This window comes from Carica papaya, chromosome 9, assembly GCF_054855325.1.
Source record: "Carica papaya isolate Zhongbai chromosome 9, ASM5485532v1, whole genome shotgun sequence".
Classification (NCBI taxonomy): domain Eukaryota; kingdom Viridiplantae; phylum Streptophyta; class Magnoliopsida; order Brassicales; family Caricaceae; genus Carica; species Carica papaya.
Window position 1 is genome coordinate 17,090,343 of NC_142317.1, and position 62,598 is coordinate 17,152,940.

General features: G+C 35.5%; 2 protein-coding genes and 1 long non-coding RNA gene across 6 annotated transcripts; all 3 read left to right on the plus strand.

The window, feature by feature from the left end:
• The first annotated feature begins 1,950 nt into the window (after positions 1-1,950).
• Positions 1,951-5,698, plus strand: LOC110812607 (uncharacterized). Of its 3 annotated transcripts, none has more exons than XR_015816524.1 (4): positions 1,951-2,409; positions 2,525-2,604; positions 2,725-2,817; positions 5,441-5,698. It is a non-coding gene; the product is annotated as an uncharacterized LOC110812607 (long non-coding RNA). The 3 variants fall into 3 exon arrangements; XR_015816525.1 differs by having other exon boundaries at positions 1,951-2,369; XR_002539325.2 differs by having other exon boundaries at positions 1,959-2,604.
• Positions 5,699-23,086: 17,388 nt separating this feature from the next.
• On the plus strand, positions 23,087-39,984 carry LOC110818235 (uncharacterized). Of its 2 annotated transcripts, XM_022047025.2 has the most exons (6): positions 23,089-23,570; positions 30,112-30,225; positions 38,368-38,448; positions 38,820-38,992; positions 39,094-39,190; positions 39,612-39,984. In XM_022047025.2, the coding sequence occupies exons 1-6, from the start codon at positions 23,244-23,246 to the stop codon at positions 39,726-39,728; spliced, it is 909 nt and encodes a 302-aa protein (XP_021902717.1). In that variant the 5' UTR covers positions 23,089-23,243; the 3' UTR covers positions 39,729-39,984. The 2 variants fall into 2 exon arrangements, with proteins under 2 accessions (XP_088066869.1, XP_021902717.1); XM_088210743.1 differs by lacking the exon at positions 38,368-38,448 and having other exon boundaries at positions 23,087-23,570.
• Positions 39,985-42,119: 2,135 nt separating this feature from the next.
• Positions 42,120-48,982, plus strand: LOC148240133 (uncharacterized). Its single transcript, XM_088211905.1, has 2 exons — positions 42,120-42,835; positions 43,028-48,982. Exon 2 carries the CDS (start codon positions 44,882-44,884, stop codon positions 45,494-45,496), a length of 615 nt encoding a protein of 204 aa, XP_088068031.1. The 5' UTR covers positions 42,120-42,835; positions 43,028-44,881; the 3' UTR covers positions 45,497-48,982.
• The last annotated feature ends 13,616 nt before the right edge of the window (positions 48,983-62,598 follow it).

Sequence of the window (62,598 nt, forward strand, 5' to 3'; positions counted from 1 at the left end):
ATTAACATAAAGTTGACCCACCTAATTACGATGTTGAACACTACTAGTTGGGGGAAGTGGGTAAGCAAATTATTATTCGCATATAAACTCAAACAAGTATCATATCAAAGTCATATTTCCAGCAAATTAAATCTCACACAAAATATATATATATATATTACAAATTTTTATTTTCTTTTTGTAATGTGATTTTCTCTCTACATGTGTGTCTACGAGACTAGCCAATTTCTACAAGAGAGGGTTATACACAATTCAATCATCATCATTCTAGTTTTAGTTTTAATTATGATGTTTTAATTTATTAATGGCGGTTCAAGTGCCAATTAATGGCAACACATAATTATTTATGATAAACTAAGAAGCCTAATATAATATATATATATATATATATATAGAAAATAGTTTTTTATTTTCGAAAAAAAAGCGACAAGGCAAAAAGCCGGCTAAGAGTTGCCGACTGATTTCTCACGGCATCATTCCAAACCCCCACTTACCTTATGATTTTATGACTTCTTATTCAAATATTCATATATATTTTTTTTGTAATAAAATTTAGCCAAATCATGTATTAAAAATTAAAATAAATTATATAATATATATATATATATATTTAAACACCAAAGTTGCCTCTTGCCTTCCCTCCCTTTTTAGGGTTAATTAATTTAAGTTTATATACACTAGTAAATTATATAAAAGATTAATAAATTAAAACAAAGGAAATGGTGGAGTGGAAATAGCCACTGTGAGTAGTGGAAGAAGTAGAGAGTTGCAGGGGGAAGTGGGTCCCACATAAAACTTAATTCTGGCACGGAGAAGATCCGTGATTTACGGGCACACCCACCATGATGCGTGCAAGAGTTCTTTTCTCATATATTATTGTAACCATTTTATATAAATATTATATTTTTAAATACGGAACAGACAATGTCCTCCCCCAAAATAAATAAATAAATAATTATTGAATTGTTATATTTTTAATTCCCATTATAATTTAATTAGATAATAAAAATCGTAATTATCCACTTTGAAAATGAAATTCATTTGGCTTAATTAGATTACTAGAATAAAGCAAAGCATGCGGGATTTATTTTATTTTAAAAAAAAAAAAAAATTAAGTAAAAGACTTAATTGTGGCAGCTGAGTAAGAGCCGATTACAACTATATTTCACATAACATGATACATATTTATTTATAAATAATAATAATAATAATAATGTCTGATGGGTAAGTTAGAAAAAAGTTAGGGTGGCATCTGCAAGTAAGGAAAAAAAAGGAATAGATTATTTATTTATTTATTTTGGCATCTAAGTATTTTAGTGGGTGTCCCAAGATGGATGTGTATTTGGAGATAAGACTTTTGTCACTAAATAAAATCACCACAATACAAATTAATAAAAATTGGTGCACGCCACACACTCACTCCCAAAATTATTTTATTTTATATATTGTGATTGTTTTATGTGAATACATTTTTACAATTGTTGTGTAAGGATATGGATAGTCCAATTTTATATTGCATAGAACCCTTCTTTATTATTATTATTCTTCTTCTTTCAAAGGATTGTTTATAATTCATTAAATTTATAATAATTGATAACTAATTATTTATTAAAATTTAAGGTTTTAAGTCATTCATATAATAATAATAATAATAATAATATTTGTAAAATTTAAAATAAAAATATATATATTTATAAACTAATTTATGTATGTGTAATAATTATAACAATAGAAAACAATATATTATTGCAAATAAAATAATTATTAGTTTAAATTTTATTTTAGATTTTTTGTTGACAATATTATTATTTTTTAGACACTTGTTTTTGTGCAACTATCTGAAATTCTTTACTAAAATTAAGATCAAATTATTGCATAAAACAATACTTTTGTATATTACAATTTCCTAAAATTTTGATAAAATTTAATCTTAATTTAATAATATTTACAAAATATCTTCCTTTCTTTTTTTTTTTTTTTCCCCTAAAGAACAAAAGAAAAGAAGAACCATCCATTAAATTGCTCAATTCAACTCGGCAAATGACAAGTCACATGCGAAGAAGATGAAGACGAGTGGTGAAGCGGTGGAACGGGAATCCTTGGAAACAATTTAAATGCCGAATCCATAAAAGAAAAAAGGGAAACCAAAGCACGGAAGAAAAAATGAAAAGAAAAGGAAAAAAAGATTTGAAGATCTCAGCCATGAAGGGGACTGGTTTTTGATTGTGACTAAACAAATCTTCGTTGTAAATGGACCCATATCAAAATTTCTCACTATGATTCTATTCTTGGAAGAGTATTCCTCGCGGTGAAACTGTGAGTGAGGTCCACAGGTGGAGTTCAAGAAAAAAAAAAAAAAAAAAAAAAAGGTTACCCACCATATGTTCGATTAATTGCCTCAATGAAAATGTGATTAGTTTTTAATTTTTCAGAAAGACTCTCGCTTTCTTGTTAAAAAATATTGATTATAAATGGACCCATGTCAGAATTTCTCACCATGGTTTTATTCTTGGAACTGTTGTAGGTGTAAAAAAATAAAGACGGTTGAAGGTGATTGAGCAGAGAGTACCCACCATATGTTCGATTAATTGCCTCAATGACAATGTGATTAGTTTTTTTTTTTATTTTTCAGAAAGACTCTGGCTTTCTTGTTAAAAAATATTGATTATAAATGGACCCATGTCAGAATTTCTCACCATGATTCTATTATTGGAACTGTTGTAGTTGCGGTGAAACTGTGCGTAAGGTCCATGGATGGAACGTGATGCAGCAGAGAGCACCCACCATGTGTTCGATTAATTGCCTGAACGAGATATGGTTAGTCTTTTCTTGTTCAAAAAAACTCTGGCTTTCTTCCATATTGGTTTTTCCAATGTGAGCATTGAATGTGACTTCCATTTCTTGTCGGTTTTCATTTGCTGCGTGTGATTATTTATTATTATTATTGTATAATTATGGTCCATCACCCCCACCTAGTAGGCTGTATGAGCAGAGGGCAGTACTTGTTTGCATGTTCAAATGGTCCCGACTTTGTCTGCTAATCCCAGCATTGCTCATTCACAACATCATTCTTCTAACATTTTCTTCCACGTACCTCAATTGTTTTTACATCAAATAATCGGTGGATTCCTCATGGTACAAATGAATGCTTAGCCGTGTAAATTACTATACAAAGCAAAAGCATCTAGACTTGGCTATATTCTTACTTTTTGAAAAGGAAGACTTGCTTGGTAGAATAATTATCTTTTTATTATTTTAAATCCAACCATAATAGCATGAAATTATGGGGAATTATCTCAAAGACTCTCATTTCCTAGCTTAGTTTTTCCTGTTCTTTTAAGATTATTTTTTTTTTCGGATATTAATTTATTATAATTATCTCAATTACGGAAACTTAATCATCTTTGGAATGTTTTTTTTGTCTGAATCATAATAAATGGCTAAGGCGAAAGTTAATTTTTTAATAACAGATCTACCGATTCACTAATAAATTAAATAATAGTTTTACTGAATCAAGTGTTGTGAGTCGGTCACAGTAAATTCATAATACACATATAAAGTGGTGAGATCTATATATTCAGTAAAATTTGAATTCGTGACTCTAAAGTAAAGTACTAGAATTTTAATAACTAGAGTATTATGTTAGACGACTGAATTTTCTGAACTTAGTTATGGGTTAGTCTGAAAGTAACCTTATATTGAGTTTTTTTTTTATTACTATATAATAGTATTTAATTATTGCATTTTATTAAATTAAATAAATACAAATGAATTTAGGATTAATTTATTCATTTATTTTGTTGGTTGCAACTTAGAAATCCCAACATTTGCTTCCAATATAATTAGAAATTGGAATGTAATTGTTAGTGGGTGTTGAAATTCCACTTTGATTTCTCCCTTCTATGCAAAGTTTTGAGTGGGTTTTCTTGTTTCTTGTTCAACTTTATCTTTTTTTTCCCCAAGTCAGAACAAACTTTATTGCCTTGGAATCAAAGCCTTTGGTCTCAAGTGGTCATATTTATGAAAAGTGCCTTACAGCAATTTGTTTGGTAGGAAAGAAAAATAAGCAGCGTTTCTATCACAATGATCCCATTCCACCAAATAATAAACAATTAATTTGTTGGCAAATTACCCTTTCCATGTAATGTAATTACAACCAACATAAGAAATAGGGTTAGGGAAGGTATTGTTCTTTTTATTTTGTTGTTATTCATACATATAGCTAAACTTTCCACCTTTAATATTCAAGTGGGTTATTTTAGTTGACAAGAAGATCTGTATTTTACTTCTTTGATAAATTTAGTTTGGTTCTTAGGTTTCATTTGAGACATTATTTGACTTTGATTTTTAAATTTCAAAAAATATTTTAACAATCAAACGTGTTATCTTTAGCAAAAGCTAAATCTAAAATATACTTTTAATAAGTTTAAACACAAATGTTATTTAAAGAATTATTTTGATTTTTAATAAAAATTTACATTTTAAAATTTTAAAGTCATTTTCATTAAGTACATAATTTTTTTTTTTGAAGTGATAGTAATTTTTACAATTATTTCTATAAAACGCTAAATAATTTTTTGACTAAAAGAAATTTTTGATAAATAATTATTTTAACATTTTAAAACTTATAATAGAAACTACAATTGTTTCAAATGTCAACTTATTGTAGTATTCAAAAAATAAAAATTTATGTCAATTTTAAAAAAATAACTTTTGAAAACATTCTATCAAAAGAATTTATTCATAAATTCAACCTAAAATTGATAATTTTTTTAAATGTCTTGAAATGATCTAAATAACCTGATATCAATAATAATAAGCAATGGCCATGAGATTGTTCTTAGAGGGACAATTTATTGCTCAAGTTAACAGTTTGGAATGAAGTTTGATATAATTTTAATAGGAGTAGAATATTTAACGTTTACTTGATCTTGAATTGCCGTTTCATTTGGATCGAATTGTCTGTTAGTGTCCACTGAAATAGAATATAGTAAAGATATTAAAGTATAATAATGTTATTAGTGGGATTTATAATGGATAGTGTTTCTTTGATCGAATTTTGCATATATTGATGAGGTGTTATGTCATCTTATATGTCATACCTAAGTGACTAAGTCGAACTCGATAGTGAACTAAATGTATAATATGTCCCAATTTTATAACATATAATATGATTTTAGTAAATTAAACTATATTCTAACTAACATTTTCAAGTTCTATAAATATCATTCTCAATAAGGTTTTATTCCCCACAACATTGAAATCCATCAATAATATACCCTTTTTTTGTTCCTTTAACATGATTAAACTCAAGAAAACATGTAAAATGTTATTCCCATTTGTAATTTTAATACAGTGCAATAGAACATGTTTATAATACTATACTATTTGTTTATCATTTTGTTATTGTTTTAATTTTTTTTTTTAATTCTGACTATAGAAAACCTTCATCGCCAGACGATTAAACTAGTGGTATCATCAATTGAGGGTTGTCTACTTTTTATTATCGACATCCATCTGCAAGGGAGAATGATCCAAAATGAGGTCTTAAATCGAACTCGATCATGAGCATCACAATGTGATGCAAGAGCAAAATTTTACAAAAATATGAAATTTAAAATATTTAAATTTGTCATCGATATTATTAAAAGTTGTAATGTATCTTTAGTAATTATAATTAGCATGTATTATTTGTTTATTTATTTATCCTCCAATGTATTATTGTCCTCGTAGTGATGGTGATGTGTCTCATCCATTTTATCTTTCATTTTTTCTTTAATTAAATTATGTACAAATCAAAAAGTGTGGAAACCAAAATAAAAAATAGACTTAAAATCTAAAAAGAAAATCACAACGTAATTGTCGATTCAAAGACTCTTTCTTAACGCCTCACCTTTTTGTTAGTGTAATCGCAATACATTTTTTTACATGGTGGAATTTGCTTTTATGTGTATTTTCTTTAGTCATCACACATAATAAATCTATCACTGTTACAATCGCCTAAGCTATCATGCAAACGACATCTCAGTCGATTTGGACAATGCATTAAATTAAGCTTCACATTTTTAGCTTGAACAATAAAAAAAAAATTATCACATAAACGTAAGAGTTAAAAAAAATGGCAACCCATTTTAAATTTCAAGTATGAACAGCAAACCCATTTGACAAATAGGTTACTATCAAGCATGAAACAGTAAAAAAAATTGACATCAATCAAAATTAAACATTAACCTATAAACCTAAATACTAACTACGAACCATGAATCATCAAAAATTTTTCCTATCCTAAAAAGATCTTTTAACCCATTTCAAATTGCAAATAATTAGCTAATCTTAGCATGCCCAATGAAAAAAAAAAACAACTCACTTCAATATATCATGTGTCTTTCACAATGAACACTATGATTCAGTGTCTTATTTGACAAATGAAAGCCCTACAGAACTGTATAACAATAATTACGTGTATCATATCGAGGTAAGGGAACTGAATACAATTCATATAATCCTTCTCTCAGTCCAAAAAAGAACAAACCATTTGATTCAATCCATGAAGATAAAAGCCATATTAGAATAATAAAGGAAAAATGAAAAGAATAATCGTAAGTTTCAAAAGAACGTTTTTCTTCATCCACAAAATCAAAAGCTCCCAAACAAGTAAAGACAAAACACAGGCTTAAATTTACAGACTTAAAATTTAATCTTTTTACTTTCAGCCTCGTATTCTCTGTTCCTTTTACTCTCTTCTAGATCCTTCCTTCATATGCGTCGAGTCTCTTTCTCTTTTGCCTTCATGTACTCCTCTGCCACCATCTGCAGATGGAAGAAGACAAAAAAAACGAAAATAAATGCGAAAGTGAAAATCTTACGATCTATTTTTAGAGATACGCTAAAATAGCGTCGTTTTAGACCAATAAGGATCCAGCCTAAACGACGCCATATTAGGCTGTTTAATTGGCTTAGGTTCCATTACTAAAACAACATCGTTTTAATAGGAATTTTAATTAAAACGACGTCGTTTACTCAGATTGCTAGTCTTTTTTTTGGGCTAGATGAGAATAATACAAAAATAGGTATAGACATTTTGGGTCCAGGCCTGATCTTTTTTTTTTACCCCATTTTTCTCTGTTTCTTGTTTTTGTTAAAAAAATTTTCTGTTTGTATTTGTTATTTTTCTCACTTCATGTCATAAAAAAGAGTGCGATAATAGTAATAATAATATTATATTTATTATCATAATAATATTAATAACGATGATAATGGTGATGATAATAATAATAATACTAATAATAAGCCATTGGATTCCTTGCAATTGTGAACTAATTTAATTTTTGTAATTATTTTTACCTAAATTTATCATTTATTTTATTTATTTTTTTTTCTTATTAGTATTAATTATTATTATTTTTTTATTTTGGCTGAATAAAATTGGAGTATGACAACTGTCTCTCTTTACTTGAACTTTTGTAAAAAGATGAGGGTAAAAACTAGAACTAATTTTATTTTATTTAAAAAATACATATATGACAATGTTAAATGTTTTTTTTATTACCAAATGTGAAGTTTTGTTAGTTTTTACTGTGCATTTTCTTTATAGCCTATTCATATGAAATCAAAATTGATTTGACCTTTTGCTATACATTCCATTCATAGTTTACTCATGCAAAAATTTTTATTGAATTTTCACTGTACATCTCATTCATAATATGTTCATGCAAAATTGTAATTAAAGTAAGTTTTATTATACATCTCACTCACAACCTATTCATGAAATTAAAATTAATTTGAGTTTTTATTGTGCATCTCCTTTATAGTTTATTCATGTGAAATCAAAATTAATTTGAATTTTTACTATGTATTACATTCATAGTGTACTCATGTGAAATTGAGATTGTATTGAATTTTTATTGTACTTCTCATTCACAATCTGCTCATGCAACTTAAAATTAATTTGATTTTTATTATATATCTCACTCCTGACATATTCATGAAATCAAAATTATGTCACATTCATAACCTACTCATGCATCTTAAATTCTTCACAACCCATTTTATGAAGAGCCATGCTTTTATTTCATGGATCACTTTGACTCAAAGGTTGTTATAGATTTCTTTCACAAATCATTCAATGACAAATGTAGAGTGATACACATCTCATTTATAAATCATTCTCCTGAAATGATTTCTGCATCTCTTTTGTGAATTGCTTAATGTAGTTGTGCATTTCCCTCACACAATGCTTCCTAAATTCTAAATAATGTACATATCATTCATAGCTCATTTTGTGTTAAATTTTTACTGTACATTTTATTCACAGTGTACCATGTATTTTTGAATACTTTACGTATCCTTCACAACAACCTATTTTGTTAAGATATTACACTTCTCCTATGTAAATCGACCAATTGAAGTGAACTAGGAAGTGTTAGGCATCTCCTTCATAAATCATTCTCCTGAAATGATTCATGCATCTCCTTCGTGAATTGCTTAATATAGTTATGCATTTTCCTCACAACATGCTTCCTAAATTCCAAATGTTATGCATATCCTTCATAACCCATTAAGCTTTTACTATGCATTTTATTCATAGCCTACCATTTATTTTTGAATATTGTGTGTATCCTTCACAACCTACGTGTAAGAAGTTACATTCCTCTATAGATTGATCAATTCAAGTAAAATAGGGAGTATTGTGCATCTCCTCCACAACTTGCCCCATGTAATAAGAGCGTCACTTATCTCATTTGTAGTTCACTCCAAGAAAAGTTAAAGAGTGATGTTCATTTTCTTCATAACTTTTTTTTTTGTGTGAATTTGAATTATGGTGAGTCATGCAAAATGCTCTTAAGTATGTTTGATTGTTTTTCGTTTTGTTGTTTTTCTTGTTTCCTTTTGTTTTATAATTTTTTAAACTTTTTTCATTCTTTCATTTTTACTTCTTCTCTTTTTAGGGTACAAATTAATAATTATAGAGAATTTTATAAATTTTAAAAAATGAATCATTTTCTGCCATTTTTTGTTTTTTAATTTTGAACTTTTTTCTTTTTGTAAAAACCATGAAAGCTCAATCAAACATATTCAATTAACGAAAAACTTTTACTTTAAAATTTGTCTTTAGCAAACCCAAATTATTGAAAAGATCACAAGATTTCTAAAGAGGGCTTTCTTGAGACTCAGAAAAAAATAAGAATTTTGCTAGATGTCATATTTCTCATAATGTATTTATCTGCCCCTCAATACTTAGGAATTTTCAATAGATTATGTCTAAGTAAAAGAAACTCATTTATCTTAATCGCTTTTTCTAGTCTCTATTAATAATTTGCCCCAAACATTTGCTCTTTTTCAAGTTTTATATGCCTCAGTATTTGCTTATTCTTTATATGTATGCACATTGTTCTTTTTTTTTTTCTTTTCTTTCAGTTTTTCTATCTTCCCTTTCTTTTTTTTTGTTTTTTTATTTTTTTTTCTTTTTTATGCCTTATGTTCCCTTTAATGTCGTTTTCACTTTTCACTAAGATTGATGTCTACTAATCAAAACATTCTAATAGGATTTTCACTTGAATTAAGGTCAATATCTCTAACTTAACTATGAAATTATAAGTGCCTTTGCTTATTATTTACATGTAAATTTTCTGATGTTTGCTCCATTTGTGTACATGATCTTGAATTCTTATACATATCAATGCTTCAAATCTTTTGATATTTAAGAAATATATAACTTATACAAATGAATGATGGAAAGACGTTTAACAAAAGGTTGACAAAAATTCATGGAGACAAGTAGAAATTATTTGATTTTTCTGGGATTATTAGCAAAGAAGTATGTGAAAAGGCAATTAAAGTGAGAAAATTATCGGCAATGGCACTGGTTAGAGCAAATAGAAAGGGTTATGTTGTACCAAGTCTCATACTTTGCCTATAATTACAAAACATTTTGGACCTAATGTTCTCTCTAATTCATTCTTGTGTGTCTTTTTTTTCTCTAAGTCTTCGTTTTTGTAGTATATTACTCTCATATAATACTAACAAAACTTCTTGTTATTCATTCCCCATAGAATCCATAAATTACTTATTATTTTCTTTTAGTATTCATCCTTTTGTTTCTCATTGACATTTTTTTTTCGCTATTTCCCAACTCTCCATCATTTTCTTGCTTTCGCTTTTTTTTTTGTTTTTTTTTTAATTTTTTTTTCTCTAATCCTCAATCACTTTCACTTGAAATTCATTAAGTAAATAACGAATTTAGGCCTCTCTTTTTCTTTGTGGTTCTTTGAGAGGCAATATTTTGCCTTCATAGTTATTTTATCTTTGATCTTTCCATTATTATGAAAGATATTTCTTTATCCCCCAAGAACTAATTATATATTTACCATGATTTGCTTTGATATCTACTCTTAGTTGTATTTTGGTCTATCAAATTTATTCTCCATCAATGACTTCATTGACTCCTGAATGCTTCTACAAGGTTTTACATAGAAAAACACAGATGTAGAGGTCTTAAGACAATGTTATTCAAAAAGAAATGATATGATCATAATTTAAGGATGAAATAATTGAAAAGACATTAACATATGATAAATACAAGTAAAGGTCACTTTTTTTGGTCTTGATAGTCTAATGATCCATGATAATAACATGATTGCTCTTTTTAGAACAGGCTAAAAATGACTTCTGAATGAGTCTTCCTTTCAATGATATTTCAATATACTTGAAATAAGGATTGATTTTTGAATCTCAGGGTAGAGGTTTTGGTGAAAAATGTTTGTTTGAGTAAGTTTTGTCAAAGATTCACTTGGATTATCATATTGTTTTTCATAGTTTCTCTTCATTTTCGCTATTGCAATATTCTCATACTATATGAATCAGCTTGATAAAGTCATTTGCTAGATAATTTTAAATCATTGTCTACTCCTTAATAAAAGTAATAATAACCATTGGGGCTTTCTAATATGGGCTTAATGAGAAACCCTCTTGACGCGGGGCGTTCCAATATCAAAACACCTTGATTATGAACATACATTCACACTAGTATGCAAAAACTTAATTTTTTAATTGAACTCTCCCTACTTGAACCACATTCAGTAATTTAAATACAAAATAAGGTACGCGATAATTATATAGGCAACCACATTCAATAATTTGAATCGAGAATAGACAAGATATAACGGCTTACTTGATAAATTGATTTAGATTCATCTCCTCAAGAAGATGGTTGAAGCAACCTCCCTTATAGAACATTCACTCTAACAAATTAGCAAAACCAATTATAAAGAATAAAACTTGAAATTTTATTGAATAAGCTGAATTATTGTGACTAAGCCCCTAAGGTGAGACATTTATATAAGCATTCACAAGATTAATTCTATATAAGCTCAAAGATTCAGATTTAATCCAAACTCTATCTAAATTACTAGCTTATCGTAAATAATAATTAAATATATAATAATATTTAAAATACTAATAAAATATTAATTAGAATAAACTTGGACAATGTTTCCCTCTTTTTGGCCAAATCTAGACTCCTCTTTGATCTTGTTTGTCTTAATATGATCTTTTCTTTTATTAAGTAATTTAATTTGAAGAAGATAAGTTGAATAGTAAGTGAGATTCCCTTTGAAGAGATGAGTAGAATTCGACTAGGACTCTTAAAACTTCTTGGCCAATTCTTCTATGTGTCTTTTATCTCAAATTGGATGTTTGTGTTGATTTCTTCACCTCACTTCATGTAGGATTCTTTAGGAATGAAATTACCTGAAAATTAATCAAAGGAAAACAAGAAAACATGTTAAAATAGGCTCTCATTGTGTTGGTTGGACTCTTTAAGCCGTATGATTGCTTGCTTCATGTGGGTTTCTCTTCTCACGAGGTTTACTTGCTAGGAGAATCCTCACGTATAGGAGCTTTCCACGTGTGTAAGATCCCTCTCTCGTGCATGTGCATGCCTGCACGTACAAACAAGGTTTCTCATATGCGTAGCCTTCCTTGGCCGCGCGGGGCCTTGGATTTATCTTTCTCTAGCCCTTTAAGGGCTCATGGTTCTCGCGAGAATTCTACTTCTCATGGAATTCTTTCTTCGGGGTTAGTTTTGGCCTATCTAGGATCACATCACCTCTTTATAACACCAATAAGTGATATAACTCAATCCACGTAATTAGATTCTAAAAACCTCTTAGTCTCCATGAATTAAGGGAAACTTGACCTTAATTTCGATTAATCGAAAGGTGTTTAGACTTTGATTTGTGGATATAGAATAAGCATGAATGAGCTTGAGAAAAGTTAGATGACTTAAGAATTTGAACTTAGGGATAACCATTTAGGAAAATAGGTTTAAATAGTTGAGAGGTTTGTTGCTCGTGCGGAGGTGCACTTTGAGTATGAGCACTCATGACTGATCCATAAGTTGTGGAATCAAATTGGGAGCGAATTATAAATCATAAAATAATGCTCAATGCAAATTTCCATTTAAAGAATAATTACGAATGTCTAAGACACGAGTTTCATAAGTTAAGCATTCTCTTCTTAATTATCTGTAACCTTGAGGTAACATTAACGATACTAGTGAAACCTTTTATTCTTTTTCAAGCTTCTTTGTCCTTCAAAAAAATTGTGAAATAAAAACTAATTAATCTTATTATTGTTTCTCTTTCAAAGAATGGAAAGGCGAAAAAGATGAAACTTTTATTCAAAACTAAAAGTTTATTTTTTCAAAATTTTTTTTTTGAATTTTTCCTTAAAGATACCAAAAGTCAAAAGTCAATTTTAAAATATTTTAAACTCAATTTCACAAAATTATTTATATCAAATCAATTGTAACTCATTTTCATTTTTTTTTTGGAGAGATTTTCAAATTTAGTGATGAATAATTTATTTTTACAATATATTAATACTTCTTGTAGGCATTCTCAATTAAATGGTATTTCATTAATCCCAAGGCAAGTTTCTCTTCAATAAAAATGAACATATAGTAAAAGGAGACACCGTGAAAATTAAGATTTGTAATTATTCTGATGTGCCATTTTTTGTTTCTCTTTTCCTTTTTTTTTTTTTTTTTTTTTAATGAACTCTTTCTTTTTCTTTTTGATGTTTTTTTTTTTTCTTTTGTTTTTTTTTTTTTGTATATGGATAATCTTTATTCTTCTATTCTTCATTTTTTTTATCTCTCTTTCTCTCTCTGTCTCTTCCTTATTAATAATTTTTAATTAAAAAATACTACCAAAACTTTATTATATCGCACATAATCACATAATTATAGAAACCGTCTGTCTTTGTAAATCTAGAAAATTTGTTATGCCATTTCACTTACTTTTCGCCTTAGGTCAAGCTAATACCATTATACATGGAATTTTGCAAATTTATTATAATTTTTCTTTTTCTTTATTATTTTTTATCCTTTTTTGGTTTACTATTTGTTTAATTCCAAATTTTGGCTAAAAATCAATTTCTTCCTTTTCCTTTGTTTTGTTTTTTTTTTGGTTCTTTTTTATTTTCATTTTTTTGAAACTATTTTCATAAAAAAAGAAACACATATTTATTTTTATTTATTTTTTTGGTTTTTCTTTTTTGTTTTTCATACAAAAGTATGAATATTTTTTAATTTAAATTTTTCTAGTGGCACTTTAGATTCATAACTATAAAGAAAAGATACCTTTGTGACTTTGAAAGACTAGTATTCTAAAATTAAAAATACTAGAGAAAACCTACTTTTTATTCAACTGTTGAAAATAAAAAACATATATTTTTTTTTAACTTATTTTTTTTAAGTCAATAACAAACCTTTCTCTTTACTCCTATTTCTTCTAACTCTTTTTTTCAACCACTTTTTTTTATGTCAAACCTTTAAGACCCATTTTTTCTTCTTTATTTTTTTGTGTGAAATTTTTTGGCATAATCTCTATATTTTTGCATTTGCACTACCAGTTTACATCCTAATAACTTTTTATCAAAATTTATAAGAAGTTCAAAATTTTTATCAAAATTACCAATAAAAGTTTACACCAAGTATCACATCGAATGTAAAACAAATATTTCCAAACTTATAATTCAATTTCATGCATTCTTCATAACTTCGAGTCTTCCATATATTGGGTTTTAATCAATCATGTGGGCTTAATGTGGCCTTATTATGCATAAAGACTATCGATTTTATTTGATTTATTTAAAAGTGATCAGTTACGGTTAAAATAAATATTGCGCCTTAATGTATTAGGTTAAGTACGAGTCTTTTTTTGTGTGTAGAGACTATTGTTATTTTTGATTTTATGATTGATTAAATCAGAAATAACGAAACTTGACTATATAAAAAGGTAGTTATGGTCCCCAACTGCATGTACGGTTTATTTTTCTTATTATCCCATCAGCGGAGAAAAAAAGAGTTTGAAAGATCCATATAATCATGTGTTGATTTGGAAGATCTATCGCATAACGTGTAGATTTTTTCTGTTATGGATTCAGGTAGGCTTCTTTTTCTAGACCTATATATCTTTGGTTTAAAATGAGTTTGTTAGTTATTTTAGATTTGAATCTAAATTTAGTTTATGCATTTCCTACAAGTGATATTAGAGTCACTCATTTTGAACCACTGAGATTGATATTTTTTTATGGATTCAGATTTGGTATATGGTCTTTTTTATGGTAACAATTTTTTCTCGGATTTTGTGGTAATTTTTTTTTTTTCAGATTCAAAACAAATTAAAATTTTTTTATCTTTGTTCAAGCCGCACGATAACAACTGATTGGTTTCAGCGAGCTAAATGTTGCGACTGTTACTGCAATAAGAGGAAGAAAGAAGTGGCAATCATGGCTGCCACATGAAGAAAGAATAAGAAGAATAAAAAAGCTACGCAGTTACGATTATGCAATCGTGAAGCTACCATCGACAAAAATGGTGCAGTCCAGCGACGCGACCACAGTTGTCTAGCCATGACAACCCACGTGGCGTTAGGCGGGGGAAAGGCTAACAGGTGGCAGCTGAAAGTTCCCCCCACTCTCACACGAGAGGAAGAAGAAATAAAAAATGATTTTTTTTCTTGATTGTCTTCTCTTGATTCAGGCTTGGGCCATGGGCCTAATTGGGATTTGTAACTTTTTTTTTGGTTATGGGCTGCGGCCCAAGCAAACAAGAAACAACGTAGAAAATAATGGAAAAGAAAGAAGGGGAGGGGAGGCCCGCGTGCGTGTGGGCACAAAACCTAAACGATTTTGGGTTGGGCCCAACTTGGTCTAGACTCTCGAACAGTTAATGTTTGACCAGTCAACAGGAAACGTATGACCAGTTCAATGTTTGAATCATCAACTATCAACGTTAGATTGGTCGATAGTCAACCATTGACCAGACAAAAAGAAAATGTAAAAAAAATAATTTTTTAAGGATATTTGGGATATTTTTCTTTCTTGTATACTATAAATTCTATATAATTTTGAATTTAAATATTAATGTATGTATATGCATTTTGAAATGAATCGATTTATTCAACATGTTACCAAAGTAACTCTCTTGTGTTATGTTGATTTATTTTAGAATATAAACAGTTGCGTAGATATTATTTATGTGAATGTTAATCGGCAAAAAAAAAAAGATTAATGTTTAATATGATTGTATTCCTATTTGAGGTAATAAATGTGTAACAATTATTTAGTTTTGCATGTGAACTATAAATCAACCCTAATAAAGGTTTATTATTTGGTATATTCTTACTTTCAGTATTTGATTATTGTGCCAAAATATCACTTATAAGTTAATATTTTTTCAAAAAATAGAGTGTTAATGGAGTTTCTGGTATCTTAAGATGAGATTTACCTTTATTTAAATTCATTATTATTGTTTTTGGTTTAAAGTTTTATGTGAGTATTAATTGACTGATTGTTATCTATTATATATTTAGTTCTTGATTCTGCTGCAAATGTCTCTGTGAATATTAATTCCATCATAATATTAAATGTCGCAAACTTCAAAGCATGGAAAGAGAATGTTTTCTTTGTTCTTGGAGTTATGAATTCAGATCTTATTTTACGAGTCGATTAACCTGATCTGCTTACTGCTGAGAGTACCCCCGATGATAAGAGTGAGTTGACAGGTGGGATCGATCAAACTGTATAAGTTTGTTGATAATGAAATGTACTATTCCATAAGCTTTTGAGGGCACTATGTCTGATGAGATCGCTACAGTTAGGAGTTTCCTTGAGATCTTTGAGAAATGTTTCGCAAGAATGAGAATGTTGAAGCTAGTACACTCTTGGCGAACTTGTTTCTATGAGATAAAAATAGAAATGAAACATAAGAGAATACATTATAGAAATATCTCATATACATTATAAGCTCAAGATATTAAGACTGGAATTATCAGAAGAATTACTAGTGCACCTCATTTTAATATTTCTTTTACCACAGATTAGTCAGTTTAAAGTGAGTGACAATTGTCAAAAGGAATCCTGATCCCTTAATAAGCTCATCTCTCATTATATTCATGAAGAGGAAAGGCTAGAAAACAAAGAGTGCTCACTTAGCTATGATATCAAAGGACAACAAAAATAAGAAAAAGAAAACAGATACAGTTCAAGCACCATAATAAAAACATCATAAGGTACAAATTGCGGATGTCTGTTTCTTCTATAAAGCTGTAGGTCATCAGTAGAAGCAATGTGTCAACTATCATGCATGTCGTGCAAAGAAATGTATGGATTTTAACATTATTTATTCTGAGGTTAATTTAACTTTGGTACATAGACACATGTGATGGATAAATTATGGTGTAATAACTCATATCAGTGTGTCTATGCAAGGTTGTCTGAGTTGTCGAAAACCACAAGAAGATGCTAGATTTATTTTTGCTGGAGATGATGAGTTAGTAGAAGTTTAAATGATTGACATAATTAGATTATTGTTAATAAATAATTATTATTTGGATTTGAATGAGACTTATATTGTACTGTCATTTAGATGAAATTTAATTTCTATTTCTATTTTGAACAAATTTAGTTATTCTTATTCTTTTGAAAATAGAATATTTAGTCTTTTTTATAATTCAAAGATAGTTGGTACTAATTTTTTATTAGGTTATAATAATCTTTATTTATTTGATACAGTTGCTTCTTTTGATGAATCCTTACATGTGAGACACAATGTGTAAAGCATAAATTAACTAGTGAGAATTTTTTCTCATTATGGCGCAATAGATTATGCCACATCTCTAAAAGGAGAATTGAGAGACTTGTGTCAGATGAAATTCTCGATCCCACTAAATTTTGCAAAGTTTGACATGTGTGTTAATTACATCAAGGAAAAACAAACACAAACAAACATAAGGAGATTGAGTGTCAATAGGGTTATGGACATATTAGAAATAATATATACGGACATTTATGAACCATTCCCTATAGCTTCTTAAAATGGTCAACAATGCTTCAAAGTGTTCATAGATGACTATTATAGACATGACTACCTTTATCTCATTCATGAGAAATCATAGTCACCGGATATGTTCAAAAATTTAAAGGCAAAAATTGAGAATTAACTCAACAAAAGAATTAAGGTTATCAGATCTAACTGTACTGGTGAATACTATGATAAATATGATGGATCAGGTGAACAACGTTTAGGAGCATTTGCTAAATTCCTAAAGGAATGCGGTATTGTCCCACAGTATATAATGCTGGTTCGCCTTGAATGAATGGTGTTGTTGAAAGGTGAAGTAGAACATTTAAAGATATGGTGATGAGTATAATTAATCATTTTACCTTGCTTTAATCTCTCTAAGAGAAGCATTAAAGATCATAATATATATACTCAATAGAGTTCTAACTAAAGCGACTACAAAGGATCCTTATGAGCTTTAGATGGGTAAGAAACCTAATTTAAAGCATTTACACTTTTTGGGATGTCCAGCTGAGACAAACCTTATAGGTCGAATAAAAGAAATTGAATTCAAGAACTATTAGTTGTTATTTTGTTGGCTATTTAGAAAGATCAAAACGTTACAAGTTTTATGATCTCGCTACTAAAATAATTTTTGAGATGAAAAATACCTGATTCTTTGATGATGTTGAGTTTGTGGGAGGAAAGAGAGTTCGGGACCTTGTCTTTAAAGATGAATACATTGGTATTCCCTTAGTTGTTATTGGCAATGATGAAGATCATATTCTCATACTTGACATTGATTAAAAATCAACTGCAGATCAAGATAATGTCATTGTACCTCCCGTTTATGCTTAAGAAGTTATTTTTAAAGAACAAACTCCACAACTTCAAGAACTAATGTCATTAAGGAGATCCACTAAAGAAAGAAATGTGTAATTTCAGATGATTATATTATATTTTTTCAAGAACATGAAGTTGACATTGGAATGATGAAAGATGATCCAATCAACTTCCATCAAATCATGACAATTTTTAACTCTCAAACGTGGATTGATGCAATGAATAAAGAGATTAAGTACATAAAGTATAATGACATTTTGGAACTTATCCCATTGCTTGAAGGTGCAAAACTCATTAGTTTCAAATATATTTTTAAGACCAAGAGAGATTCGAAATGCGATGTGGAGAGGTACAATGTACATTTGGTTGCTAAGGGCTTCACACAGAAAGAAAATATCGATTATAAAAATATTCTCTCCAATTTCATTAAAAGATTCTTTCAAGAATATAATGGTTTTAGTGATACATTTTAATCTTGAGTTGTACCAGATGCATGTTAAGACAACATTTCTCAATGGTGACATTGATGAAACAATTTTTATGGTGAAGTTAAAAAACTTTGTATCAAACAATGCAAAATAAATGGTTTATAAACTAAAAAAAATCATTTAAGGTCTTAAACAAGCTTCATGTCAATGGTATCATAAGTTCAAATAGGTTATTATCTCATTCAATTTTGAGATAAATATAGTAAAAGATTATGTATATTATAAGTTCAATTGGATAAAACATATTTTTTTTAATTTAGTATGTCAATGACATACTGTTTGCCAATAATGATATAAGTTTATTGTACGAAACCAAGAGATTTTTAACAAAGAAATTTGAGATAAAAAGTCTCGAAGACAATTTTTTTATTAGATATTTAGATACACTCACTCTTTAGGTATTTTTAGATTATCACAAAAAATCTCTATTGAAAAGGTTCTTAAAAGACTTGATATGCAAGATTGTAAATCATGTGACATCCCTGTGTCTGACAGAGATAAGTTTACTATAAGCAAATGCCCCAAGAATGACTTTGAGACTAAGGAGATGCAAAAAATTCCTTATGTTTTAACTATAGAGAGTCTCATATATGCTCAAGTTTGTACGCGTCTAGATATTATATACATTTTTGGGACGCCAGATAAATATTTAAGTAATCTAGGTATGGATCATTGAAAAGTAGTCAAACACATTCTGCGGTATCTACAGATAACGAAAGACGATATGGATCATTGGTTATTTTGATTTTGCTTTCGCTGGATATCAAGATAGTAGGAAATCTACATCATGTTATATCTACTTATTTGTCTAGGAGTTATTTCCTAGAAAAGTACTAAGTAAACATTAATAGTCTCTTCCAATATGACAATAAAGTTTATAGCATGTTATGAAGCATCTAATCATAAAATATAACTGCAAAATTTTATCACCGGACTGTGCATTAGTGATGACATTGAAAGACCATTAATATTATTTTGTAATAATAAATATACGGTTATGTATTATAACAACAATAAGAACTCGATGAAGTCAAAGTATATAGATAGTAAGTTACTAGTTATTAAAGAAAGAGCTCATAATAAATAGATACCAATAGAGCACATCGAGACAAACTCTATAGTTGCATTAGTGATGACAGTTCATGAGTACATTACTCATATAGGTGTTGTATCTCTTGAAGATATATAGTTTTAGTTAGAGTTTTGTATTATACTTGCTTTTATGATATAGACATATCATAGGCTTTGTATTTTTGATATGGTTTATGTACTTGGTAATTAATTTCAGTTATATTGATTTAGTTTATTTTTATATTTTATCTTTGAATTTACTTAAAGTTGATCTCACTAAGATTAAGATAAGACCAGTTGAAAATAAGCATGTTTGGATCATATAACATGTAATTTCATTTTGCACATCCATATTTGATCCAGATCATTCAGTTATATTGATATATGTGACCATTGATGAATTTAGTTATGACAGTTGTAGTAAAAACCGTTTTGATCCTATGTTGATATAATTGATGGACAGACTTGTTTAGGGATGCATTCAAATATTGATAGCAAAATTTTAAGTAGTCATAAAGTTGCTTAATGCACAATTATAAGGTAATACATAAAGCCCAAGTGGGTGATTGTTGGATTTTAATCGATCCTGTAGGCTTAATATAGGCCTTATTGTGTATAAAATGCTATCAATATTAATGGGTCAGTTTAAAAGTGATTAGTTACGGTTAAAATAGATATTGAGCTTTAATTCATCTTGTAAATTATGAGGCTCTTTTTTATGTGCAGAGACCAAAAATATTATTTTTGATTTTATGATTGGCCGAATTATAAATAATGAAACTTGATGATATAAAAAGATGGTTATAGTCTCCAAATCACACGTAAGGTTTATTTTTCTTGCTATCCCATCAGTAGAGAAAAAGAGACTTTGAAAGCTCTATAGGGCGGCATGTTGATTTAGAAGATATACTGCAGAACACGTAGATTTTTTTCACTATAGATTCATGTACACTTCCATTTATAAATCTATACCTCTTTTATTTAAATGAGTTTGTTTGCTATTTTATATTCAGATCTAAATCCGGTTTATGTATTTCCTATACCTTACTCTTTTGAATTTAGATCTAATGAGCTTTTTTATAAAAAAAGTTTGAATTTCTTCATATTTCTTGTTAAGAATTATCATTTTTATTAATGAATATGCAACTAAATCTTAAAGTTTCAACATCATGACATTGTTCACATTGAGAAACAATATTATATTGAAAACATGCACTATTTATAAAGTAAGAAGTTCTCACATTACTCTTCGTATTTCAAAAACTCTAAGAAGTAATTTTCATAAAATAATTTAGTTGCAAGAAACGTGTTTTCCTAAGAACTAAGTAACACATGATACTTCTTAATTTATATACAAAACTCATTTCGCCACTAAAAAAATTAACTTATTTTTTATGGTCACTCCAAGTTTACTAAGTGATAATAACATGTACTCTTATATGCAATGACATAATGAGAATGATATATATATATATATATATATATACATATATTGCATGCATGAAGTGGTGTATCCAAATGAGATACCAATACTAGTTTATGTATGTCTCATACACTAACTCCAAGACATGAGCATACTTTAATCATACAATACTTATGCTTTGTATCCAAACCCCATCAACGGCCCCAAATGTAAAAATATATGATAACATGCACATCATACGAATCACCAGAGTACATCAATTAAACCTTAATTGAAAAATCTGACTAGTCGCACTAGAGTCGACAAACTATCATAGCGGTGATGTAATGGTAAAATTCTATAAGAACATAAAATTTGAAATATTTAGAATCACCATTAGTCCTGTTAGAAGCGAAATCAAATGCTAAATGTTTATTGTTATAATCCTAGAGATTTGAAGTTCTTGGACGAAATGAGAAAGGAAGGTATTAGACACCTAACTCGTAATATATCATAATTAATTGTAATTATCATGGAAATAAATATGTACTTATTTTTGTTATTTACTTTGTTATTTATTATTATTATTTTTGTAGTATTATTCAATTTATTATTGTCCTCATAGTGACAACGATGTGTCTCATCCACTTATCCTTGATTTCCTATTACATTATGTACAAATCAAAAAGGGTAAGAGGATTTAGAGTACATCCAAAATTAAAAATAGACTAAAACTCCAAAAGGAAAATTACAATGTAATTTCCTCGACATTCTTCTTCTCATCAAAGAGTCTTCATCATCTCACTTCTACGCTAGAATAACCGCAACAAAGTTTAAGAAACTTTTTTTTTTTTTCATAGTAGAATTTACTTGTATGTTTGGTTTTTTTTTTTTTTTGTTGATTACAAAGAGAGATAAAAACCTAGAAAACTAAGAGTTCTTCATTCACATCTTGGATTAAAAAAATTCTCATGACATTGTTCGTAATAAACTATTAGAGATCACCTTACACATTTGATAATAATAAGTAATGAAATCTTGTATTATTACAATTTTTCTTATTATTTTGCAAGTTATCATGCAAACAACTTGTTAGATGTATACTAGCAATGCATTAAATTAAGCTTCGCATTGTTTTTACCTTTTTTTCTTTGTTTCCTTTTATTTTGTTTTCTTTTGACATTTTTGATTTTCTCTGTCCACCTCACTTCATTTAATGCAAAAGTATGATAATTATATTAATGATATTACTATAATAATAATAATAATAATAATAATAGTATGAGCTTGCTAACAAATTTGATTGTGGGAAGGAGTTGTTCCCCTCATGCTTTGAATTCACTTTTTCTATAATTAATTGTTATTTTTAAGTTCATCCTCTATGTATTCATATATTTATATATATATATATATATAAAACATACATTACATCTTTTCTTGTTTTGTGTTTTTAGTTGTGTATGTTCGTTTTTTTCTGATTTTTTTTTTCTTTTTATATTTATTTCTTAAGTAACCTTAATTTTTAAATGCTATTTTTAAATTCATTTTTTATAAATATTCCTACGGCCCAAAACTTACGAATATGACCCACAGCCCACGTGTTATTCGTTGTCAGAACCCCAGTAAATCCAACGGCTATTAATAGGGTTCCACAAGATAATTCAATAGTCTGTCCGTATGCAATCAAAACCACACCAAACAAATGACCATATATGTCTGAATATCAGAATAAGCCACGTGTCATATTCTCTTCCACATCAACCAAAAATCTAGGGGCCCCGAAATTGCTGTGGCTACCCTCAATTGTAAGTTGTTAGCACGAAATTCTGTATTTACCCTCCTATTTTACTCTCTTCAGCCCTACATCCAGGGCTAATTATGTAATTTCATATTATCCAATATGGATAACTCCACGGATTTCACGGCTAACCCGCAGAATTTTCCTCATGTTCCGCTCCAATATTAACTTACCGTACAACTCTTTTCTTTACGAGTAAATTTTCTCGGCAAAATCCATTTTTCTTGTTGGAGCTGACTGAGAAGGAAAGTGGCGGAAAATATTCTTTGAATTTTGTTTTAGGTGAAAGCAAAAATGCATTCCCTGACGTTTAAAGGTTTCACTGATTTTAACACGGGGACGAGAATCTCTTGGCCAGGTCGAGAAAATAGCGGTTGCGTTGGGTTGGAGGTAGCGAGGACGCGGGTTGGACTGGGTTGGAGGGATCTCACCAGGAACTGTAGGATTATGGCCTGTGCGTTGGAGAGGGACGAAGGTGGTGGCACTGGAAGGGAAAGCCCTAGTTCGGGATCGCGTTCGGACTTCGGTACGGGTTTGAACATGAGTGCTAGTTCGTTCCTGTCGCGGAGCCAAACTTATGCTACGTTGAAGCAGCAGATGGAGGTCGCCGCCAGAGCGGAGGTTTGTGATAGTGTGTTGTAGGATTCTATCTATTTCGTATTGTTTTTTCTATTTGTAGTCGGACTATTTTTTTTTTTCTTGCAATGTTTGTTTAATGATAGAGTAAAATTTTGGGTTGAACTCTATGGTTTATTGGTTTGAAGTTATTTTTTCTTTGGGAAAGCTTTTTGAATTTTATGACAAAACTTTACAGCATTCGTTGAGAAGAAAATGAAACGGCTTTTAGAAATATATGTCTTTTGGAAAGCTGGTTTGGTGCTTTTGGAAATGAAATTCATTTTTTTCCCTTATTATGTCTCTGCATTATGCATCTCAGTATTATTGTTTTCTCTTTCTTGAATGGAAGGTTGAACTGTTCTTGGTCTCAAGAAAAACAAAAAAAGAAAAAAAGATTGAAATTTGCCCAAGTCATGTTTTTCTGAAAACTGCTTAAGACACGTTTTTTGTCATGGCCCTTAAGGAAATGCAGGAATGAAGATGAAGTTCAAATACCCGTTTGGATAGCTTCTACTTCTAAAAAACGTTTTTGGCTAAAACCAAAAGCTAAAATCTGTTCTTCATAGATTTAAACACAGAAGCTAAAAGTAGTAGTTTTTGAAAAACTGTTTATGGTTTCAACATTTTCTTTCCAATACTATCCTTGACTAATTTGAAAATTATATATTCTCTTTTCTTTCACTTTATCCAATTGCCATCCACTACTGTCTGCTAGCCACCGCCTGCCACTTGTCGTGAGATTGTGCATTTAAGGCAGCTGTACTTTCTACTATGATTTTTTTTTTTGAAATAAACTTTGTATTGTGAGTTTTAAATGTGTTATTAAAATAATTATTCACCAAAAATACTTTCAAAAGTTGAAGTTGTGTGTTTGATGAAAATGCTTTTGAGATTTCTATTATAAATTTTTATCGAAATTCTGCAATTTTTTAAGAGTTAGAAATTGTAGCTTTTTGTTGTTAAACCTATCAAAAACAGATTTTGGTGTGGGTTTTTGCAAAAATCACTTTTTATTTTATTCATTTGGTTGCAAAAGTGCTTTTTGAGATGCAAAAACCAAAGCCAAAAGCTGCCCCAAATGGGGGCCTTAATGCCTCTTATTTTTTTACCCATCTGTTTATGTAAGTTAGGCTTGTTGTTTTGGGGAAGTGTAACATAAACAATTTGTAATGTACTAATGTTTTTGTTGCGTGTAAGCGTCATATATTTACTTTTGTTCTTTGGGTTTGGCATGGAAAGTTTCCACTTTCTTTTCATTTGCAAAAGTGCTTTTGAAACACGAAAGTCAAAGACAAAAGCTTCCCCAGACTAGCCTTAATGCATCTTTTTTTTTATCCATCTTTTGTGTAACTTAGGCTTGTTGTTTTGTGGAAGTGGAGCATAAACAGTTTGTAATGTACTTGTAGAAAATATAATAATTAGAAAAATAAATTAGGATTAAAAATGGTTATTTACAACTGTTATGTGCTGTAAATGGAGGAACTATTTACAGTTGTTATGTGTTGTAAATGGAGGGAATAACTAACACATTTGTTACAACAAATTTGTCCTTAGAAACAGAATTTTGTTAGGTTTCTCTTCAGAATTTGTTAGGTTGTTAGGGTAGTAGACTTGTATATATATGTGTGGAAATCATTCATCAAAAGAATAAAGAATATTTTCTCTCAATTTTCTTCATGGTATCAGAGCCATTCCTGATCCAAAAAGAAATTGATATCAAACTTTGCTGAGCCGTAATAAAAAATGGCCTCGGGTGAGCTTCCATCCTCTCCACCAGAAGTTTCCTCTGGTTCTTATCATCACACAGCAACAACCAGAGCTGTGAGTGAACTACCATCATCCTATATCACAGGACATGAACTCGATGGCAGCAACTTCCTTTAATGGTCGTCGTCTGTCTATCTCTTCATCCGCGGAAGGGGGCATTATGGGCACCTCACTGGCGAGCTCATGCCTCCTCTAGCGTCCGGTGCAAATGCACAAACCTAGGAGATCGAAGACAGTATGATCATGTCCTGGCTCATTACCTCAATGACTCCTAAAATCGGAGAGAATTTCCTTCTCTACGAAACTACTCATGAAATCTGGAAGACAGCACAGGAACTCTACTCCAGCAAGCAAAATACCTATGCAATATTTGAAATCGAGTCAACTCTTCATGACCTTCGACAAGGAGAACTCAGTGTCATCCAGTATTACAGTATCCTTAGTCGAAATCGGCGGCAGATGGACGCTTTCGAAGAGCGTCACTGGAACTGCCCCGAGGACGCGAAAAACTTCAAAGTCTTTGTGGAAGAAAAGTGAGTCTTTAAATTCCTGCTAGGGCTAAACAAAAATCTTGACGCGATTCGAGGACGTGTTTTGAGCACCAAACCCTTGCCGAGTCTTCGAGAAGTTTTTTCTGAGGTTCGATGCGAGGAGAGTCGTCAGAAGATCATGATGGGAGAGAATGACCAATCTCACCAGACTGAAAATTCTTTAGCTCTCACAACCCAAACGATTGACAGTTGAACGAAGAAGACAAGGCTCTGGTGCGACCACTGTCGGAAGCTAGGGCACACTCGGGAACGTTACTAGAAGCTTCACGGCAAGCCAAGTGACTGGAAACCACCTTCGGGTGAGTGAAAAATGTCGAAAGCAGAGACCTCCAGCAAGCTTTGAGGAAATCACGTGACGGCTGAGGAAGTAATTTTTGATGAGATGGGAAAAGACCCATTTACCCCTGAACAGTTGGAAGCCCTCCAACAAATCTTGTCCAAGAAATCTCACTCGGTCAGTGCCTCTGTGGTATACAAAAGTAATATTCATGATTTATCTGTTCTTTTAAAAAAAGGACAGGTGTGGGTGGTAGACTCTGGTGTATCTGATCATATGAGTGGCGATTTCTTAATATTCCAAAATTACAGAAAATGTGAAGAAAATATTTCAATCAGAATTGCCTATGGTTCTCTCTCAAAAGTGGCAGGAATGGGTTTTGTAAATTTGTCTCCAAATTTAACTCTCTGTTCACTTCTCCATGTTCCGAATTTGGATTGTAATTTGTTGTCTGTCAGCAAGCTATGTGAAGATTTGAAATGTGCTGCGAAATTTGTTTTTAATATGTGTAATTTTTAGGATTTGGACTCGGGGATGACGATTGGCAGTGCTAGGATGAGCTCGGGATTATATTTGCTTCAAGTCAACACCTCTAAAAAACAAGCTCACAATGCAGTATGTGAAAACTCTGTTCTTATTTCCAAAAATAATGATCATGATATTATGTTGTGCCACTATAGACTAGGACATTCAAACTTCATGTACTTAAAAAGGATGTTTCCACTACTATTTAAAGGAAAAGATCCAGTTTCATTACAGTGTGAAGTTTGCCAATTTTCTAAACATACTCGAAGTTCATTCCATAGTCTATCATATAAACCATCTAAACCATTTGCATTAATTCACAGTGATGTTTGGGGCCCTTTCAGGGTTTCCAACGTTTCTGGAACTAGGTGATTTGTATCTTTTATTGATGACCATACAAGAATTACTTGGGTATTTCTCATGAAGGAAAAATCTGAAGTGGGATCCCTATTTAAAAAATTTCATACAATGATTCGAACCCAATTTCATGCTACCATCCAAGTATTGAAATCCTACAATACTTGTGAATATTTTGAAAATACTTTTGAAAAATACTTTACTGAACATGGCATTATTCATCAAACCTCCTGCGTTCATACTCCACAGCAAAACGGCATAGTCGAAAGAAAAAACAGACATATTCTTGAGGTTGTTAGATCTCTCATGTTCACCACACATGTACCAAAATATCTTTGGGGAGAGGCTGTCCTTACAACTACCTATTTGATTAATCGGATGCCCTCCCGTATTCTACAGTTTCAATCATCATACACTATCCTCTCAAAAATCTTTCCTGATTCTCACAACTTAAACACTTTGCCACTTAAAGTATTTGGGTGTTTAGCATATGTCCACATTCATAAACATCTTCGTGGAAAATTAGATCCAAGAGCAATAAAGTGTATTTTTGTTGGGTACTCAGCAAATCAAAAAGGATACAAATGTCTAGTTCCGGAAATTCACCGATTTTATAATACCATGGCCGTCACTTTTTTTGAGAATTAACCATTTTATCCCACCACTGATATTCAGGGGGAGACATTCACTCAGGAATATCAGTTGTGGGATGTGTGTGTATCACCTCTCTACCCATAAAATCCATCACCAGACAAACCTTCCTTGGAGATTGAACCCGAAACCTCACAAAAGAAATCAGAACCAAAACCTATTATAGAAAGCACATTACCTGCAATGAATGAGTTACGTGTCTATACAAGAAGAAACAAAGGAAAAACACCCGAATCATCCAAGCACTGCCATGACTTCCCCATTGATCCAGGTAACGTAATCTCTGTACTAACTCTTAATTCCGTTGATTCTGATATTCCTATTGTTTTGAGGAAGGGCACTCGAATATGCACCAAACATCCTATACAGGACTATGTTTCATTGGACAAATTATCCTCGGAACATCATGCTTTTGTGAGCAGGATAGACAGCAATTCACCTGAACCCAGAACAATACATGAGGCCTTGGAAATTGCAGAATGGAAGTTAGTTGTCCTAGATGAGATCAGGGCACTTGAAAAGAATGAGCATGAGAACTAACTGATCTTCCTTCAAGAAAGTGTCAAATGAGATGCAAATGGGTTTTTACAACCAAATATAATCCAGATGGGAGTGTGAACAGGCTTAAGGCCCGCCTGGTAGCCAAAAGTTATACACAATCATATGGTATAGATTATCAGGAGATGTTTGCACCAGTTGCCAAGTACAATACTATTCGAGTACTCCTCTCACTTGCATCTAACCTAGACTGACCATTGTATCAATTAGATGTAAAGAATGCATTCCTTAATGGCGATTTGGAAGAAGTGTATATGAATATACCACCAGGGTTTGAATTAACTGACAACTTTCAGAAAATGTATAAATTGAAGAAATCACTCTATGACCTAAAACTATCTCCAAGAGCATGGTTTGACAGATTCACAAGAGCTGTAAAACATAAAAGATATGAACAATGTCAATCCAACTATACATTGTTCCTCAAACATTGCATATCAGGTAAAAAGGTTATTTTGATTGTATATGTTGATGATATCATTCTTACAGGAGATCACATTGAGTAGATTCAGAAACTTAAAGAATTTTTGTCCAAAGAATTTGAATAAAAGATCTTGGAGTACTAAAGTACTTTCTCGGTATGGAAATAGCTAGATAAAAAAAGGAGATATCAGTTTCTCAACGAAAGTACATTCTGGATCTCCTAAAAGAGACTGGAATGCTAGGAAGTAAGCCTGCTGACATCCCTATGGACTCAGTCATCAAACTTGGATCCAGAATCAGTAATAAAATGGTTGACAAAGGGAGATACCAAAGACTAGTTGAGAAACTTATTTACTTGGCTCACATAAGAGCAGACATTAGTTTTGCAGTAAATACAGTAAGTCAGTTCATGCATCAGCCAACAGAAGATCACATGAGTGCTATGTATCGGATTCTGAGGTATATCAAGAAAACTCCAGGATAAGGTTTATTCTTTCAAAAAACAGACAGAAGGGGTGTTGAAATTTACACGGATGCGGATTGGGCAGGTTTTACAAACGACAGGAGATCTACATCAGGATATTGTACTTATGTTTGGGGTAACCTGGTTACTCGGAGAAGCAAGAAACAGTTTGTTGTGTCTTGCAGCAGTGCAGAATCTGAATTTAGAGCGCTTGTTCATGGTATTTGTGAAGGTGTATGGTTGAAGAGAATACTTGAAAAATTAAAAGTTCTCAACAATATGCCTATAAATGTATGGTGCGACAATCAATCAACAATTAGTATGGCCAAAAATCCTGTACATCACGATAAAACTAAATATGTGGAGATTGATCGTCATTTCGTTAGAGAAAAATTGGAAGATGGGACTATAACTCTGATGCATATTTCAACCAATCAACAGATCGCAGATATTTTAATTAAAACTTTTCCTAAGAGAACCTTAGATAACATAATATCCAATTTAGATTTACTCAACATATATGTAAACTAGATTGAGGGGGAGTGTAGAAAATATAATAATTAGAAGAATAAATTAAGATTAAAAATGGTTATTTACAACTGTTATGTGCTGTAAATGGAGTAACCATTTACAGCTGTTATGTGCTGTAAATGGAGGGAATCACCAACAAATTTGTTACAACAAATTTGTACTTAGAAATAGAATTTTGTTAGGTTTCTCTCCAAAATTTGTTAAGTTGTTAGGGTAGTAGACTTCTATATATATGTGTGGAAATCATTCATCAAAAGAATGAAAATATTTTCTCTCAATTTTCTTCAGTACTAATATTTTTGTTGCATGTAATGTACTGATATCATTCTTCATTTTTATTCTTGGGGTTTGCATGGGAAGTTTTCATTTTTTTTTTACAGTGGTAATGCAATTGTTTACGCAATTGAATATAACTTTGCAAAACTTCATATTTGGTGCTAGGATTACAAAGAAGCAGCAAGAATTCGTGATTCTTTGAAATCATTTGAAGAGGAAGAGCCAGTTCTACAACTTCGCCGCTTGATGAGAGAGGCCGTGATTGATGAGAGGTTTGAGGTATCCCAATTCAAGATTTCCTTTTGGCCTTTTCTTTACTTGAGCTAATTACATATGCTCCATACTTACAAGTGGGGTGTTTATTTGGGATATTGAAGATCCAATGCCATTCTTACTAAAATGATGATGGTTGGTTTTAATCAATGTGTCTAGTTTGTTAGCGATGTAGGCTTTTTGAGGAAAAATTAGAGATCATCTCCCTACTTAGAGAACAGGGATCAAATCTACATATTAAGTCTAGAAAGTTTCTTAGATATTCCACATAAGAATAGGTTTCAACACCTAATGTGATTGCTCAACAGAATCACAAAGCATGGGTTACTACGAATTCAATGTGTTATGCTCTTAAGCACTTGAGTATTTATAGATTCTAATTTATATCTAATCTAATTACTGCTAGAAATTTAATAAGAAACGTAAAAAATTTAAACCGTAAATAAAGGCCATGTAGGGGAAGAGAGAGAGATATATGAGGCAATAGAGAAAATGGGAAAGTAAGCAGGCAGAATAATCAGGTTTCGCTAGAATTAAGGCAATAATCAGCTTTGATTGACTCTTCTAAGAATGTAGATTTGCATGAAATTGTGTTTGTCAAGTGTGTATTTGGAGACTGTCAGCTAGGCAGAGGAGGTAGCTTGTCCCACGTGGCACTGAAAGTGGCAGAGAAGTATGCAAGAGTTTGTGATTGCAGAAAAGGTGTGCAAGCAATGTCTAGGTCTGAATCTTGGCAACTTCTATCTTTACCGTGTGTCTTGTGGTTTCAGTCCCAAGAAGGGTTCTCAGGCACATTTAAAGATGATCAGGTTGGGCTATGAATCTAGGGAGAGGCTGAAGAAATTTGGGTTTGGTGGAGGATCAATGCTTGCATTTGAAATCAATCCTTTGAGACAAAAAGCTTCTCCATGCATATTTGGATAGCATCTCTAGATTGACTTGGGTTTTATAATAAGTTTCACCATGTAAGTCGCTTCAACTATACACGCCGTTGGCTTGGTTGAAGCACCGAAATGAAGAAGAGAAAAGGAATGTTGAAGGTGTAGTTGAAAATTTCTCAGAAAGCCTGAAATAGAATAGAATTACAAGTAGATAAAATGATTATTTTTGCTCAACAGTTGATGCCCCATACTTGTCATATAGCTTTGACAAGAGGCAAACAGTATTGGTTCCTAACCACCATTTATCACCATAACAACAAGGTGATCTTTGAGGACTGGATTATGATTTGTGCAGACGTCGTCTCCATTTAGTGTTTGAAGGATCAGTGTTAGTTGGGATAGTTAGTTGTGATGCACTATACCATATATTGGGTTATATGGTATAGTGTAATAGCAATTATCGTTGAGTATTTGAGGAGAGCAGGGTGAATAAAATATTTGGATTCATTTGGTCTCTCTTTCTCTATATATTCTCCTCTAAAACTCTATCTGAAGGTCTTTCTCTCTTTTATTTTTCTTATTTCTTTTTGTTGTCATTTATTCTACTTGTTTTTGGGAATCTTCATCTTGAAAATAAGAACTTCATATTATAGTCAGATTCAAGATCAGTTAATTTGGCAACTAGCAAGTGTTGGACAACCTTAGTAACATGCCTAGAACATGTTACCCTTCTGCTAATATTTGGAACACATTTAGAAAATTCTCTCTTAATGCATTAATTGAGTTTTGATGGTATCTAGTTGTTATTATTTTTGGAAGAGCGTTCAGCTTTGTGGTTGTCTTAATGATGTGGAACCCATGATCAACTAGTATGATCAAAACACTACATATTCTCTAGTATTTAGAATATTTAAACTCTCAACAAATCCTTCCTATGTAACCCAATAATTCATCTGAAATTATCAACTAAAGTGGTTGAGATAATTTGAATTGATTAAAAACGTCACAAGTATGAAGTTGATAAGTCAAAAATCAATTCGAAATAAAAAATTGATAAGACACCACAAGGGATTATTTTGATAAGTTGAATAAATCCTCCACTCAACAAAATGGTTGAAAAACCCTCTTAAAGAGTAATCGCAATAGCATAAGCTAAGGTAAACTTTAATTTATTAATTTGGCATAATTGATGAATAAATTACAACTTAAAAGTGGTGGCCTTTATATAGTCATTCACTTTACATATTTGAATAAAACTTAAAAATTAGAATCTTAATTAAATTCCTTAACTCAATTTAGGAAAGCATTAAAATAAACAACTTAATTAAAACATAAACTCTTCTCTCTTGAGATGAAAGAGTATTGTGGTTGAATTCTCCATGCTTTATTTGACTTGAATTTGGTAGTCAATATTTAATTAATTCTTGTGGTAGAAGTTGAGTTGAAGATGCTTTAAAAGCTTCCAAGTTGAAGTAGAAAACAATTTCTTTTCTATGAGAAAATCAAGGATAAAATCCAAGAGAAATCTAAGAGAAAATTTAGGAAATAATCCAAGAAAAAATTTAGGAGAAAATCTACAAAAAAATCTAGGAAATAATCCAAGAGAAATCTAGGAGAAAATATAGGGAAAAAAATTCTTGAAAATAATCCAATTTTTTTTTTGTTTTTTGAAATAAAAGAGAAAGAATATTATTATGTGCAAAGGTACCAAAGGGATACCACCCGAAAACACAAAATAGAAAATAGTCCAACATTATCCATGAGAAAATTAAGGATGAGAATTTGGATAGGAATCTTTTGGCCAAATTCACTTTGAATTCTTTTTTCTTCTTTGCTTGATAATTTGTCATTTCCTTTGAAGTAGAATTCCTATGCACTTAGTTCATTAATTTAGTTAAAGCTCTATTAAAAAAGGAATCCCAATTTGCCTTTAATTCAGTCACCAAAAGGAAGAGAAGTGAGAATTCTCCCTGGGTTACGATTCCCTCGGGGCGGGAATTCTTTTTCCTCTAGAACTTTTCACGTGAGTTCTTTTCTTTCTAGGATGTGTTCTTGGTTCTCTTCTAGGACTCTTCTTCTTATCCACAAGTAGATTTCTCCTTGGCATGGTACTTTTCATGAAATTCAAAAGAAGAAACTGTTTTGGGCATGGACTCTTCATAGGAGAGGGAGATCCTGTGTGGGCAGGACTCTTTCTTCCCTCCACTTCTCGGAATTCTACTTCGACTTTCGGGTTTTTTTGTGGTTTGGTTGTGCTCAGATCACTTAGTGGTAGTCAACACAAAGTGTTCAAATTGCCTTCATGAAAGGGTAACCTCCACTTCAATTGAATAAATGAGAGAGTACATGTCAAAAGTTCTTGGAGGTTATGGTGTGTGTGCATTCTCTTTGGGTACCAGTTAGCTGGTTACTTTTCCTTTCAAAAAATGAAAGGGTTAGCTGGTTTGGAATGTTGACCTTATTAAGAAATTTGAATGGCTGGGAATCTCCTTAATCATTTTGCTTGGTGGATCACTTGAGGTGCAGTGAACTGGTGTTAAAGCTGGGTAATAATCTAACTAGTGTGCTTTTACCTTGGATTCCTTTTCCTGTTGGTTCCTTTAGAAGGGTGTATACTCACTGTAGACAATCTTCACTTTTCAGAAGAAGGGGAAGATCTTACTGCATGGTTTTTATTTGACTAAGGGGTTAGCTGAGACTCCAAATCTTTCTGTTCCAGTACCTTTGGTGCCCAATCTTCATTTCCTTAATTTGAATTTTGTCCGAGCTGGGTTTCTTGTGGATGAGTTATGGGCTTAGCAGAGTATCTGGAGTGGTATTGGAAGAAGTAAGCCAATCTCTCTTATTGCCTTGACTACCTTGTGGGTATTTTGAAATAGAGGAACTGTAAGGATTTTGAGGATTTCGTTTTTTTATTGACAGCTGGCTGCAGACCCTTTTTTTTTAAGGGTTATTCTTCTACTGGTGAGAATTTGGTAAACCTTATAGATATAGTGATTGAGGTGTAAACATTTTTTGCATATGGGTGGTAATCCCTTGATGCCTTGTTTGTAATATCTCATATTTTCTTTAAAAGAAGTCATGAGAACTGCTGGTGGAGAGCTAGTTTTGGTGAAACCATATTATACAAATTTGGGTTAAACTGGGAAAAATAGATTAGATTTGAGCAAATTCTTCTCATGTGTTGTGCATGTGCAAGGTTCATATGCTGGCCTTTTGACAGTTCTATGTCAATTGTTATCTTCCTTTGCACGTTGCCAGGATTTTACAAAATTGAGAACAAAAAGGGATGACTCTTTGCACTGTGATGTGTGGAACTGTCGGCTGGTTTGCTGGAAATTGATTGTTAGAGTGGTAGATGGTGTTTTGAGTTTGATGGTGGCAGACTTATGTACATCAGCTCCCTTCAAGGCCTGCTATCTATGGCAACGTAAATGAGTCTGGGGTTTGTTTTAGAGTTTTCTGCAATTTTATTTTATTTTATTTTCTTTTATTTGAAATAAAAGTGTAGAGTTGTATTGATGTTAGAGTGCCAATGGGGCACAACCCATTTACAATATATTTACAAATCGATTAAACTATCGACGATAAAACCAAAATCATCAAGACAATCGATGTTATGTCCCAAAATAATGGAATTAAAATAGTGAAACCAACAATCAATGAGTTTGTTAAAATCAAGTTCTATTCCTTCAAAAGCGTGATTGTTTATCTCTTTCCAAAGGGTCCATATTATGGTGAGTAGGATTAATCTTAGCATTTTTCTCTTGCTGCTGATGTCTTCCCATGCTAGGAGTTCAGCATGAATGTTGTTCATGATCCAAGATAGCCCCATAAGACTAATAATGGTGTTCCATAGGTATTGTGAAACCGAACAGCCTAAAAGTAGATTGTTATATGTTTCAAAATTGTTTTTACATAGGAAACATTTATTGGCAATTGTAAAACTTCTTTTCATTAGGTTGTCAAGGGTAAGAATGCGGCTTTTTGCACCTTCCCAAGCAAAAAATAAAATTTTTGGAGTTGCACCCGATTTCCATATTATGTTGGAAGGGAAGTTAATGTTGTCCTGATTAAAATTGACTGCTAAGTGGTTGTAGAGAGATTTGACAGTGAAAGTACTATTTTTGGAGAGTAACCATTTTAGATTGTCCTTCTTGTCATAGATTTGAATTGAAGAAAGAGTTTGTAGTAAGGATAAATATTCCTCTAACTCTCAGTCTTGTAAGTTTCTTAATACTGACACTTGCCAAAAGCCTTGTTTGTCAAGAACCGTGCATTTTTAACCAAAATATTGATGTCCCTGACAATAGCATAAATAAGAGAGAATCTTATTTGAAGAGTAGACTTGTCATGCCATATGTCAGACCAAAATTTTATTTTCTTGCCCATCCCAATAACTCAACTAGGGTGTTGTAGAATGATATTGTTTAGTTTCCAGATGTTTTTCCAAAGGCTCGAACCAAATGTGCTATTTTTAATTCTAGATTGATCATGATAGTCACCGTTGAACCATTTACACAATATGATTGATTTCCATAGGCTATTACTTTCGGTCTAGAATCTCCAAATTCATTTCTCAAGAAGGGCCTTGTTAAGTGTGATTATAGATCTCAAGCCCAAACCACCCTCTTTGATAGGTTTTTTGATTTCTTTCCAGTTTACAAGGTGGATTTTCTTATTGTTATTATCATCATCTCCCTAGAGAAAGTTGCATTGAATGGATTCCAAAGTGTTGGCAACACAAGTGTTGAACACCGAAAGGAGATAAATAGGGGGATTAGATAGGGTGCTTTTAATGAGAGGTAATTGTTCCCCATTTGATAGGAATTTCTTCTTTCAGTTGGCAAGTCGGTTTTGAAACATATCAATGATCGGATCCCAACATTTTCTGTCTTTGTATTTGACCTCAACAGGGGTGCCAAGATACGGGATGGGTAATTGAGAAACTTTGCAACCCAGAATCTGTGTCAAGGATCTGTTTGGGATTTGGGATTTGTTTGCAATGAGGTTTAGGAATTTGGAAATTTGGTAGTAAATTAGGACCTTTGGCTTTGATTGATCTGAATTGAATAAATTAAGTACGATTATCTATTGGAGGTTAGGGATCAAACCTCGAGATAATACTAGTTTCATAGATGTTACACCTAGGAATAAAATTTCTCAAGCATTAGTTAAGGTCTATTGCATTACACAATCACAAAGCATAAGATGTCATGACAATTATTATTACTATTATTATTTTTCTCTCAGTTATTATTATTCACTTGAAAGATAATGTGGGGTATTTGTTGATAATCATATTTTATTATTTAATTATTTTAATTTATTATTTAATTAGCTAAGATGGTGTAATTAAAAATCTACTAGAATAATAATCATTTATAATTAGGATTTTAATAGAATAGTTATTTTTTAATTAGTAGGTTGAGAATTTTATAAATACTCCAAAAGTAATAACCTAAAGAATGAAAAATAAAATTATATTTTCTCCGAAAATCAATATGGTATCAGAGTCAAATATAGCTATTTTAGAGTTTTAATTTCATAATTTTTTTTCAAACCTTAAAATAACACAATGTGTTGGGTTGAAACCCATTTATCAAGATCTACTCTTAATACCACCCTAGAAAGCTAGCTTGGAGAGAGAGAGAGCCTGATCAGATTTGAGGAAGAAGCTGAAGAGTTGCTACACAAACTAGATCCGGTTCGGACCCGATCCCTGCAGCTGAAACTTCTCCGGCGCCCAGTATCTTGATGGAATGATTTGTGCGCAGCAGGTCAGATCCGTTTGTCTAGATTGGCGCGAGGAGAAAGCCGTGTTTGTGCGACCTTCATTGCAGATCTGAAGCGGAGGAAGTTCTGACGTGCGTGGCTCGCATGAAGGAGACAGATCGCGACAGTAGAAGCTTCGGCGCAGGGAGAGCAGAAGACAGATCCTTGTATGCGAAAACAGAGTGCCAGAGTAGACAAACTAGCCGCGGGGGCTCGCTTTGCGCGAAGGTGTTTTTCGGCGGTTCGACGCGCTCTCACTAGATCCGTGCCGAATCTAAACCCACCGGTGTTTTCTGTCGTGATTGCCAGTGAAATCGTGATGGCGTGTGGAGGCCAGCGGCGGTGCGTGGCAGTTTTGGCGGTAATGCGTGGCAGTTCCGGTGGGGCTCGTGGTGGTCCAGTGGTTGGGCATTCAAGGGCGTGTAGCGACGCGTGAGATCTTGTGTGTTATGGAGTTCAAACCGTTTTAGAGCCGAGTCTGAGCCGTTTTAGAGTCGAGTCCAAATCGTTTTAAAGCCAAGTTCGAGCTGTTTTAGAGCCGTGTCCGAGCCATTTTAGAGTTGAATCTGAGCTGTTTTCAGCCGTATGGAGTCGTTTTGAACCAAGTTAAGCTGTTTGAGCCGAGCTGAGTCAAGCTGCTTCCTGACATATCTGGTTCCAGTTTGCAGCACTTTTTTTTTGCATCATTTCATACTGATTAGAAGGATGATTTTTCAGAACTTGATTTGCAGGTTGCGCATGTGTGATATCCTTACACTAACTTGAAAGGGGGTGTTGACAACCATATTTTATTATTAATTATTTTAATTTTTTATTTAATTAGTTAAGATGATATAATTAGAATTTTAGTAAAATATTTATTTTCTAATTAATAGGTTAAAAATTTTATAAATATCTCAAGTGTAATAATTTAAAAAGTGAAAAATAAAATTATTTTTTCTCTAAAAATCTACAGTATTTTATAGGCTAATCTAATCCAATCTAATTAGAACTAAAAATTCTAAGAAACTTCCTGACCTAATATAACTATCTAAACCTCCTCCGCATTACTTCTTCCTCCAAACTGTATATTTTTGGTTGCTCTTCTGTCTTTATCCATTGTCTTTTGTACCACTATCATGATCATGGTGATTATAACTAGAACACCATCTTTTGCTGAAGGGCATGGAGACCCCTGAAAATTTCTGAGAATTCTAGTTATCCTACTGCACATCTTATGACTTAATTTCTAATGATGAGATCTGCAATTGATTTCTAACCTTGTTGTTTATAAACTCTTCCTGGTTCATTTTCTAATATTGCAGAAGGATCTTTCTTGACTTTGGATAAAGTCTATCTTTAAGTTATCAGTATGTCATTGGATACTTTATAACTTATAGTTCTAGTAGGGACGAAAGTTTGGAATATCTTTGAAAAGTGATTCAGGTAGATGCTTCTTTACTGTGTCAGTTATCTTCCTGATAGATTCTTCTCGTTAATAATTCTTTGCTAGGATGCTGCGAAGTATCGCGATGAGCTAAAGGAAATTGCACCACACACTCTCTTGAAGTGTTCAAGTGATGCAACAACTTTGGTAAGGGAATGATATAATTACTGTAGGGTGATTTTCTTTTGGTATTTATAGCGCCTTATTTCTTTGACTTAGTTGTTTTATCAAGTCAAAATTTTCTTAATCTAAAACATATTCTTGCAAGTGCTGTAATATTGACATGTATTGCAGTTTGATAATTGCTCTTCAATCTTCATGGGTGCTTTTTTGAAACTCACTTCTTTATCTGCCTTCCTTGATAAAAGATCATTTAAACAAAGAAGGTGCTTATGGAAAGGACTTTGTTGAAAATTGTTGCAAAAGGAGAGGAAAAGGCAATAAATTTTTAAAAAAGAAGAATGAAAATTACGTGGACAGAATAGCTGAAATAGATATTTGTCTTTTTCCTTTTTCAGGGCATCAGGATTCAAGTTAGGAGTGTTTATATTGAAGGCCGTAGCCAACCTCTAAAGGGGCAATACTTTTTTGCATATAGAATAAGAATCACCAATAACTCTGATCGTCCTGTTCAACTTCTCAGAAGACATTGGATTATTACTGATGCAAATGGAAAGACTGAGAATGTGTGGTCTGTATTCTAATTTATGCCATCTGCTAGCTCATTGGCACAGAATGCAGATATTATTTACTTGTCCAACTTTAACTTCTTGTTCTTTTGCCTTTCTGCAGGGGAATCGGAGTCATAGGTGAACAGCCTGTTATACTTCCAAAGACAGGTTTTGAATACTCGTCTGCCTGTCCATTGAGCACTCCCAATGGCAGAATGGTAAGGATTATTTCTTCCATGAATACCTTATATGTCTTGCAGTCCAGGGTCAGAAATGCTTGATTCTTTTCTTTCCTAGTGCTGGTTGCTTCCAAAAAATCATAATTTATCCAACTCCTTAATCCATTCATGAAATGGGAAAAGGGTTTTCCTAAAAAGTGCATGCTGCTAGTCTGTGGTATTTTTCACACTGATTCAATTTTCCTTTTTGGAAAGGTGTGGTGACTCATAATATTGCCAAGCAAGCCTGCTGAAAATTAATTCCTTTTGGGAGTAGCTTTCATGTTGAAATCTATATGTTATATGTTGTTTCTTATCGGTATTTTTCTCATTACGATACGACTCCTAGAGCTCCTGGACTACTATATTGATTAATATTGGACCTGAAAACTCATGTTTTTGGTGTTCCAATGTGATACAGGAAGGTGACTTTGAGATGAAACACATTGATAAGATTGGGACACAGACTTTCAATGTGGTAATTGCTCCATTTTCTCTCTCTACACTGGGAGATGAGGTTGATTTCTATGAAGTATAAATTTTGACATCTCAATGAAGAGGTAGAAGACCTGCATTGTGGATACGCATTCGAGTTATTGCAAACTGAAGGTTCACTTGTAAAGCATTGTATTTATAACTTTAAGTGTAAAGATCACCCCATCAGTGGGGAATATAGGTCAGAGTTAACATTTTCACATCAGATATAAATTATCAAAATTATGTAACGATTAAACTAAAAATATGCTGGAATTAATATACCATATAGAATCTGGGACAGTTTTTAGTTGTTTGAAGCATTATGTTCATGTTGAAGTTAGTATTGTTATCTAACTTTCTATCTGCGGCACGTGCTGCATGTTGATGTTTAGGGCTCAAGGAAGGCCTCTTGGCTTCATGCAACTTTTATTGTCATACACATACATGAAAATTTCATTGATGCTAAGCTCTAGTCTTGTGGGTGGGATCATTAGTTGGATGAGCCAAAAGTGAAGAAGATTAGTTTGTTTATGTTATTTAGAGAAGTAGGGCATACGTTTTTATCTGCAGCCAAAGGGAGCAGGGAGGACGTGTCTATTTTCACTTGCTAAATGGTTGGTTAATTGGTTTTGCGTATGGACAGGGTTTGTTTATAATTGCTGGTCATTTCAATGCCTAAATCGTGGAGCTAATTGCCCAAGGAATTGGGCATGTAAGGTATATATATATATATATATGCTATATATATATATTATGCACCTAGTTCCAACACTGTTTGCTCATGCTTCTTGTACCTTTCAATGTCAAAGTCCTCACATATTCTGCAATACTTTGTTGTGGAAGCCTTGCAGCTAGCTACTTAGGTTCCAAGATCCCCCGGGAGTTCTCTCTAAACATGATAGGTATCTATCTCTTCTCTCTATCTCTCTCTCTCTCTCTCTCTCTTGCACCTTAATTAGTTAGATATGCATATATGTATGAGCAATATTATAATATAGATGTATGTACTCTCTTACCATCGAAATATATATATATATATATATATATATGGATGTGCTCCCCTCTTAATTGTTCTGAGAACTATTGGTAGTATGTAGTATTTTTCTTATTTTTGTTGATTGGTTACTTGAGAAGAGAAATAAAGCTGACGAAGTTTTCATCTTCCTGAATTCTATTCCACATCCTTAAAATTTAGAAAAAAACTGAAGGAAGAATACTCCTTTTTTCTTTTTGGGAGGGAGCAGAAGAGATTATAGCGTAGGCATGCCACCGAAGGGGTTGTTGGGTTTATTTCTCTTAATGTTTTAAGTTATTCCCTCCCATCTGAAATTGTCTGGGCATAAGAATTCAATTCTGACTTCAACCAAACAGACAATCTCTAAGTATATTTATCATTCTCTCCAAAATAAATAATGCACTGAAGACAAAAACAAGAGTAGAGTTTAATTGCTCTCAAAACATCTTGTGGGTACATAAAAGAGTCAAGTTTTACTTGCATGCATGTTTTTATTAGAAGAATAACTTAGCTTTAGATGTAATTATATACTATGATTATGTGTAATATATTATGATGATTATGACTAACTAATTATTAGGGTGGGTTAGTGCATGCAAGAAAGTCCTTCAAGCACATTTCTAGCTTTTATATATATATATATATATGCTGGAAGAGAAGAAAGCAGACAGACGATCAGGCGTTTTGGACACAAACCATGGAAATTCCAAAACAAAAACAAGAAAGGAACAAAAGACAAAACCTACCAACTTCACACATTTTGGGTTTCGAAACGGTGCGCGTATAGATTCTTTCTGTCTGTGTGTTTTGTGTTTCAAAAGGGGGAGGGAGAGAGGGTTAATTTTAGTATATCAATATTTATTTGAAGATATCTTTAACTACTAAAAAAAAAAAATAAATGAATAAACCTAATAAAATCATTAATTTGCTTAATGTGGGCTATAATAAGAGATGAAAGTTATTGCAATTATTATTATTATATATATACATATATCTTTAATTTCAAGTTCCAATTCACCTTGAATAAAAGTTCATTTTTTTGTATCACTCAAATAAAATAAAAAGAATTTTTGTCGTTTTATTAAATAATTCTCCTTAAAAAATTATGTTCTAAAACACATTTTGAAGAAAAGTTAGGAGAGTTGCCTACTTAGAATGTAACACCCAAAATTTGTATTTTTATTATTTAATTTATTTTAATTTTTATTAGAATTTTTATTTAATTTTATTCTATTTTAATATTTAATTTATAAAGTTTTAATTTAATTTAATTTAATTTAATAGAAATAAAAATAAAAATAAAAATAAAATAGGGTAAAATTATTTTTGGGATTTAATTGAAATTGATTTTGGGCAAAAAGGGTTAAAATTTAGATTCTAATGGTATTTTTAAAAAGAAAATCGAAAATCAGGGGTCAAAATATAATTTAAAAAAATAGTGCCATGTCATCAACCACGACAGCAGCCCCGGCCAACCAGGACACGTCACGTGACAGGGACGTTGTCGCGGGAAGCCACGCGGGACGGAGACACGTGGACGATCCGCGTGCGCGCGATCGGACGGCCCAGATCCGTTCCCGCGCACACGGACCGCCCAGATCAAAGGCGCGTGTGGACGACCAAGATCTCACGCATGCGGACGGCATAGATTGCATTGCGATAGACGGTCCATATTTATTTCCAATTTAATCGCGATCGGACGGTTCAGATTAAATCATGATGGATGGCTCAGATTAAAAGGGGAGGGTTATAAATAATCGCATCCACACCCAACCCCAAACCCTAGCCGCCAGAACCCTTGCCGGAGAAGATGACCCAGCCACCGGAGGAACTGGCCGCCGCCACCCGCCGCCGTACCGGAGGACTTTTCGGCTGCCAAACGAGGTAAAAATTCTCCCATTGGCTCGTTTTTCGATGCCAAACCTCCCTGTAGCCAAATCACCAGTCGATTGGCTGGAAAACACCAACGAAGTCTAGCGGTGCTGTTGCGGGTTTCCTCAATTTTTGCCTCCGATGAGGCCCTTCCCGTTTCCCGTTCGATGTAATTTTTATACCACTATGACTACATCCTTTTCTCTACAGGTTGACCAGAGCAAAACACCGAATTGCAACTCGCGTCGGAGGAGCCGCAGCACCCGAGAGCTTCGCCGTCGGTAAGTCTCGATTTTTTAGAATTTTTTGGCCCACCGAGGGCCCTAGGGGTGTTTTATCACATGAACCAATGCAAGTTTGGCTGAATTCGACCGAAAACGGCCAACCCGAGGTGGATCACTGCCGTGCCGGAATTCCAAAATTGGCTGAAAGGGCCCTAGATCTGATTTGGAATTTTTTGGGGACATGTGCAGGTATCAGAAGTGTGTTTCAGTTTTCGAGAAAAAAATTCAGGGAATCTAGGGACTTCCCGTAGGCGTAGTGAGAACCCGATTTCAGACTCCGAAACAAGTAAGGATCTCTCACCTTATTTTTTATCACGGCATTAAAGCCTAATAAATGATAAAACGATATTTTATGAATTAATAGATATGTATAATTGATTAAGGTTACTAATGGAGCCTGAATCTGATATATTTTCGGTCAGGTGTTGTTTGATTTATTTTACAATTTTAAATGCAGTATGGTGTCTGATGTGTTTATTCTATGGTTTCATATGCATGAATCACGCTTTCATTTATTATGCTTTGAATTATTGTGAACCCGATGTTGTGTTGCCTTATTTGGTGTCAATTACCGGTTTACGTGTTTGTGTTTGATTGGATAATTGAGATTAAGAAAAATGGTAAAAAGGTATGTGAATTGATAATGGATAATGTCGACAGCCTCACTAGATATCCTGGGAGATGGTGGACGGATCGGGTCCATAGAGAACCCTACCAGGAACGTGGTCTCTCATATCGAACGGGGTATGGAGACTTTATGTGTTTTGACGCCCATACCGGACGGGGTATGGGGACGACCCGTTTCACCCTTATACCGGACGGAATATTGAGGTTTATGGTTTTGGCGCCCATACCGGACGGGGTATGGGGACGGCCCTGGAATTGAGTTATTAATGTGAATGGTTCACGTGTAGCGGGGACCCCCTATGCATCCCCATGGATACTAGTAAGCTGATAAAAAGGGGGTAATTGTTGCCTGATGATTGAAATACAAAAGCAAGATATGTGTTATGTTACAGAGTGTGCGTAATCTTATGATATCTATGATGTAATTGTTTTCATAAATTGTTTTCATGAATCTTACTGAGGTAGGTGGACAGTAAATGGTTTTATTATTGATAAATGAGTTTGTTATAAATTATACTCCATTGGTCAATTTCGTTTTCTACCAACCTTTACTTTTGTGACAGTGAGATAGTGTGATGTCTTTACTGGGCTAGTGTAGCTCATTCCTTACTTAACCATTTCAAATTAGGAGGACTTAGTTCCCGAGCCCGTTCTCTAGGAAGATGGCGAGTAGAAGCCAAAGAATTTATTAGTATTCCTTACAGCATTCATTCATAGTATTTCCTTTAAGTTAGTTTATTCTTTCATACTTTAATTCGTTTTGGTTATTGTATAAGGGATGTTAATCATAATCCATTTTATTTCACTTTCGCACTTAAAATAAATATATATACATTTCCTTTTAATTTCCGGGGCCGTTACAGTTGGTATCAGAGCCGCGTTTCTCGGACCTGTCCCTTACACAATAATACTTAGAGGAATTCCAAACTTAGAATTATTACTCAACCATTCCTTGTGAAATGCAGGTGCAGAGAGATGAGGAGAGGGAAACCCCCACTAAATTGAGTAGCTCGGGATGATTCGCTTCGGGAGGATGTTGACAGAATATTTGAGATGCTCGAAAGGATCATGGCTGCTCAACAAGGTCGAGAGGAGAGAAGGGAATTACCCGACCCTCTCCCACTACCACAGTTTGAGCCACCCCGGCAAGAGCCTGCTCCTCCACAGTACCACCCGACACCATCGCCGTAGTATAATTCGGGAGTCTATCCTCAGCCAGGCCTAGTCCCTCTTCTACAGGACCCAGTTCCTTCCCTGATTGACCCGGGCTACGTAGAGAGGTACAGGAGACTAAACCCTTCCACTTTTGCAGGAGAGTCCTCTTTCAAAGATGCCCAATATTGATTGGCAAAGACAGAGAAGGCTTTCAAGACCTTAGGAGTGGTTCCTGAGCAGAGGGTTACTCTTGCTTCCTACATGCTGGTGGGGGAAGCAGATCGTTGGTGGGAGCTCAAGCAGACCACCCTGCCCACGCTTGTCACTTGGGAGCAGTTCCTAGCAGCCTTTTATGCTGAGTACCTCCCCGAGCACATCCGACATTTAAAAGAGACAGAGTTTGTTCAACTGGTCCAGGGAAACATGACAGTGTCAGAATACGCTCGTAAGTTCCTAGAGCTGGGCCGATACTCCCCTGAAATATTGATGGATGAGGGCAGAAAGGCCAGGAGGTTCCAGTGGGGCCTCCACCCAAAGATCAAGCGGCATTTGTTGGTACTGGAGCTCAAGACATATTCAGCTGTTCTAGTAAAGGCACAGATCGTGGAGAGAAATTTCAACACCCTTTCCCAGTCATCAGGGAGTCATAGACCCTCAATTCCACCTCGCAGACCAGCACTTACTGCGCATGTCCAACAAAATAAGAGGTCCAGACCGGTGATTCAGGCTCCCCCTCAGGCTCCAGGGGCAGCATGTGGCAAGATCTGTCAGCACTGCGGCAGGGATCACGGAGACCGACCATGCTATCGCCTCAACAACACCTGTCGCATATGTGGTAGTGCCCAACATTATGCGAGAGAGTGCCCGAGGAACTAGAACCATAGAAGACCTTCTTTCCAGGGCAGGGTTTACAACCTCACACAACAGGATGCCGACGCCGACCCGGACATGGTACAGGGTATGTACACTATCTGTGACCATATTGCTCATGTTTTATTTGACACTGGTGCATGGCATTCATTTGTTTCACATGTTTTTGCATCCAAACTTAATGTATCACCTGATAAACTTGATTCAATATTGTTTGTGTCTACTGCTGGGGGTGAAACACTATTAGGGGAAGTTGTCTACAGGGCCTGTGCCGTGGAGATAGCAAATAGAAAACTGAGTGTAGACTTAATAGGATTAGACACGGGGGATTTTGATGTAATTTTAGGGATGGATTGGCTAGCGGCGTATCACGCCACCATAGATTGCTTTAACAAGAAGGTTGTATTTAATCCTACTAATGAGGAGCCATTTACAAATTAATAAAATTATTTGATACTTATTCCTTGATGGCAAGTTTCCTTAATTTTCAAGTACTTTAACCTTGCTATTTTCTCTAACTAGGCAAGCCCAAGAAGAAAATTTGTATCTAAGATATTCCGGTAGTCTGAGACGTTCCAGATGTGTTTTCGGACGAACTGTCCGGACTGCCAGTGGACAGGAAAGTTGAGTTCACTATAGACCTACAACCTGGCACCCAGCCCTTTTCAGTTGCTCTTTACTGCATGAGCCGCGTTGAGATGGAAGAGCTGAGGAAATAAATCACTGAATTGTAAGACAGTGTGTCTCCTTGGGGTGCCGGAGTCACGTTTGCCAGAAAGGGAGATGGAACGTTGAGACTGTGTATTGATTACAGAGGATTGAACAAAGTCACAATCAAGAACAAATACCCCCTTCCCAGAATTGACGACCTCTTCGATCAGCTGCAGGGTGCGTAGGTCTTCTCCAAAATAGACCTGCGATCAGGTTATCATCAGGTCAAAATAAGAACATAAGACATCCTCAAAACAACTTTTCGAACCAGGTACGGGCACTATGAGTTCCTGGTCATGCCATTTGGGCTAACCAACGCCCCGGCCATCTTTATGGATATGATGAACAGGGTCTTCAGAGAATTCTTAGATCAATTTGTTATTGTGTTGATCGATGACATCTTGGTCTACTCAAAAAGCAGAGAAGAGCATGTTCACCATCTAACCAAAGTTTTGTAGGTCCTTAGAAAAAAGAATCTATATGCTAAGTTGAGTAAGTGTGGATTCTGGCTGGAGCAGATCGCCTTCCTAGGACACATTATATCGAAGGAAGGAGTATCAGTGAATCCCAAAAAGGTTGAAACAGTACTTGGCTGGGAGAAGTTGATATCAGTTAAGGAGATCCGTAGCTTTTTGGGAATGGCAGGTTATTACCTTAGGTTCGTCGAAGGATTCTCTAGTCTAGCGGCTCCCCTAACCCGGCTCACAAAGAAGAATGCTAAGTTTGAGTGGAATGAGTACTGTGAGAGAAGTTTTTCAAAATTAAAGGAGTGACTGACCACTGCATCCGTACTGACTTTACTGAGTGGATCGGGGGGATATACAGTTTATAGTGATGCCTTCTATCTAGGCCTGGGTTGTGTCCTGATGCAGCATGAGAAGGTCATAGCCTATGGGTCCAGACAGTTAAAGAATCATGAGAAGAATTACCCCACCCATGACTTGGAACTTGCCGCAATCATACATGCCTTGAAAACCTGGCACCATTATTTATACGGAGAGACCTTCCAAATCTATACCGATCATAAGAGTCTGAAGCACATATTCACTCAAAAGGATCTCAACATGCGTCAGAGAAGGTAGATGGAACTCCTTAAAGACTATGATTGTGATATCTTGTATCATCCGAGTAAGGGCAATGTGGTGGCAGATGTCATCAGCAGAAAAAGTGCAGGTATCTTAGCCCATTTAATGGTTTCAGAACGCAGGCAAATTGGGGCCACACAACATGTTCGGCTTCAAGACCTAAAGAGAGTCGCATGTTTGGGCCGTCTGACCGTTCAGCTCGAGTTACTACAGAGAATAAGGGAAGCTCAATCAATCGACCCCACCCTGGTAGCCCGCAAGAATGATGCAGAACAGGGAATGAGCTCAGAATTCCGAATCTCTACCGATGGGTTACTCCGTTTTCGGGACAGGGTGTGTGTCCCAGACGACAGTGAGTTAAAGAGAGACATCATGACAGACTCCCATAACTCCAAGTTTGCCATACATCCCAGAAATACCAAACTGTACCAAAGCATGCGACCCCGGTTTTGGTGGAATGAGATGAAGAGGGACATAGCTGACCTTGTATCTAAATGCTTGGTATGTCAGCAGGTCAAGCCAGAGCATTAACGCCCAGGCGGGTTACTTCAGCCCTTACTGATCCCGGAGTGGAAGTGGGAACATATCGCCATGGATTTCGTAACGGGATTACCCAAGGCACGTTCAGGACATGACGCCATCTGGGTAATTATTGACCTACTTACCAAGTCTTTCCACTTCCTAGCCATCAGGATAACTGATCCCTTGGACAAGTTGGCAAGAATGTATATCCGAAAAATAGTCAGATTGCATGGAGTTCCAGTGACAGTGGTATCCGACAGGGACCCCAGGTTCACTTCTCAGTTTTGGAGTAGCTTTCAGCAGGCCATGGGAACAAAGCTGTCTCTCAGTACTGCCTTCCATCCTCAGACTGATGAACAATCAGAAAGGACAATCCGTACACTTGAGGATATGCTCCGAGCTTGTATCCTTGACTCTGGGGGCCATTGGGATGATCATTTACCCCTGATAGAATTTGCCTACAACAATAGTTACCAAACGAGCATTGGCATGGCTCCGTATGAGGCATTATATGGGCGCCCATGCAGATCGCCAATTTGTTGGGAAGAAGTGGGTGACAGAAAATTGTTCAGCCCGGAGTTGGTGGAGGAGACTATGTCTAAAATAGTTAAAATCAGAGAGAACATTTAGACGGCTCATAGCAGGCAGAAGAGTTATGCGGACACCCGGAGGAGAGATTTAGCGTTTGAACAAGGCGACCAGGTGTTCCTTAAGGTCACTCATTTCAAAGGAATTAGTAGGTTTGGCAGGAAGGGAAAATTGAACTCTCGATTTATTGGACCATATGAAGTCTTAGACAGGATTGGTACTGCCGCCTACAGACTAACACTACCTCCAGAGCTCTCCAAGGTCCACAATGTGTTCTATGTATCCATGCTACGTAAGTACAACCCGGACCCCTCTCATGTCTTGGCTCATGAACCGCTCCCACTCAAAGAGGACTTATCTTATGAGGAAGTCCTAGTCGGTATCATGGACCGAAAGAGCAGAATACTCCGCAACCGGAAAATATCATTTGTAAAGATAGTGTGGCAGAACCGCTCACCAAGAGAGGCTACCTGGGAGCTAGAATCAGATTTTATAGCCCAGTATCCTCATTTGTTCGACCAAGAGTAAGACGCAAATTTGGAGGACCAAACTTCTTTAAGAGGGGAAGAGTTGTAACACCCAAAAATTGTATTTTTATTATTTAATTTATTTTAATTTTTATTAGAATTTTTGTTTAATTTTATTCTATTTTAATATTTAATTTATAAGGTTTTAATTTAATTTAATAGAAATAATAATAATAATAATAATAAAATAGGGTAAAATTATTTTTGAGATTTAATTGAAATTGATTTTGGGGAAAATGGGTGAAAATTTAGATTCTGGGGATGCTTTTGAAAAGAAAATCGAAAATCGGGGGTCAAAATGTAATTTAAAAAAATAGTGCTACGTCAGCAGCCCCGGTCAACCAGAACACGCCGTGTGGTAGGGACGCTGACGCGGAAAGCCACGCGGGACGGAGACACGTGGGTGATCCGCGTGTGCACGATCGGACGATCCAGATTCGTTCTCGCGCGCACGGACGACCCAGATCAAAGGCGCGCGTGGACGGTCCATATCTCACGCGTGCGGACGACCCAGATTTGATCACGCACGGATGGCTCAGATCGCATCGCGATGGACGACCCAGATTTATTTCTAATTCAATTGCGATCGGACGGCCCAGATTAAATCATGATGGACGACTCAGATTAAAAGGGGAGGGTTATAAATAATCGCATTCACACCCAAGCCCAAACCCTAGCCGCCAGAACCCTCACCGGAGAAGACGACCCAGCCACCGGAGGAACCGATTGCCGCCACCCACCACCGTACCGGAGGACTTTTTGATCACCAAACGAGGTAAAATGTCTCTTCTTGCCTCATTTTTCGATGCCGAACCTCCCTGTGGCCAAATCGGAGCTAAACCACTAGCCGATTGGCCGAAAAATACCACCGAAGTCCAGCGGCGCCGCTGCGGGTTTCCTCAGTTTTTGCCTCCGATGAGGCCCTTCCTGTTTTCTGTTCGATGTAATTTTTATACTACTGTGACCACCGTCCTTTTCTCTACAGGTTGACCGAAGCAAAACACCGAATCCCAACTCGCGCTGGAGGAGCCGCCACACCTGAGAGGTTCGCCGCCGGTAAGTCTCGATTTTCTAGAATTTTTTGGCCCATTGAGGGCTCTAGGGGTGTTTTATCACAGGAACCAATGCAAGTTTGGCTGAATTCGACCGAAAACGGCCAACCCGAGGTGTATCGCCGCCATGACCGACGATGCCGTCGCTGGAGCACGGCAGAGCCGTCGTGCCGGAATTCTGAAATTGGTCGAAAGGGCCCTGAGTCTGATTTGGGGTTTTTTGGGGACATGTGCATGTAACAGAAATGTGTTTCAGTTTTTGGAGAAAAAATTCAGGGAATCTAGGGACTGCCTGTAGGCGCAGTGAGAACTCGATTTCAGACTCCGAAACAAGTAAGGATCTCTCACCCTATTTCTTATCACGGCATTAAAGCCTAATAAATGATAAAATAATATTTTATGAATTAATAGATATGTATAATTGATTAAGGTTGCTAATGAAGCCTGAATCTGGTATATTTTCGGTCAGGTGTTGTTTGATTTATTTTACAGTTTTGAATGCAGTATGGTGCCTGATGTGTTTATTTTATAGTTTTCATATGCATGAATCACGGTTTCATTTATTATGCTTTGAATTATTGTGAACTCGATGTTGTGTTGCCTTGTTTGGTGTCCATTACCAGTTTACGTGTTTGTGTTTGATTGGATAATTGAGATTAAGAAAAATGGTAAAAAAGTATGTGAATTGATAATGGATAATGTCGACAGCCTCACTAGATATCCCGAGAGATGGTGGACGGACCGGGTCCATATGGAATCCTACCGGAAATGTGATCTCTCATATCGGACGGGGTATGAAGACTTTATGTGTTTTGGCGCCCATACCGGACGAGGTATGGGGACGGCCCGTTTCACCCTCATATCGGACGAGGTATTGAGGTTTATGGTTTTAGCGCCCATACCAGATGGGGTATGGGGACGGTTCTAGAATTAAATTATTAATGTGAATGATTCACGTGTAGCGGGGACCCCTTATGGATCCCCATGGATACTAGTAAGCTGATAAAGAGGGGGTAATTATTGCCTGATGATTAAAATACAAAAGCATGATATGTGTTATGTTGCAGAGTGTGCGTAATCTTATGATATCTATGATGTAATTGTTTTTATAAATTGTTTTCATGAATCTTATCGATGTAGGTGGACACTAAAGGGTTTTATTATTGATAAATGAGTTTATTATAGATTATGTTCCATTGGTCGTTTTCGTTTTCTACCAACCTTTACTTCTGTGACAGTGAGATAGTGTGATGTCTTTACTGGAGTAGTGTAGCTCATTCCTTTCTTAACCATTTCAGATCAGGAGGACTTGGTTCCCGAGCCCATTCTGTAGGAAAACGGCGAGTAGAAGCCAAAGAATTTATTAGTTTTCCTTACAGCATTCATTCATAGTATTTCCCTTAAGTTAGTTTATTCTTTCATATTTTAATTCGTTTTGGTTATTGTGTAAGAGATGTTAATTATAATCCATTTTATTTCGCTTCCCCACTTAGAATAAATATATATACATTTCTTTTTAATTTTTGAGCCCGTTACATAGAATTGCTTATTGGTGCATGTATATAGGTTAGGGAATATAAGAGTTAATCTAGTATCAATTATATATATATATATATATATAGAGATGTGACACATATCGATTCCTTATTTTTTTAAAATAATTTTATAATTAATATGATAATAAATATAATAATAATTTATTTATTTTTATAAAATATAAAAAAAATTAAAATATGTTAAAACAAAAAGTGATGTGATAATTTATATGATAGTTATTATTTATTTAATGTGATAATATATTATAAATTTCTTTTTAAATATAAAAATAGAATTTGAATATGATTATATTTACATGTTACTTATTTTTTTTGTCAAAAATTAAAATATAATAAATTTTTATATATTTTTTAAAATTTTATTTTCGTCTAAACCATAAAAATTAAGATGTGGTAGTTTACATAAACCACAATATAATATATACTCTTTGTTTCATGCATTACATGCATGGATATATGGATCTTGGTTTATATTATAACCAACGAAAGCCTAATGTCTATTTTAACACGAGTTCGTCAATTGAGATTGGCTTGTCCCATTACCCAAGCAATATACACATATACTGTAACACCTAAGTATTTTTAATTTTATTCTTATTATTTTAATTTTTCTTTTATTTTTTGTATTTGAATTTTTTATATTTTTATTTAATTTAATTTAATGAAAATAAAAATAATAATAATGATAAAATTGGGTAAAAATATTATTTGGATTTAATTGAAATTGATTTTGGGAAAAAGGGATGAAAATTTGGATTATAGGGGTGTTTTTGAAAAGAAAATTAGAAACCAAGGGTCAAAACGTAATTTAGAAAAGTTATGTCACGTCAACTCCCACGTCAGCAGCCACATCAGCTGCCCGGTCAGCAGCCCTGGCCAACCAGGACACGCCACGTGGCAAGAAAACACTGACACGGGATTGGCCACGTGGGCGATCCGCGTGCGCGCGATCGGACGGCCCAGATCCGTTCCCGCGCGCACGGATGGCCCAGATCAAACGTACGCACGGATGGCCCATATTCAATAAGGCACAGACGGCCCAGATTGCATCCCGATGGACGGTCCAGATTTAATCCCAATTAAATCGCGATCGGACGGTCCAGATTTAATCTTGATGGACGGTTGTGATTAAAAGGCAAATAGTATAAATAACCCCACCCACACATGACCACAAAACCCTAGCCGCCAGTGCCTCGCCGGAGAAGAAGAACCAGACACCGGAGTAGCCGGCCGCCGCACCGGAGAAGTTTCTGACTGTCAATCGAGGTAAATTTCTCCCCCTGGCTCGTTTTTCGATGCTAAGTCTGCCTGTGGCCAAACCGGAGCCAAACCACCGGCCAAACGGCCGGAAAACCTAGCCGAAGTTCAGCGGCGTTGCCGCGACCCCCCTCTGTTTTTGCCTCCGATGAGGCCCTTCCCGGCCTCCGTTCGATGTAAATTTTATACCACTGTGATCACCGTTCTTTTCTCTACAGGTTGATCGGAGCCAAACATCAAAACGCGATTCACGGCGGAAGAGTCGCCGCACACGAGAGCACTGCTGCCGGTAAGTCTCGATTTTTCGTGATTGTTTTGCCCCCCGAGGGCCATAGGGTTGTTTTATCGCAGGGACTGATGCAAGTGTGGCCGAATTCGGCCGAACAAGGCCAACCCGAGGCGGATCGCCGCCACAAGTCGCGGGAGCACGGCGGAGCTGCCGTACCAGAATTCTAATATTGGTCGAAAGGGGCCCTAGGTCTGATTTGGGATTTTTTGGGACACGTGCAGGTACCGGTAGTGCGTTTCATTTTTTTGAAAAAAATTCAGGGAAATTAGGGACAGCCTGTAGGTGCACTGTAGAGTCGAATTCAGACTCCGAAACAAGTAAGGACCCCTCACCCTGTTTCCTATCACGGTATTAAAGTTAAATAAATAATTAAACTATACTTTGTGACTTTATAGATGTATAATTGATTAAGGTTGCCAATGGAGCCCGAGTTTGATACATTGTTGGTTAGTTGTTGTTTGATCTAATTTTCAGTATAAAATGCAGCATGATGTTTGATGTAATTATGTTATGGTCTCGTATGCATAAATCATGATTTCTTTTATTATGGTTTGTATTATGGTGAACCCGATACTGTGTTGTCTTGTTTGGTGTCAATTACTAGTTGACATATTGTGTATGATTGGATGATTGAGACCAAGAAAAATGACAAAAAGGTTATGTGAATTGATAAATGGATAATGTGGACAGGCTGACTAGATATCCTGGGAGATGGTGGACGAACCGGGTCCATAGGAAACCCTACCGGGAACGTGGTCTCTCATACCGGACGGGATATGGAGACCTTATGTGTTTTGGCACCCATACCGGACAGGGTATGGGGACGGCCCTAGAATAAGGTTATTAATGTTAATGGTTCACGTGTAGCGGGGACCCCCTATGGATCCCCATGGATACTAGTAGTCTAGTAAAAGATGAAATTTATTATCTGATTATTGAGGTGCAAAAGTAGGACATGTATTCTATTACAAAGTGTATACGATTTTATGATGATTATCATGTTATTGTTTTCATAGGTTGTTTTCATGGATCTCACCGAGGTAAGTGGACAGTAAAGGTTTTTATGTTAATAAACGAGTTTGTTATAAATTATGCTCCATTGGTCATTTTTATTTTCTACCCACCTTTACTTCCGTGGCGGTGAGATAGTGTGATGTCTTTACTGGGCTGGTGTAGCTCATTCCTTATTTAACCATTTCAGATCAGGAAGACGTTGTTCCCGAGCCCGTTCCGCAGGAAGACGGTGAAGGGGACACTTAAAGACTTCATAGTTATATTTATAGTTCTTATTTCGAGTATCTCTTTTAGTTAGTTTGTTCCTTCATATTTTGAGTACGTTTTGGTTATTGTGTAAGGGATGTTAATCAAAATTTTTATTACGCTTCCGCATTTGAGATTTTAATACATACATTTCATTTAAATTTCCGGGGCCGTTACAGTTGGTATCAGAGCCGCGTTCCTCGAAGCCATCCCTTACACAATATTGCTTAGAGAAATACTCACCAATAAGTCGTTACTCAACCATTCCTTATGAAATGCAGGTGCAAAGAAACGAGGAGAGGAAGACCCCCACTAAACCGAGCGGCCCAGGATAATTCACTTCAGGAGGATGTAGACAGATTATTTGAGATGATGGAAGGGTTTATAGCTGCCCAGCAAGGGCGAGAGGAGAGAAGGGAGTTACCCAACCCTTCTCCACTACCGCAGGTTGAGCCTCCACTACAGCAGGCTGATCCCGAGCCACCCTGGCACGAGCCTGCTCCTCCACAGTACCACCCGACACCACTGCCGCAGTACAACCCGGTACCCCAGCCACAGTACTACCCGGCATCGCCACAGCATAACCCAGTGCCCCCATCATATCAGCGGGTGCCTCCACAGGACCCCCCAGTCTATCCCCAGCCAGGTCCAGTCCCTCTTCCACGGGACCCCGCTCCTTCCTTAATCGACCCGGGCTACATAGAGAGGTACAGGAGACTGAACCCCTCCACCTTTGCAGGGGGATCCTCTTTTGAAGAGGCCCAATACTGGCTAGCGGAGACTGAGAGAGCTTTCAGGACCTTGGGAGTAGTTCCTGAGCAGAGAGTTGCCCTTGCTTCCTACATGCTGGTAGGGGAAGCAAGACGTTGGTGGGAGCTCAAGCAGACCACCCTGCCTACACTAGTCACTTGGGAGCAGTTCTTAGCGGCCTTCCATGTGGAGTATCTCCCTGAGCACATCCGACACCTAAAGGAAACGGAGTTTGTTCAACTGGTTCAGGAAAACATGATAGTATCAGAATATGCTCGTAAGTTCCTAGAACTGGGCCGATACTCCCCGGAGACATTGACGGATGAAGGCCGAAAGGCCAGGAGATTCCAGTGGGGTCTCCGCCCGGAGATCAGGCAACACTTGTTAGTACTAGAGCTCAAGACATATTCAGCAATCCTAGCAAAGGCACAGATCGTGGAAAGAAGCTTCAGCACCCGTCCTCAGCCAGGAGGGAGTTCCCGACCCTCAGCTCCGTTACGCAGGCCAGCACCTACTGCGCCTGCCCAACCAAATAAGAGGCCCAGACCAGCCATCCAGGCCCCTCCTCAGGCTCCAGGGGCAGACGTGGGAAGATCTGTCAGCACTGTGACAGAGATCACGGGGACCGACCCTGCTACCGCCTCAACAACACTTGTCGCATTTGTGGCAGTGCCCAGCATTATGCAAGAGAATACCCGAGGAACCAGAATCAAGGAAGGCCTCCTATCCAGGGCAGAGCTTACAACCTTACCTAGTAGGATGCCGACGCCGACCTGGATGTGGTACATGGTATGTATACTATATGGGACCATATTGCTCATGTTTTATTTGACACTAGTGCATCGCACTCTTTTGTTTCACATGCTTTTGCTTATAAAATTAATGTATCACCTGATAAACTTGATTCATTATTGTTTGTGTCTACTACCGGGGGTGAAACACTACTAGGGGAAGTTATCTATAGGGCTTGTGCCGTGGAGATAGGAAATAAAAAACTGAGCGTAGACCTGATAGGGTTAGACACGGGGGATTTTGATGTAATCTTAGGAATGGATTGGCTAGCGGCGTATCACGCCACCATAGATTGCTTTAACAAGAAAGTTGTATTTAATCCTCCTAACGAAGAGTCATTTACAAATTAATAACATTATTCAGTACTTATTCCTTGATGGCAAGTTTTCTTAACTTCTAGTGCCTTAATCTTGTTGTTTTCTCTGACTAGGCAAGTCTAAGAAGAAAATTTGTATTCAAGAGATTCCGGTAGTCTGAGACTTCCCAGATGTATTTCTGGACGAACTGCACGGTCTGCTAGTGGACAGAGAAGTCGAGTTCACTATAAACCTACAGCCATGTACCCAGCCCATTTCGGTTGCTCCTTACCGCATGAGCCGCATTGAGATGGAAGAGCTGAGGAAACAGATCACTGAATTGTAAGATAGTGGTTTTATTAGACACAGTGTGTCCCATTGGGGTGCCGGAGTCACTTTTGCAAGGAAGGGAGATGGAACGTTGAGACTGTGTATTGATTACAGAGGGTTGAACAAGGTTACGATAAAAAACAAGTATCCCCTTCCCCAGATTAATGACCTCTTTGATCAGCTGCAGGGTGCACAGGTCTTCTCTAAAATAGACCTATGATCAGGTTACCATCAGGTGAAGATAAGAACAGAAGACATCCCCAAGACGGCCTTCCGAACCAGGTACGGATACTATGAGTTCCTGGTCATGCCATTCGAGCTAACCAATGTCCCGACAATCTTTATGGATCTGATAAACAGGGTCTTAAGAGAGTTCTTGGATCAATTTGTAATCGTGTTCATCGATGACATCTTAGTATACTCAAAAAGCAGAGAAGAACATGCTCACCATCTTGCCCAAGTTTTGCAGGTCCTTAGAAACAAGAAGTTATATGCGAAGTTGAGTAAGTGTGGATTCTGGCTTGAGCATACCGCCTTCCTAGGACACATCATATCGAAGGAAGAGGTATCAGTGAATCCTAAAAAGGTTGAAGCAGTACTTGGCTGGGAGAAGCTGACATCAGTTAAGGAAATCCGTAGCTTCCTGAGAATGGCAGGTTATTACCGCAGGTTCGTTGAAGGATTCTCCAGTCTAGCAGCTCCTCTAACCCGACTCATAAAAAAGAATGCCAAGTTTGAGTGGAATGAGGACTGCGAAAGAAGTTTTTCAGAATTAAAGAAGCGGCTGACCACTGCACCCGTGCTGGCTTTACCGAGTGGATCGGGAGGATATATAGTTTATAGTGATGTCTCCTATCTGGGCCTGGGTTGTGTGCTGATGCAGCATGGAAATGTTATAGCATATGGGTCCAGACAGTTAAAGAATCATGAGAAAAACTATCCCACCCATGACTTGGAGCTTGCCGCAATCATTCATGCCTTGAAAACCTAGCGCCATTATTTGTATGGAGAGACCTTTCAGATCTATACCGATCATAAGAGTTTGAAACACATATTTACTCAAAAGGATCTCAACATGCGTCAAAGAAGGTGGATGGAACTCCTTAAGAACTATGATTGTGATATCTTATACCATCCGGGTAAGGGCAACGTGGTAGCAGATGTTCTTAACAGGAAAAGTGCAGGTATCTTAGCCCATTTGATGGTTTCAGAATGCAGACCAATTGGGGCCACGCAACAGGTTCGATTTCAGGATCTGAAGAGAGTCACATGTTTGGCCGCTTGACAGTCCAGCCCGAGTTAATCCAGAGAATAAGGGAAGCCCAGACAGTTGACCCCGCCCTGGTAGCCCACAAGAAAGATGCAGAACAGGGAGGGAGCTCAGAATTTCGAATCTCCGCCGATGGATTACTTCGTTTCCAAGACAGGGTATGTGTCCGAGATGACAGTGAGTTAAAAAGAGACATCATGACAGAGTCCCATAGCTCGAAGTTTGCCATGCATCCAAGAAGCACCAAAATGTACCAAAGCATGCAACCCCGGTTTTGGTGGCATGGGATAAAGAGAGACATAGCCGACTTTGTATCTAAATGCTTGGTATGTCAGTAGGTCAAGGCAGAGCATCAGCGCCCAGGTGGGTTACTTCAGCCTTTACCGATCCTGGAGTATAAGTGGGAACATATCACCATGGACTTCGTATCGAGGCTACCCAAGGCACGTTTAGGACATGATGCCATATGGGTAATCGTTGACCGACTTACCAAGTCTTCCCACTTCCTAGCCATCAGGATGACCGATTAATTGGACAAGTTTGCAAGGATGTATATCCGGGAGATAGTCATATTGCATGGGGTTCTAGTGACAGTAGTATCCGACAGGGATCCCAGGTTCACTTCTCAGTTTTGGATTAGCTTCCAGCAAGCTATGGGAACAAAGTTGTCTCTTAGTACTGCCTTCCATCCCCAGACTGATGGACAATCAGAAAGGACAATTCATACGCTTGAGGATATGCTCCGAGCTTGTGTCCTGGACTCTGGAGGCCATTGGGACGACCATCTACCCCTGATAGAGTTTGCCTACAACAACAGCTACCAAGTAAGCATCGGCATGGCTCTATATGAGGTGTTGTATGGGCGCCCGTGCAGATCACCGATTTGTTGGGAGGAAGTGGGCGATAAAAGATTGTCCGGCCCGGAGTTGGTAGAGAAGACCACATCCAAAATAGTTAAAATTAGGAAGAACATTCAGACAGCTCAGAGTAGGCAGAAGAGTTATGCAGATACCCGGAGGAGAGACCTAGAGTTTGAGAAAGGCGACCGGGTGTTTCTTAAGGTCACTCCTTTCAAGGGAATTAGTAGGTTCGGCATAAGGAAAAAATAAAACCCCTGATATATTGGACCCTTTAAAATCTTAGACAGGATTGGTACTGCTACCTACAGACTAGCACTGCCTCCAGAGCTCTCTTCAGAGTCCACAACGTGTTCCACGTATCCATGCTACGTAAGTACAACCCGGATCCTTCTCATGTCTTGGCTCATGAACCGCTTCCACTCCAATAGGACTTGTCTTATAAAGAAGTACCAGTCGGTATCACGGACCGAAAGAGTAGAATACTCCACAACCGGAAAATATTATTTGTAAAGGTCGTGTGGCAGAACCACACGCCCAGGGAGGCTACCTAGGAGCTAGAATCAGAATTTAGAGCCCAGTATCCCCATTTGTTCGACCAAGAGTAAGAGGCAAATTTGTGATACTAAATTTCTTTAAGGGGGACCAAATTTCTTTAAGGGGGGGAGAGTTGTAACACCCAAGTATTTTTAATTTTATTCTTATCATTTTTATTATTTTTTTTTGTATTTGAATTTTTTAGATTTTTATTTAATTTAATTTAATTTAATTTAATTTAATTTAATGAAAAAAAATGATAAAATTGGGTAAAAATATTATTTGGATTTAATTGAAATTGATTTTGGAAAAAATGGGTGAAATTTTGGATTATGAGGGTGTTTTTGAAAAGAAAATCGGAAACCGGGGGTCAAAACACAATTTAGAAAAGTTTATCACGTCAACACCCACGTCAGCAGCCACATCAGCGGCCTGGTCAGCAGTCCCGGCCAACCAGGACACGCCGCGTGGTAAGGAAACGCTGACACAGGACGGGCCACGTGGGCTATTCGTATGCTTGCGATCGGACAGCCCAGATCTGTTCCCGCGCGCACGGACGGCCCAAATCAAACATGCGCACGGACAGCCCAGATTACGCGTACGGATGGCCCAGATTCAATCAAGCACGGACGACCTAGATTGCATCGCGATGGACGGTCCATATTTAATCTTGATGGACGGTTGAGATTAAAAGGCAATGGGTATAAATAACCCCACCCACACCTGACCACAAAACCCTAGCCGCCAGTGCCTCGCCGGAGAAGAAGAACCAGATGCCGGAGGAGCCGGCCGTCGCCGCACCGGAGAAGTTTCCAACCGCCAATCGAGGTAAATTTTTTCTTCCTGGCTCGTTTTTCGATGCTGAGTCCGCCTATGGCCAAACTGGAGCCAAACCACTGGCCAAACAGCCGAAAAACCTAGCCGAAGTCTGGTGGCATCGCCACGACCCCCCTCTGTTTTTGCCTCCGATGAGGCCCTTCCCGGCCTCCGTTCGATGCAAATTTTATACCACTGTGATCACCGTTCTTTTCTCTACAGGTTGATCGGAGTTAGACATCAAAACGCGACTCACGCTGAAAGAGCCGCTGCATCTGAGAGCACCACCGCTGGTAAGTCTCGGTTTTTCGTGATTGTTTGGCCCCTCGAGGGCCCTAGGGTTGTTTTATCGCAGGGACCGATGCAAGTGTGGCCTAATTCGGCCAAAAACACCCAACTCGAGGCGGATCGCCGCCACAAGTGGCGGCGCCGTCCCTGGAGCACGGCGGAGCCGCCGTGCCGAAATTTCGATATTGGAAGAAAGGGGCCCTAGGTCTGATTTGGAATTTTTTGGGACACGTGCAGGTACCGTTAGTGCGTTTCAGTTTTTCGAAAAAAATTCAGAGAAATTAGGGACAGCCTGTAAGCACAATGTAGAGTCGAATTCAGACCCCGAAACAAGTAAGGATCTCTCACCCTACCTCCTATCATGGTATTAAAGCTTAATAAATAATTAAACGGTATTTGTGACTTTATAGATATGTATAATTGATTGAGGTTGCCAATGGAGCCCGAATATGATACATTGTTGGTCAATTGTTGTTTGATCCATTTTTCAGTATTAAATGCAGTATGATATTTGATGTATTTATTTTATGGTCTCGTATGCATGAATCATGGTTTCTTTTATTATGATTTATATTATGGTAAACTCGATACTGTGTTGTCTTATTTGGTGTCAATTACTGGTTTACATGTTGTGTATGATTGGATGATTGAGACCAAGGAAAATAGCAAAAATGTTATGTGAATTGATAAATGGATAATGTGGACAGCCTGACTAGATATCCTGGGAGATGGTGGACGGACCGAATCCGTAGGGAATTCTACCGAGAACGTGGTCTCTCATACCGGACGGGGTATGGAGACCTTATGTGTTTTGGCGCCCATACCGGACGAGGTATGGAGACGGCCCGTTTCACCCTCATACCGTATGAGGTATTGAGGCTTATGGTTTTGGCGCCCATACCGGACGGGGTATGGGGACGGCCTTGGAATCAGGTTATTAATGTTAATGGTTCACGTGTAGCGGGGACCCCCTATGGATCCCCATGGATACTAGTAGGCTGGTAAAAGAGGAAATTTATTATCTGATTATTGAGGTGCAAAAGTAGGACATGTGTTCTGTTACAAATTGTATACGATTTTATGATGATTATCATGTTATTGTTTTCATAGGTTGTTTTCATGGATCTCACCGAGGTAAGTGGACAGTAAAGGTTTTTATGTTAATAAACGAGTTTGTTATAAATTATGCTTCATTGGTCATTTTTATTTTCTACCCACCTTTACTTCCGTGGCGGTGAGATAGTGTGATGTCTTTACTGGGTTGGTGTAGCTCATTCCTTATTTAACCATTTCAGATCAGAAAAATCTTGTTTCCGAACCCGTTCCGCAGGAAGACGGCGAAGGGGACGCTTAAAGACTTTATAGTTATATTTATAGTTCTTATTTCGAGTATCTCTTTTAGTTAATTTGTTCCTTCATATTTTGAGTACGTTTTGGTTATTGTGTAAGGGATGTTAATCAAAATTTTTATTACGCTTCCGGGACCGTTACATATACATACATACATACATACATACATACATACCTATACATATATGTATAACTTGTGGACAATCTTATTCTTGGCTTGATCACCAAACTAATTTTGTCTCTAGCTTCGACATGTCTTTGTTTGTCTATTTCGGTTTCTTCCACCAAAAGTTATTTTTCCTTTTTTTCAAATCTTGAATTTACAAAATTTCTTAAAAAATAAAATAAAATTATTTTCCATTAATTAATTAATCTCTATTACATAAACAAAAACTAAAAAAGAAATTCCATTGACCCACTATTTTATTTATTATTTTATTTTATTTTTACAAAGAATTTAATCATTCCTTTTAAATGGATTATAAAAAAAGTTGTAATAAATATCATAAGGCTAAAAAATGATTGCCAATTTTATTTTTTTTTAAAAGTGGGTGATTATTATTTTTTAATTATTTATAATTTATGAGAGATAAAGTCTTGTATATATCTAATCTAAAATCAAACTTAGTTGATTACTTGAGAAAAAATGATGATGACTGTTCTACTTTTTTTTTTTTTGGGTTAATTAAAATTAAAATCAAAATCAAATCAAATCAAATCAAATCCTTGAGTCACGGGGTAAAGTGCATTTTGCAAATTAATGGTGTTTGGATAATTAATTAATTAATTAACTAATTACTTAATTAATTAATTAATCCATCGAACGGTGCGATTTAATAATAAATTAATTAATCATAAAGTTTGAGGTTATATGATCCCACTTCCGAGGAGGATTTCCCAAGGTGGGGCCATGAGTCTTAAACTTACCAAAGAAGCCATGGCATATGTCATCCTAGCCAATGATTTAATGCCACG

Excerpts from the sequence above, each read along its gene's own strand:
- LOC110818235 (XM_022047025.2), top strand. The coding sequence starts at position 23,244 with ATGCATTCCCTGACGTTTAAAGGTTTCACTGATTTTAACACGGGGACG. Across the intron at positions 38,993-39,093 it reads GGAAAGACTGAGAATGTGTG|GGGAATCGGAGTCATAGGTG; the intron begins GTCTGTATTCTA and ends GCCTTTCTGCAG. Across the intron at positions 39,191-39,611 it reads GCACTCCCAATGGCAGAATG|GAAGGTGACTTTGAGATGAA; the intron begins GTAAGGATTATT and ends AATGTGATACAG.
- LOC148240133 (XM_088211905.1), top strand. The coding sequence starts at position 44,882 with ATGCTGGTGGGGGAAGCAGATCGTTGGTGGGAGCTCAAGCAGACCACC.